General features: G+C 31.2%; 3 protein-coding genes and 1 non-coding gene across 5 annotated transcripts; 2 read left to right on the top strand and 2 right to left on the bottom strand.

Annotated features, from left to right (window-relative positions):
* Window positions 1–30,666: 30,666 nt before the first annotated feature.
* On the bottom strand, window positions 30,667–30,771 carry LOC112536678. Its single transcript, XR_003080640.1, has one exon. It is a non-coding gene; the product is annotated as a small nucleolar RNA R71 (small nucleolar RNA).
* A 58-nt stretch (window positions 30,772–30,829) lies between these two features.
* On the top strand, window positions 30,830–32,633 carry LOC125369331. Its single transcript, XM_048371342.1, has 4 exons — window positions 30,830–30,900; window positions 31,118–31,206; window positions 31,636–32,411; window positions 32,529–32,633. Exons 1-4 carry the CDS (start codon window positions 30,830–30,832, stop codon window positions 32,631–32,633), a joined length of 1,041 nt encoding a protein of 346 aa, XP_048227299.1.
* Window positions 32,634–40,004: 7,371 nt separating this feature from the next.
* Window positions 40,005–44,104, top strand: LOC8281897 (pollen receptor-like kinase 2). Its single transcript, XM_002531331.3, has 4 exons — window positions 40,005–41,043; window positions 41,159–41,389; window positions 41,992–42,615; window positions 43,163–44,104. The coding sequence occupies exons 1-4, from the start codon at window positions 40,563–40,565 to the stop codon at window positions 43,825–43,827; spliced, it is 2,001 nt and encodes a 666-aa protein (XP_002531377.1). The 5' UTR covers window positions 40,005–40,562; the 3' UTR covers window positions 43,828–44,104.
* Window positions 44,105–45,299: 1,195 nt separating this feature from the next.
* Window positions 45,300–63,090, bottom strand: LOC8281907 (probable oxidosqualene cyclase). Of its 2 annotated transcripts, XM_048370551.1 has the most exons (18): window positions 62,628–63,090; window positions 61,922–62,107; window positions 60,167–60,256; window positions 59,885–60,079; window positions 56,023–56,107; window positions 55,555–55,721; window positions 54,744–54,932; window positions 54,468–54,581; window positions 53,648–53,770; window positions 52,891–53,013; window positions 52,598–52,696; window positions 51,771–51,827; window positions 51,632–51,678; window positions 50,648–50,791; window positions 49,394–49,571; window positions 47,418–47,498; window positions 47,227–47,310; window positions 45,300–45,555 (listed from the first exon to the last, which is right to left on the bottom strand). In XM_048370551.1, the coding sequence occupies exons 1-18, from the start codon at window positions 62,832–62,834 to the stop codon at window positions 45,433–45,435; spliced, it is 2,292 nt and encodes a 763-aa protein (XP_048226508.1). In that variant the 5' UTR covers window positions 62,835–63,090; the 3' UTR covers window positions 45,300–45,432. The 2 variants fall into 2 exon arrangements, with proteins under 2 accessions (XP_048226508.1, XP_048226509.1); XM_048370552.1 differs by lacking the exon at window positions 60,167–60,256 and having other exon boundaries at window positions 62,628–63,089.
* Window positions 63,091–72,089: the final 8,999 nt, after the last annotated feature.

Here is a 72,089-nt window from a genome sequence, read left to right as displayed (position 1 = left end):
AGAATACAAGTTGCAGTCGCAAACTATGAAATGCCTCTAACGCTATTTGACATGGCAGCATGGCATTGGTGGTTTCTAACGGACACTTTATGCTTTGAAGTTCGCAGACGCAATTATGGACTTTGCGACTTATTTCTTTACTACCTTAAAACTTCTCATTTTTGCAGTCGCGCCTAGCTTTGTGCAATTGCGATTCTTGACATTTCTAGGCCAAAAGTCTCTGCCTTAAAAATGCTCATTTTCATGATTGCGCCTGTTTGGTGCGATCGAAGGTACATTTTCTTGAATCAAACTACAACATCAAAACTTAAAAAAGGACATTAAATTAAAACCTAAATTTGTTTGTTAAGATCAAAATTAAGGACAAGGCCATGTGACAAATCACTTAGGCTAATAACTGCCATGTTTATTTATTATAAGTTTTCTTTTTCATCAATTTGATTTTTCTTGTCTTAAAAATGGGTTTGTTTATATATTATTTGGATTTTATACATATTATAATCATTATTTATGTGTTTTCATGCAATATCTCGGATAAATGGCCGTTGGAGGCATAAAACTGTTAAATCGGCCTAGGAGAAAACCCTAGAGCTGATCACCTCTATGAACAGTCGATCGACTATACATAGAGCCGATCGGCTCTATGATATAGTTACTAGACTACTCGTATGATGAGTCACCCATTTTTGCTAATTTTGAGGATTTTCACCATTTTTAGCTATTTTAGCCTAGTTTTAGTTATTCTCAAGTTAATTAGTTGTAGGAGGATTGTAATAATTTAGTTTTTATCATTTTCCTTTATTTTGCTTTATGTTTCATATTATTTGATGATCAAATCCCTGCATATATGATTAAAAATTAAAAGATGGACATCTAGACCTAGAGCCTGTAATTTGACTTTGGCATGTAATGTATAGTTTATTAGATTATTAGATGGTAAACTAGGCCTAACTCATATAATCCATTTGGACTTAGGTAGGCTTTGCCATATCTAATCAATGAATTAACCCACTCAGAATAAGAAAATTGAGTCAGGCCTTAGCATGTAAAATGTAGCCCAGTTAGGATAAATACTTGATAGTTGAAGAATATTTTGTAATTGGGTTAGACTAGGTTCGCCTATTTGTACATAATTGAATAATTAATTTACTTATTTGTACATAATTGAATAATTAATTTAGGCTAACCACATAAATGGGGAATTGGGCTAGACTTAGGTGGACCTCAAATGTTATAGTGTTTGGTATATAGAAATTGTTTTACTACATGTATAGGGAATGGGCTATTAACTAATAAAATTGAAGGTAAGGATACACAAATAAGGAAGTTGCCTTCCGGATCCATCTTTGGATGTGGCGAAGATTCCTTTTAGAATCTAATATGCAACTCAGTTAGTAAAGGTATCCTAGAGAATTACTCGGGTGGAGACTTCCTTTCTCCGCTCTAGTCTCTGTGATTAGTTAGCGTGTTCTCAATTAGGTTGAAAAGCCTTGTAGTGTCGTAGTCGCTAAAGATACTTAGGTGTGTGCCCTAAATCGCCACCTATTGTGGCGACTCCACTGGGGATAAGAGAAACTGATTCTGGTGTATTCTTACTTTCAATTATATCACTTAATAGTCTATTCTTACATCATTACACCATTTTCACACATTGTGCACTTTAGTCCCTATATCCCTAATGCCGTCAGTTAGTAGTTCTTTGGCTCCATTTGAACCTTGGAATTATGACACTGACTAACTATCACTCACAAGTACAAGTAAATTTCCTTCGTCACGTGGACCTTTGAGTGGGAAAACAGGCAAAGGAAGGACATTTAACTTGTGGGAGCTTTTTTTCCTTAATCGAGACTCAACCCATGGTAATGACAGTAGAAATCTCCCCTAGGTACCACATTATCTATTTAAATTACTTCGAGAGCTATTAGCATTCACGTCGGTACTTACTATCCCTTGCTAGTAGTAAGCCCAAACCAAAAAAATCCTAGAAAAGAGACTCACCTCGAACCATGTGTAGGAGTAATAAAGTAGGGAGGATGGTTGTAATATACCTCGTATATTATTTGTCTTTGATGTGTTTTCTAACCTATGCATTTCACATACCTCATGCATACCATACATATGCATTATTTAACCCTTTGAAGTCATATAGATTCATCACCTTTGGTTTAGAAGAGATAAGAGGTTGCAAGCTAGGATGGATGTCAAGAGGACCCATTTCACCAGCAATCAAGACAAGAACCCAAGAAGTAGCACTTCAGAAGTTGAAACAAAGATGACCCACACACAAGGCACTGATGCTATCAAGACTTCAATCATGGCTGATAAGCTTTGGCTAAGATTCTTGGGAAACAAACTATCCAAAAGACTACTACTGCCCTTGCAAGTACAACTCATGATGTGGAAGCACGTGGTAAGCACCTCTAGAATTTAGATGACTAGATGCTATAAGAAGCTAAGAAAGAGTATGCTCTTACTATAGAAGCTATTATGGAATGCAAGATTATGCATGGTCTGACTGAAAGGCTCGACAAGATGCAAGATATGCTGAAATATCAATGTTTAGATTCAACCTATGACATCGATGAACTAATGGTGATTGGAGAATACAAGTTGCCTCTCAAATTTCACATGCCTGAAATGCAGAAGTTCAATGGAATTGGAGATCTAAATGTGCATTTATGGCAATATGCTATTATCATGAGTACTACTCATTTAGCTAGGACCCAAATTATCAAGCTATTTGTACTTCCATTAGACGGACTAGCTGTGTACTAGTACCATAGCTTAGAAAGGCCCATCAAGTCTGATTGCAAAAAGCTTTGTGATGCTTTTATGCAGCAATATGACTACATTACTCTCCTAGAAGTCTCTATAAGGGATTTGGAATTAATAAAACAAAAGTCCAACGAGTCCTTTTTGGATTTCCTGACTAGATGGAGAAACAAAGCAGGGTTTATGTAGAACAAGCCTTATGAAAAATATCAAGTTCGAATGATAATTCGAAATATTTTCCCGCCTTAGGTTGAAAGACTGTAAATGATGAATCCCAAGACCTTTGTGGGCTTGTATGATGATGGCTTACAAGTAGAGGAGATTGAAAATGCTAGAGCTAGAGGGTAAATGGAAAACTATCAAGCTAGAGAGATCGAAGACCTACCATCTGAAGATGATGAAGCTTTCTAAGATTCAGATGTTCATTTAGAATAATGATATGGTTTTTTTAGCTATGATCAAAGATATAAATTTGATTTTTGCTTATTTTAATTGATGTTTATCTTAATGGTATTTTGCATAACAATGATTATTACATAAGCAAATTTGACATTAATTATATTTGAATTGGTTTATTTAATTTCAACAAAAATGATAATCCTAGATAGATTTCTACTAAACATAATATAACTCTTGATGAGAGAAAAAAATTAGAGAATAAGAAAAAAAAGAAAAAAAAAAGAAAGTATTTGATACGCATGATTGAATTCAAAGTAATAGAATCATTTAACATACTGGAGGAAAAATAAGAAGGCCGAGTTCATCTCATCACATAACAACCTTGAAGCAAAGATCCCCTCAAATAAAAGAGATTAAGAATTAGTGCTCTAATCCTGAAACATGCAAGACTTGTTGCATTTGACTCCAAAAATGAAATTTAGATCGAGTTGGAAAATTCCATGTCAAAGAAAGAAAAGATCATGCTCGAAAGGAGTTTAAATATCGAGGGCAATAAGTTCACAAGTCAATATGGACGATTTAAGATACTATCTTTAAGAAAAAAAAAACATATAAATAGAAGAAAATAGAAAGACAGATCATACTGACTAGAGGACTTGTATAGGCTAGAAAATAAAATAAGAAACAGAATCTAATAAGATCTAATAGAAGCAAGATCATTTTCTTTAGTTCTCTTGCAGAAGAAACCGAAAATTTGTAGCATTCAAGTTTCCATTAGCTGACATCACAAAAGTCATGGCTTTTTAATTCAAGAAATCTTATCTTAAATAAAGTTCTAAAAATCATCAGAATCATCTATGAGCTTGACAAAGGGGACCACGGATACTTCATTTCACACTTCTCACGCAACCGAATCTAATAAAAGAGAAAAAGAATAAAAGTTTGCTAAGTTGACTTGAAAAGGCGACTTAGGAAAGAATTAAGGCAAAACAAATAAAAAGAAAAGTAAAAGAATAGCTGCTAAGTTATAAACCTGAAAGGACGGCTATGGGTGGCAGTTTCTGGTGCGCACCTGAGTGTCTTTAGCGACTACAGCACTGTAAGGCTTTTCAACCTAATTAGGAACACATTAACCAGCCAATGAGACTAGAGCGGATATGGGAGTCGCCATTTGGGTAATTACCGGGACACTTGTATTAATGAGTAGCGTTTCTCATATTCCATCAAGAAGCCTTACACCACTGAGTCTAGAGATGGATCTAGAAGTCAACTTCCTTATTTATGAATATTAATTTTTAATTTTATTATTTAACAAATTACTCCCTATAAATGCAAGCAATTTATACATAGGCATGCAAAAACAACACACATAATACACCTAACTCTAGCCATTTTATTCAAGCCTAGCCCATGTTTAAGTTTGTTACTTTAGCTTACTAGTCAATTATGTACAAGGCCCACTTAGTCTAGCCTAATTACCAATTATGCTCTTGAATTCTAACCTTTTAAACCTAATGGGACTACTTGTTATGAGAAGGCCCATCCATTGTGATCTTTACCCTAACTAGGTATAAACCCTAACTAAACATGTCAAAGCCTGCTAATCTACTTAGATTTTAGAGTTTCAGGCCCAGTTAAGGTTGATTAGCCTACTAGACTATTAGATTCATATTGGATCAATATTTTTAGCCCTAACTCTATATGACCCATTTTAATTAATCAATCAGTTAATCATATATTTGATTAATATACAGTAAACAAAAAAAACATAAACAAAACAAAGTAGAAAGAAAAATTCTAATTATTACAACCCACCTACAACTATGATTGCGAAAAGGAAAAGACCTAAAATTTTACAGAGGCTGAGAGTACATCAAAATATGCTAAAAAATACAAAAGTGGGATTCTGGCATGAATAGCCGATCGGCTCTATATGAAGAGCCAATCGCCTCCATGCAGAGCTGATTGGCTCTACCTCGAGCAGATCAACTCTAGGGTCCTTAGGCAGATTTTCATCAATTTTCCTTTAATCCTCAACACAAATTTCGCATCCCTACAGTCGATTTTCACATGCACAGACATTAAAGATCGATTAAAATGAGATAAAATATCTTAAAAATGATAAATAAAAGTAACAAAAGCCATTTAGACAATTAAAACTCTAAATTACTAAAAAAAACCCTAAATATTACAAACTAACATAAGGCAATTAAAACAAAGGAATCATGCTTTAATAGGTCCAATTATTTAATTAGAATCACAAATAGATCTAGATATTGATCCTATAACATGTTTCTAATTAAATCTAAAACCCTAATTGGAAAACATTAAATCTCAAAAAAATCCTAAGTTCTTATTATCATATTCAAAACCCTATTAGTATGCATATTAATAAAAAACCTAATCTAATCATATTTATCATAGATCAAAATCCTAATCATACTTTTAAGTGTTTTCTCTATATCGATTTAACTCACAGTCGAATTTTAGTTCTTGACAAAGAAACCCTAAACACCTTTTTCTATTTATAGAAGTAGAGTATCAAGGTAAACCCTAAAGAAAGTAATAGATTTTAAAAATATATCGATAAATATCTAATTTATATTTAAATTTAAATAATTATGGATAAAAAGGATGATTATCATTAAGAAAATTTTCTAGAATCTGTATCTAGACGTGAAATCATCACAAAAAATGACGTCGGAGTGCAAAAATCTCAATCGGCACTATGTAGAGCCGATTGGCTCTATATACACTCCATTGGCTCTACGTACAGCCCATTGGCTCTACACAGGAAAATTTTATGCAAAACTTATAATTAGGTCCCTAAATTTATAAAAATATCATTTTGACCCTCAAACTTAATTTTTTCTCACAATTAGGTCCATATTGATTTCAAAAAAGTGATTCTAGCTGGATTAACTTAGACCCTAGCCTCGAATTCACCTATCCTTCACCTCTAGATATCTAAAAAGGCAGTAACGTTCATCATTGGATTTCCGTTTTTCCCTCAATATCTAAATCCAGAAAAGGGGTCCTGAATGCTGCTCGCTATTTGTCGAAATTTATGAGCATGAAGATGTGTTAAATAAATTAAGACAAAGCATAGACATTAAGAAGATAGAAAAAGGATATGCGAGCTATAGAAGTCACACCTCATAAGCTTGAATTTTGATTGTTGATTCCATATGGGGCCACACCCGCTTGGGTTGAGGACTTTACTTGCTTAGGACTTCGCTCCACTAGGGAATTATCGATTTCACCCCATTAGGAGTTTGAGGACTTTGCCTGCTTGAATTTAAGGACTTTGCCTGCTTGGGTTTGAGACTTCGCTTGCATTCTAGTAAACTATGCCCGTTGGAATTGGGAGCTACGCTCGTTGAATTGGTGATTGCAGAGACTTTCCTCTGGCTAATTCCTATTCTAGAAAATAAACTGCCACTTCAGGCCAAATTGGTATTTTTCCACTTCCGGGTACTTCGATTGAAATTTCTTACCTCGAGACACAATTTGACTTGTTTGGTGCTTTCTAGAAGCTAAACTAGTGTTTGAGAACTACATCTGTTAATTTGGGAACCATGCACAATAATTTAGGGTCCATGCCCGTTGATTTGCAAACCATGTCCACTGATTTGGGAACCACGCTGGATAATTTAGGGAACCACGCCCGCTGATTTGGATAACCACGCCCGATGATTTACAAACCACGCCTATTGATTTGGGAACCATGCCCTTTTGAATTAAGGACCACGCCTGAGGATAAACATTTGTAAAGACTTCCCCCTGGCTTATTTATTACTTTCCGCTTTGGGATGCAATTATGTGGTAATTTTTGCTAAAAGATGTATGATCTGATATGTACTTTACTCTTTTAGATAACTTTCACTTCGAGATGTGAATTGATGATCTTCCACTTCGAAAGGTAAACTTAATAACCTCTACTTCGAGAAGTACACTTGTCCTTTAAAATTTGAACTGGTTCTCTACTTCTAGGAATAGGCTTATGATCTTCCACTTCGGGATATATGATGATATTCTACTTCGGGAAGTAAACTGGTTTTCCACTTCAAGGAATGAGCTAATCATCTTCTGCTTCACGATGTAAACTTGTGAACTTCCGCTTTGAAAAGTAAACTAAGTGTAGATCAACACTTGTTGCACCGAGATTCTTATTCATCAAACTTTGATTCATTTTCCTATTACAAGTTAGTGGCACATATATGTATAAAGATTACATTAAGTAAAAAGTAATGAGGGTGCATGATATGCATGTTATGTATGAAATATAATGTATTTCTAAAAATCATCATTCAGTTTGGACAGAAGCATACTAGTGCTTATCAACATCAACACTTTAAGAGTTCTATTGCCTACTTTTTAATGATCATGGAAAGAGATCAAGACAATGATGATATTAGAGACCTAAAAGTCACGATGACCACAGGATGCATGGTTCTAAAGATAACTCAAGCATAAAAGGACTGAATAGTTTTTCCTAGAGCCTGTACTGATACTTATGTAATGACAGTTGGCTTCGCAACAATCTCATGCAAATAGCAACCAAATCTATTTTCTTTTCTTACTTTTACACTCTAATTTTTTCCTAAGGTGCCCTTTCAGTTTTTCAACTTAGCAGGCTAATATCTTAACTTTTTCCTAAGCTTCCCTTTCGATTTTCAACGTAGCAGAATCTATTTTTGCCTAAGTCGCCCTCTCAGGTTTTTAACTTAGCATTTTCTTTTCTTTATACTTTTCTCTATTTTCTTATTTTCTCTTTTTGCAAATTTGGTTACTCGAGTACTTGTAGTCTCTTTTGTCAAGCTTGTAGATGATTCCACTGATTTTCAAGACTTCCACTGAGGTAAGATTTCTCGAAAGAAATTTGAAAGACTCTAGCTCGACCGATTCATTGTGCATGGTGTCAAGATTGATGGAGACTTGAGTGCTGCCAATTCTTTGGTTTTTCCTGCAGGAGAGTTAAAGAAATTAATCTAGCTTTTATTCAAATCTCATGGATTTCGCTTCTTATTTTGTTTTATCCTTCTAGTAATGCATAAGTAATGAAAATTGATGTGCAAGTTTAATAAAAATTCTAATCAAATTTTGTTCATTTAATCTAGCACAAATGGGTAAATTTTCTATTTTATATAATACTACTCTTGTTATCAACTAGTCCTTTCGAATTTTCTAGTCAACTATTTTTTTCTCACTTTTTCTTAAATTTTTCCTGACTAGCCTATACAGGTCCTCTAGTCAGCAGCATCCATTTTTTCTATTTCTTTCCTTCTTTTTTTAAAGATAGTTTCTGAAACAATACAGATTGACTTGTAAACTTATTACCCCCGAGGTTTGAACTCCTTTCAGCACCTTTGAGCATAATAATTTTCTTGTCTCCTTTTGTTTTTTGGTATGGAAGTTTCTAACTCGATTTAGATTTCGTTTTGGAGTCAAATGCAATAGGTCTTGCATTTTTCAAGTTTAGAGCACCAATATTTAATCACTTTTATTTTTGGAGGTCCTTGTTATTTTCAAGGTTGTAATGTAATGAGGGATGAATTTGGCCTTCTTGCTTGCCCCCCAGTATGTTGAATAATTATATTACCTTGAATTCAATCATACGTATCAAATACTATCTTTTCTTTTTCTTTCCTTTTTGCATTCTCTCACTTTTCCTCTCTCTAGGAGTTATATTATGTGTAGTAGATATATAACTAGAATTATCATTTGTGCCCAGATTAAATAAATCAATTTGAATATAATTAATGTCAAATATACTCATGTAATAATTATTTTCATGCAAAATACCACTAGGATAAACATTATAAAATAAGCAAAATCGGAGTTATATTACTGATCCTAAAAGCATAATCATGTTTTTGTGTTAAAACAAATCAAGTGCTAAATCTTGTGAAGCTTCATCATTTTCAGATAGTTGGTCTTCAATTTCTATGGTCTTCTACTTGTAAGCCATTATTGTACAAGCCTGCCAAGGTCTTGGAATTCATCATTTGAAGCTTTTCCACCCAAGATGGGATAACATTTTGAACTACCATTCAAACTTGATCTTTCTCAAAAGGCTTGTTCTTCATTAAAACTGCTTTGCTCCTCCATCTAAATCCCTTATAGAGACTTCTAGGTGAGCATTATAATCATATTGCTTCATAAAAGCATCACAAAGCCTTTTCAAATCAGACTAGATGAGCCCTTCCAACCCATGGTTCCAGTTTATATTTAGCCATTCTAATGAGAGTACAAACAGCTTGATGATTTGGGTCTTAGCCAAATGAGTAGTATTCATGACAGTAGAATATTGCTTCAAGCGCACCTTTGGATCTCCAGTTCCATTGAACTTCTTCATTTCAAGCCTACGAATTTTAGGAGGTAACTTGTCCTCTCCAATTAACATCAGTTCATCGAAATCAAAGGTTGAATCTAAACCTTGATCTTTCAGCTTATCTTGCATCTTGTCAATCCTTTTAGTTAAACTCTGCAAAATCTCAAATTCCATAACGGCTTTTACAGTAAGAGCCGACTCTTTCTTAGCTTGTTCTAGCACGTAATCATCTAGATTCTAGAGGTGCTCACTATGTGCTTTTGTATCATGAGTAGCAGAAGTAGTAGTTGCAAGGGCAGTAGCAGCCTTTTGAATAGTTTGTTTCTCAAAAATCTCAGCTAAAGCTTGCTAAAGTTCCTTACGGATCATAATTCTTAAGTCAGCCATTATTGCAGTCTTGATAGCATCAATGTCTTATTCATGGACTATCTTTGTTTCAACTTATGAAGTGCTACTTCTCGGGCTCTTGTCTTGATTACTAGTGAAGTGGGCCCTCTTGATATCCATTCTTGTCTTATCCATACTAAGGATGATAATCTAAAATGGCTTCAAAACAAAGAGTTAGTATGATGCATGAGATGTATGGTATACATGATGCACGTGTAATGCACAAGGATAAAGAAAAGGCTTAGCAAATAAGTTACTATACAAAACATCCTCCTGACCTTATTACTCCAACACACAGTTCATGGTGAGTCTTTCTTTCCTAGGATTTTTAGGTCTGGGCTTTCTAACAACAAGGGATAGTAGGCCCGACGTGCATGCCATAATATGTTAAAGCATAATTAAACAAACAAGGCAATGTTTCTCATTACAAGTATGAAGCCTGCATATTTTGGGCCGAGGGCCTATTCCACATGTTCTTGGGCCAAGGCTTTCCAATACTTAGGCTTAAGTACTTATAAAGAGAGACATCTCAAATAGTAAGCAACAAGGTTCCTAAGGGAGATTACTACAGTTATTACCATGAGCTAAGTCTTGGATAAGGATAAAAAAGGCCACCACAAGAAAAAAGTGTTTTTCCGTGGCTCGTTTCCCCACTCAAGAGTCCATGCAACGAAGGAAATATACTCATTACTTGTGAGTGAAGGTAGCCAGTGTCGCAATTCCTGGATTCGATTAGAACCAAAGAAAAGCTAGTTGATGCCATCGGGGCTATAAGGATCAAAGTGTACACAATGTGTGAAAGTGTAGTGATGCAAGAGTAATCTGTTAAATAATAAAATTAAAGACAAACATATATTGATAAAGAAGCTTTATGCCACAAAGTCCAAAGATGGATCCGGAAGCCAACTTCCTTATTTGTGTATATTAGTCTTTAATTTTATTGTTTAACAAATTACTCCCTATAAATGCAAGCAATTCATACACAGGCATGTCAAAACAACACACATAATACATCTAACTCTAGCCATTTTATTCAAGCCTAGCCCATGTTTAAGTTTGTTAATCTAGCTTACTACTCAGTTATGTACAAGGCCCACTTAGTGTAGCCCAATTACCAATTATGCTCTTGAATTCCAGCCTTTTAAACCTAATGGACTACGTGTTATGAGAAGGCACATTCATTGTGATCTTAACCCTAACTAAGTTCAAACCCTAACTAAACATGCCAAAACCCCCTAATCTGCTTGGATTTTAGAGTTTCAATCCTAGTTAAGGTTGATTAGCTTATTAGACTACCATATTCATGTTAGATCAGTTTTTTTAGCCCTAAGTCTATATGGCCCATTTTTAATTAATCAATGACTTAATCATATATTTGATTAATATACATTAAACAAAAAAAATATAAATAAAATAAAGCAGAAAGAAAAATCCCAATTGTTACAACCCACCTACAACTATGATTGCAAAAAGGAAAAGATCTAAAACTATACAGAGGCTGAAAGTACATCAAAATGCGCCAAAAAATACAAAAGTGGGAGTCTAGCACGAACAATCGATCGGCTCTAGGGTCCTTAGGCAGATTTACATTGATTTTCCTTCAATCCTCAGCATAATTTTGCATCCCCATAACCGATTTTCACATGCACAGACATTAAAAATCAATTAAAATGAGAGAAAATAGATTAAAAACATTAAAATAAAAGTAACAGAAGCCATTTAAATAATCAAAACCCTAAATTAGTTAAAAACCCTAAATATCACAAACTAACAGAAGGCAATTAAAATAAAGGAATCATGCTTCAACAAGTTCAATTACTTAATCACAATGATAAATAGATCAAGATATTGATCCCATAACATGTTTCTAATTAAATCTAAAACCCTAATTGGCAAACATCAGATCTCAAAAAACCCTAAGTTTTTATTATTAGATTCAAAATCCTATTAACATGCATATTAATAAAAAAAAACCTAAAGTAATCATATTTATCACCCTAATCATATTTCTAAGAATAAATAAAAAAAATAAGAGAAGGAATAAAAGAACCAATCTTTATGATGAATGTAGATGTATGGTGGAAGGAACCCTTAGGTTATCACCGTGGATATTGGATCTGCGAGTCTCGGGCGATGAGGATGTAGTTGAATCAAAAACTAGGTAGGAATCTAGAGCTCGATCTAGCTTTGATAAATCTTCTGTCGATTGAAAAAAATAGTTTCCAAATATGATCTTTCTTAACTGACTTGTTTCCTAAAATCGTTCTAAGAACAAATAATAAAAAAAGCAAGAGAAGGAATAAAAGGACCAATTTTTATGATGAATGTGGATGTATGGTGGAAGGAACCCTCAGGTTGTCACCGTGGATATTGGATCTGCGAGTCTCGGGCGATGAGGATGCAGTTGAATCGAAGACTAGTTAGGAATCTAGAGCTGGATCTAGCTTTGATAAATCTTCTGTCGATTGAAAAAAATAGTTTCCAAATACGATCTTTCTTAACTGACTTGTTTCCTAAAATCGTTCTTTCTTCAGTGGCTTGGATTCTCAAATGATGACTACGATCCACAATACTTTTCTTTTTGTTTTCTTTTGATTTTCTCTCTATTCTTTCTTTCTCAGTATTTTCTCTATATCAATTTAACTCACAGTCCAATTTTAGTTCTTAATTCTCCCCTAAAACCCTAAACACCTATTCTATTAATAGAGGTAAAGTTTCAAGGTAAACCCTAAAGAAAGCGATAGATTTTAGGAATATATCAATAAATATCCAATTTATTTTTAAAATTTAAATAAATATTCATTAAAAGGATCATTATCTCAAGAAAACCTTCTAGAATCTGTATCTAGACGTGAAATCATCACAAAAAACGACATCGGAGTTCAAAAATCTCAATCGGCACTATGTAGAGCCTAGAGCCGATTGTCTCTATGTACAGCTCATCGGCTCTATGTATAGCCGATCCGCTCTATGTACAGCCGATCCGCTCTACGCAGGAAAAGTTTTTAAAAAAGTTATAATTAGGTCCCTGAATTTGTAAAAAAATATCATTTTGAACCTTAAACTTAATTTTTTCTGACAATTAGGTCCAAATTGATTTCACAAAGGTAATTCCAGCTGGATTAACCTCAATCCTAGCCTCAAATTCACATGTCCTTCACCTTCCGAGACCCGAGAAGGCAATGACTTTCATCATAGGGTTTTCCATTTTTCCTTCGATATCTAAAATCCGGAAAAGGGGTGCTGACAATGGCTTAAAGAAAATAAAGACATAAGAAAAGAAGAGATTCAGTTGTTGTCTACATGAGATTGTAGGAAAGTCAACTGTGATTGGACAAATATCAACATAATACAAGGCAAAACTGTTCAGTCCTAGCATGCTTGAGTTAAATCTAGATCTATGCTTCTTATTATCACCATGACTTGTAGGTCTCTCATGTCCATCGTTGTTCCTATCCCTTCTTTTCAACCATTACGCTCCATGCCTTGTGACCGAAGAGTAGACAATTGACCTATCAAAATACCAATCTTTTGCTTATAAGCACCAGAATGCCTGTCATACATAATATGCATATCACATACTTTCACTACTTAGAAATGCTTTATTTTTATGCTTTTCCTTAGAAACATGATTAAGGTTACTTTTATTATTTTATTTTTATGATTAACATGATTATATTAGGGTTTCTTATGAATCGGCTCTATGATGTGAGGAATACACTAAAAGTCAGAAAAGTCAGCCTGGATGCTCTAGAGCCAATCGGCTCAATGCAGAGCTAATTGGCTCTATGTCTATAGTCGATCGGCTCTACACCTTTTTGCCCCATTTTTTTGTGTTTTGCGAGTTTTGATGTATTTTCATCGGTTTTATGTACTGTATTAGATTTTAAGGCTTTTTCTTTACAATTTTAGTTGTAGGCTGGACTGTTATAGCTAGATTTATATTTCTACTCTTTACTTTTATTTATTTCATGGTTTAATGCATAATAAATAATTGTAACACGACTACCTAATTAAAAAAATTGACATATAGACTTTAGGTCACAAGTGGACCTAACATGAAAATTGCAGTCCAATAGGCTAATCAACATTAATTAAACTCTAAAATTAAAGTAGACTTAAGGGCCTTGTCATGTTCTAGTTAGGATTGGACTATATTAGAATTAGGTTCACTTCGGTTCTAGTATAAACCTCCTGCTCTTTCCTTACTAAAACTGACTTCTACCGAGGAAGCTGATGATGCTCAAAAGGACCATCCTCCTTTCAATACTAAATTTTACCTTGCCAAAGTGTATGGCGATTTTGCTCCCTCAAATATGAGAGGTGAGCAGATAGTAGGAGAGTCGCTTATTACTTATTTATTTTGCGTGCTCCTTGGTTTTATTCTAATGCCTTTTTTACTTGCTTTGTTGTGATTGACTACAGCAAGATTCGACAGGCAAAGAAGAAGACTATTGCTACTAAGAACCTTCTTTTGCGAGACAAGCAGCTCTTCCTTCTCCCAAGTTGGACCCTATTATCGAGGATAAACCTCCACTCCATGTGATTTTTGTTAGGGAGAAGGAGAATCCTCAAGTTATTGATGATTCTAAAGCTGATCTCCCTCCTCCAACCAAGAAACAAAAGGGTAAGGTTGCGGTAGTGGACAAAACCGAAGAGACCATTGGCGATGTCCTGATCCTAGGCCTTTTCTAAAGGACAAATATAGTCATGCCCAGACCGCACAGACTCTACCTTCGGCCGAGTAGATTGCTAAGCTCATAAATTTTCCAATAAATTTGGTTGAATGGAGGGCTATTCATCCTCATGATCAACACTAGATGTTTGCTTTACTTTCTGTAAGTTTATTTCAGTTTTTTCATTTACTTTTAGAACTTTAATTATGCTTTTCTAATTCTCTTTATTCCCCCTTCTTGGTCTTTTTATGCTCTTCTTTTAGGCTGTAACGATCGGTCTTGTTTGCCAATCTTATGAGCGAGATCTCTCTGATCAGACTTCCTCGGACAACGTCAAAGCTTGCAACGGTGAGGATTTGTTAGATAAATTAAAGGAGGAATACTCTAAGAAATAGAAGAATGGGAAGCAAACTTGAAGTTTGCTAATGATCAAGCTGAGCTAGCCGACTCTCAATTGAGTCTTTTGTTCTTTGAGAAGGACGTCTTAACTGAGTAGCTATCTTTTCTTCGGTCTTAAAACTCCGAGTTGTCGACTCAGTTAGAGCTAAGGAAGAAAGAGGTAGACGCTCTCCAAGATGAGCAAGCAGTTGTGTCTAAGGAACTTTCCTATACTCTCAAGTACTATGATGAAGCTGCTAAAGAGCTTATTAAGAAGAAGTTTGGAGATGTAGACTTGGAGTTTCTTGCTGAGCTAAACATTAAGGAGATCGGTCAGCTAGCTCACGAGAAGATGCTCGCTGAGGAGTGAGGAGGAGGAAGAAGGAGAAGAAACTGTTGATCTGACTGCTCAAGATGATTGAGCTAAGGGGACTTCTGGTGCTACTTGTCTAGAGATGGGTTAGACCTTCAAGTAGAATGGGTTCTTAAAGAGGCCCAGGATGTGGTAGACTTATAATGATTTATGCATTATTGAACCATATATATGAAATATCATTTTGTTTCTACACTTATTCTCATTTTTAATATTTATAAATTGTGAACTTCCTTCTCTCTTCCTCAGCTCATTCTAGAGCTTTCTTTCGTTTGTTGTTTGTCTTTCTCATTATTTTCTTCTAGAGGGTAATTTCTTAAACTTTTGAAGTGAGCTACTGAGGTTGGAATAGCTCAATTTAGAACTTCGCTTAGATTTATCACTTTCCTCAAAGAGGCATAGGAAAATTTTACTCAGTTTGGAGCTTTTCTCAAAATAGCTCACTTTAGAGCCTTTGCTCGACTTCAATATTACTAAAAAATCTTTTCCAATTAAATTTCAAGAATAAAAATCTCATCATAACTAACCAACAATTAAGCAAGAAAAGTGGAAATAATTATCCAATTCAAGTATAGCATTTCAATTGAGCTCAAAAGTATATGTATGAGACCTTAAAGCATATTCAACAAAAATAATTGATTCATATACTTATGATCTTATTCTACACAATTGCCTAGGTCCTCAATGCCATCATCTACTCATGCTCTTTAATTTTTGCCAAGAGATTTTTCACTTTCATACACCATTATTTCATCTTGTCACTTTCATACACCAAGAGATTTAGTCTTTAATTTATTGTTTAATAAATTACTCCCTATAAAGACAACAGTTCATACAAATGCATACCAAATAATACATATAATTTAAACCCAGCCCACATTAGAGTTGTTAATCTAACTTACTAATTAGTTTTATATATATAGCCACTTAGTCTGGCCCAATTACAAGTTATGCTTTTGATTTTCAACCTTTAGGCCTAATAGACTATATATTGATAATTGCATATAATAAATATGAGAATGAGTATTACATATATAAAAGAACTTAAAATGAATTTCTTTTTTCTTAAATGCTGGAAAATAAAACTTAGTATGTATACCATATTATCTCAACTAGGTGGATACAATTGTAGCGTCCTCATCAATTTATTTCACCTCTAAAATATATAAATCAAACTAAAACAAAGTGTATCAAGTAAGGGTGTGTTTGACACTGTCTTTCCAACCTCAATTTTTATTTTATATTATTTTTTAAATTTTAAAAGTTATTTTTGTAAAAAGTAGATAAATTGATGCTTTTCAATAATTTATAAAAAAATTAAGAAAAATTAGACCTTTTAAAAGCATTTTTGAGAAAAGCAGTTTACAAAAATTAGAAAAAATTAAATATTAAATTAAAATATTTTAAATTTTCTTTTCAACACCTAACAATTAACTCCAAACACATCCAAAATGAACATTCTTATAAACGAAAGAAAAAGGAAATTAACAAAATTTAAAATTCTTTCGACCACTAAAATTTCATAAAGCAATGAATCATAAAAATCAGGCAATGGAGGCCACCATTGAGTATCAGTATGAAAATTAGAATATCTTCATAAAAAAATAAAACGAAACATTTTATATGTCGTGGCGGGACGTTCAAGCAAGGATTAAGGTTTGCGCACAGCTATGCTTAAGCCGTGTTGAAGTGTATGTTTTGTCTAGAAGGGAGCACGACTTAAAGCATGGGTGTGCTAGCTCTGTGTTACAATCTACCATTTTTGTCAAGAAGTTGACACGACTTGAAGTACGACCATGTCATGGATGCGTCGGGATATGCCATGTAGTCCACTAAGGAGCATAGATTGAGGTATGGTCATGACACGACCATGTCATGAGTAGTTTTTTTTATGTTAATTCCTTATTTTGGTTGTTTTAGGATATTAATTTATTTCCTATTATACCTAGGGTATAAATATCTTTTCTGGGATTTGTTTTTAATGAATTTTCATCACTTATCAAATAATCAAATATAACTAAAGCTTTCGCTTTATTTGTTCTCTGGATTCAGACGTGCTTATTTTGTGGTCAATTGTGTGTTGATTAATCGTGCTACACGCTACGTCAGGTGGTATCAGAGCGGGTTTTTCCCAATTGATGGCTAATACTTGTGCCAGTGGTGGCAACCAATCCCAAGATGGTGATAAGGGATTGCAAGCTATTTGGAGAGAAATTGAAGAGCAACAACAATCATCTAAACAATCAATCCAAAACATGACACAACAATTGGAAGCACTTCAAACCCAATTGCAAGTGATGATGAGGGTTGTTGGGCAAAGGAATGGAAATAATGATGAACAACAAGGCGAAAGAGTTGGCCCCATTAGACCCATTGTTAATCCCATACCTAATGTACAAAATTAAAGAAGGCCAGTTGCGAGATTTGATAACATTTCAAATGAGGAGGCCGAATTTGGTGAAATTGCACTTTCACGTGATAGACAAGGAGGTGGAAGACAGTAGCAACCGAATAATTGAATTGATGATTATAATACCCACAATTTTCTTTTTAATAATAATAATATTATTAGTAATAACTAATAACAAGTTATTATTTAATTTAATTTAGTTTTATTTTGAGTAATTGAATTGGGATGATTTAAAATAGAATTTCAATGCTAGATAAAAAAAATAAAGGGATTTATTTTCTATATCTAATTAGTTTGATTTTCAAAAAAAATTATTAATTAAGTGAATTTCTTAGGGGATAAATTATGTATTCATATATATAGGTCACACTCAAATTTTTCTCAATATGAGCATATGAATTAAATATTACATTTGAAAGCTAATTAAGTGTTAGGATTAATTTGGTAAAAATTATGAGATAGGGGCTAATGAGAATTTTCATGGTTGGTATTTTTGTAATTAAATATTGTTGGTAAGGGCACTTTAGTAATTTCACCATAAAAAGCAAGGGTAATTAAGTAACTCTCTATTTTTAATAATTGTAATTTGGCCCAAATTAAGTAGTTATGGACTTAATTGAAATGCTACAGAAAAGTTAGAAGGTTAAACAGGAATTTTACAAGGAAAATTGTTAGTAATTAAAAAGAATGAGGGACTAAATGGTTAATAAGAAAAAATCGAAGGACCTATTGATGATAAAGAAAAGAAAGAAAGGAAGATTGAGGAAAAAGAGGAGGGAGAGAAGGAGCTTTGTCGGCCATCAATGGCAGATGGCGAAGGAGGCCCCGTCCGAGCATGGTGGCGACGCCTAGGATGCAACTGTCGTCGGTGAGCTCGTTGGTGCCGGTGGCGGCAGCGGGAGGCGACGGCAGCCATGGGAGTGAGAAAGGCAGCCCCAACCTTCTCACCGACGTTCCTGGCGTTTCCAGCATCCAATGGTGGCGGTTTTAGTCTTAAAATGACAGGTGACTTAAGAGCTTTCTTTTGGGGGCAGCAACGTCGACAATAGTGACAGAAGGAAAGAGTTCCAAATACTATCAATCTTATAAGAATAAGATAAGAACTTCTTTGAATTAATTAGATTTTTGGATTTTTTTCATCACTATATTGAACAGAATCTTTTTTTTTTACTCTGTACTAACAATTCTACTATTATTAGTGACTGAAATTTCATTATGATCCAATTCTGACCGGTGAAGGCAGTTCAGATTTCTCACTTTTCCGGCCGATGTCGTTGAGCTTCCGACGATTGGAGGACATATTTAGGCTTCTCTCAACTCAAGCTTTCAATAGCACTAGTTTTGCGGCTAATAATTATGATCTGTGATGTGCTGCGGAGTTGAGAAAAATAATGTGATTTTGGTGGCCCGACTCCCGTTAATTAATTTTTGAAAATTAGAAGTGTTTCTGGCAGGTCTTGGACCCATTATTCGGGGGGTAAACGTCCGTATTCTAGGGAAAGTTCTGCCGAGTTTTCAGTAGAATTTCTGAATCAAAATTTTTAGACAGTCAGTTCTAGGTGTGTAGGCCTAGGGTTATTTATTAAACGTTTTACTCTTATTGATTCAATTGTTCCTGTGAATAGATAATCCATCATTTCAACTCGCTCCACCCGAGGCTTAGCAGCGGAGCAAGGAGGTCGTTAGAACTGTGAGTTAAAGTCATATATCTGCTATACATGTGTCTTGTAAAGATCTTAAATAGTAATTCTGATTAATTGATTTATAGATTTGAATTATTCATTTATTTACTATTCATATATCAATTTCTACATCATTGATATTATGTTTGCATGTTAACTCGGGATGAAGCGGCAGTAGAACTTGCCACCTGATAGGTTGCATTAAGACCGCGTGCGGACCAGTATGAATATGAGACAGGTAGTAGAAGAATAATTTAGTACTTGCCCTGGTCGAGTTCAACTCTCTAGGCTGTGTAGAGTGTGTTTGTCGGTGTAAAGGTCCCTGGTCGAGCGTTACTCTCTAGGCGCCGGCTTTATTAGAAATAAAGTGATCATACTGGACTTAAGGACACTAGTCGAGCTCCACTCTCTGGGCACCAGTCTTGTCAGAATGAGAGAGCCGAAAGGCTAAGGCTGTTAGTATAGGGGTTAGGATTCTGCTGAGGTACTTGTCACGTAGCATGTAAAATTTATTTTATAGAAGCATGGCATGACACGTGTTTTTTGCATGACTTAATATTTTATTTTAATTAAATAAATATTTTATTGAAATGGTTGTATTCATTTTTGGATACATGATTTTAACTCACTCTCGAGACTGATAGTCTCAAATTTAACTGTTTTTCAAGTGTTTGTTAGTTTTCCGCAGTTCTTTCCCTCTAGCAGCCCGACTCCTTCATCTTCGGGTTTAATGCAACTGATTTTATTAGTATGTTTGATTTTTAAAATTCTAGATTCTTCGTAGTAGTAATCTCAAAACTTATCATTTTGTAATGGCATGTTAATTCTGGTATTATCTATTTATGCTGGCAGACCGAATTAAATATGTAGTATCTGATGGTTAAAAATTTGTTATGGAATATTGCTGATGGATAGAATCTGGATTATACCTTGATTGAATTAGTGAATTTTCAGGCTTACAATGGGATTTGGCGGCCTAAAGCCTATCCTTTCCGCCGATCACAGGCCCACGGATCGGGTCGTGATAAAGTTGGTATTAGAGCTTAGGTGTAGATTTCCTTCGACCTATGTTAGCATTCTTAGTACTGCGGAGCTAGGATAAAGTCTGTCTTTGTTTGTTTTCGTTGACTCTAGTCTCGACATTTATTGTTGGAGAGTCTATCTTTTCTCTTTCTTATGAGCTTATCTTTGATATTGTATTGAGAATAACACAGTAGCGATAGCATGATCAGATACTTGTGATGAGATCTCTACTTAGTGGTGGTGCGCCTTCTTTTGCGAGATGTTAGGAAGCGCGGTAGACTCATTGTCATTTCTCCAAGTGATTAGTGCAACCGACCTTAGATGCCAAGCAGAGGTTAAGGTTAAGTTTTATGGTTATAAGAAGCATAAGAATAGTGGTTAGTGTATCTTTCGGACGCTCGGAACCTAGAGCAGCTTAAGCGAACACTACTTATTATTCTAAGTAGAACAAAAGTGTTTTAAAGTACAATATTGCGCCCAGTCCCACAAAAAACTCATCATGGCATTTCATTATTAGGCATGCACATTTTCATAACTCATTTTCAGGGCATTGCATCATACATCAATGCATTGCAACCTATTGGTGATAAGGGATATCATCACCCTGGTGCGCGATATTGTAGAATTTTATAAAAAAAGAAAATGGCCAGAGATTTAATGATTTTGTAAAGGTGTTTTTCAAGATAATTAATTTTTTTATTAATAATGATTATAAATAAATAAATAAGTAAATCTTTCAAAGTAAGTTGTGTTAGCTTGGGGCTCTCTGGATGACAAGCTTAGTTGCTATGAGAATGGATTTATGGCGCAGCATGCTCCATTTTGGACTGTAGAGGAACAAAGGATACTTTCTAGATTCCAGTTGAGGAGGAATTCTGTTTCGGGATGACATGACTTCAATACCCAAATGGTCTTGTATCAATTATCGCAACCAGATGGATGAAATGATGTGGATGTTAAGGATATTCAGTACGTGTAAGGGACACATCATTAGGAAAGAAGTTGGCGAAAAGAAGTTGACAGAACTAGAGTTAGTTTAGATCACCTCAGAAAAGATTTCTATTATCCACGAGCGTCTAAAGACAGCTTTCAGTAGGCAGAGGAGTTATGCGGACCCGAAGTAGGAGTGCGTGGAGATTAGTATTAGAAAGTATGTATTCCTAAGGCGTCTCATATGCAAAAAGTGATGTGGTTTGGTAAGAAAGGCAATTTAGCCCCTATTATGTGGGACTCTTTGAGATTATAGACAAGATTGGAGAGGTGGCATACAAGCTAGACCAACCGACAAATTTCTCGCACGTGCATCCGGTATTTCACATATAAATACCAAGGAAGTACATTTCGGACCCTTTGCACGTGTTGCAACCTCGGTATGTGGAAGTAAAGACTTGACTTACGAGGAACAACTAGTCATAATCGTGGATTCTCAAGTTCGCCAGCTTTGCTCTAGAGTTTTATTGATGGTCAAGGTCTTGTGGCTGAATTGTTCTATCGAGAAAAGTACCCGGGAAGCCGAGCTAGAGATGAGAGGTTCTTACTCTCATTAGTTTCAGTCTTAGTGTGAGTCTTTTTCTTTTAAAATTCGAGGATAAATTTTCTTAAGGGGAGAGGAGAATGTAATACCCCAAATTTTCTTTTTAATAATAATAATAATAATATTAGTAATAACTAATAACGAGTTTTTATTTAATTTAATTTAGTTTGTTTTGAGTAATTGAATTGGAATGATTTAAAATATAATTTCAATTCTAGATAAAAAAAATAAAGGGATTTATTTTCTATATCTAATTAGTTTGATTTTCAAACAAAAATTTATTACTTAAGTGAATTTCTTAGGGGATAAATTATGTTTTCATATATATAGGTCACACTCAAATTTTTCTTAATATGAGCATATGAATTAAATATTATATTTGAAATTTAATTAAGTGTTGGGATTAATTTGGTAATTAATTATGAGATAGGGGCTAAAAGTATACTTTCTTTAATATGGGGTTTAAATGAGAATTTTCATAGTTGGTATTTTTGTAATTAAATATTTCGGTAAGGGCATTTTAGTAATTTTACCATTAAAAAAAAGGGTAATTAAGTAACTCTATATTTTTAATACTTGTAATTTGGCCAAATTAAGTAGTTAGGGGCTTAATTGAAATACTACAGAAAAGTTAGAGGGTTAAACAAGATTTTTGCAGGGGAAAATTTTTAGTAATTAAAAAGAATGAGGGACTAAATGGTTAATAAGCAAAAATCGAGGGACTTATTAATGATAAAGAAAAGAAAGAAAAGAAGATTGAGGAAGAAGAGGAAGGAGAGAAGGAGCTTTGTCGGCCATCAATGGCAGACGGCGAAGGAGGCTTGGTCCGAGCGTGGTGGTGATGGCTAGGGATGCAGCTATCGTCAACGAGCTCGTTGGTATCGATGGTAGCAGCAGGAGGCGACAGCAGGCGTGGGAGCAAGAAAGGCAGCTGCAACCTTCTTGCCACTATTCCTGGCGTTTCCAGCATCCAATGGCGGGGGTTTTGGTCTTAAAATGACCGATGACTTGAGGGCTTTCATTTGGGGGCAGCAACATCGGCAATAGTGGCCGGAGGAGAGAGTTTCGGCAAAGTGAAGGCAGTTCAGATTTCTTGCTTTTCCGGTCGGTGCTGTTGAGTTTTTGACGATCGGAGGACATATTCAAACTCCTCTCAGCTCAAGCTTTTCAATGGCACTAGTTTTGCAGCGATCGGACTCCGTTTGAAAATAGATGGTCGAAACTGTTTGTAATTTTCTCCGGACGATTGAGGCCGGATCGAAGAATCAAATGCTAGAATCATCGTATGCATGTTATTCGAGTCCGTAGGCGCGCTCGGATCGTCGATCGAACTCCAACGGCTGAAGGCGAGTCGGTTGATTGATCAAGTGTCTTAGTAATTCTCTAGCCTATTTATTTTAGAGACTGTTGATAAAAAAATTATTTGATTAATTATTGTGTTGAACACTAGAAAAATTATGTGAGGATTGATTGTCGAAATAATAGTATGTCGGACCGTCTGCCAATAATTGTAATCTGTGATGTGCTGCGGAATCGGAAAAAATAATGTAATTTTGGTGGCTCGACTCCCGTTAATTAAGTGTTGAAAATTAAAAGTGTTTATGGCAGGTCCTGGACTCGTTATACGGGGGGTAAACTTCCGTATTTTAGGGAAATTTCTGTCGAGTTTTCGGTAGAATTTCTGAATTGAAATTCTTAGACAGTCAATTCTAGGGGTCTAAGTCTAGGGTTATTTATTAAATATTTTACTTTTATTGATTGAATTATTTTCGTGAATAGATAATCCATCATTTTAACTCGCTCCACCCGAGGCTTAGGGGTAGAGCAAGGAGGTCGTCAAAACTGTGAGTTAAAGTCATATATCTGTTATACATGTGTCTTGCAAAGATCTGAAATAGTGATTCTGATTAATTGATTTACAGATTTGAATTATTCAATTATTTACTATTCATATATCAATTTCTACATCATTGATATTATGTTTGCATGTTGACTCAGGATGATGCGGCAGTAGAACTTGCCACCTGATGGGTTGCATCAGGACCGCATGTGCACTGGTATGAATATGAGATAGGTAGTAAAAGAATAATTTAGTACTTGCCCTAGTCGAGTTCAACTCTCTAGGCTATGTAGAGTGTGTTTATCGGTGTAAAGGTCTCTAGTCGAGCGTTGCTCTCTAGGCCCCGGCTTTATTGTAAATCAAGTGATCATACTGGACTTAAGGACCCTGGTCGAGCTCCACTCTTTGGGCGCCAGTCTTATTAGAGTGAGAGAGTCAAAAGGCTAAGGCTGTTAGTGTAGAGGTTAGGGTTCTGCTGAGGTACTCATCCCGTAGCATGTAAAATTTATTTTGAAGCATGGCATGACACGTATTTCTTACATGACTTAATATTTTATTTTAATTAAACAAATATTTTATTGAAGTGTATGATTTTAACTTACTCTCGAGACTGACAGTCTCAAATTTAACTGTTTTTCAAGTGTTTTTTAGTTTTCTGTAATTCTCTCCCTCTAGTAGCCCGACCCCTTCATCTTCGGGTTTAATGCAACTGATTTTATTGGTATGTCTGATTTTTAAAATTCTAGATTCTCCGTAGTAGTAATTTCAAAGCTTACTATTTTGTAATGGCATGTTAATTCTGGTATTGCCTATTTATGCTGGTAGACCGAATTAAATATGTAGTATCTGATGGTTAAAAATTTGTTATGGAATGTTGTTGATGGATAGAATCCGGATTATACCTTGATTGAGTTAGTGAATTGTCAGGCTTACTATAGGATTTGGTGGCCTTAAGCCTACCCTTTTCCTAGTGTCGTTCACGGGCCCACGGATCAGGTCGTGACAATGATGAATACAAGCTAAAGGTAGATATCCCTAACTTCAATAGTGATCTTGATATTAAGGGATTTTTAAAATAGTTGACCGAACTGGATAGGTTCTTTGAATATACTAAGTTGCCTGAAGGTAAGAAGGTTAAATTTGTTACTTATAGGTTAAAAAGAGGGAGCATAAGTATGGTGAGATAGATTGAGGGAGACTAGGATGAGAGAAGGGTGTGGTTCGATTCAAACTTGGCATCGAATGAAACAATTATTACAAGGTAGATTTTTACCTTCGGACTATGAGCAATATATTTTTTGTGCTTATCAGATACACAGGTAGGGGCATGAATGAATATACTACTGAATTTATGAGATTGGTAGAGAGGAATCAGCTGTCAGAAAGTGAGAACCAACAAGCAGCAAGATATTTGAGTGGGTTAAAGCAAAATATTATGAGGTGCAAAAGGTTTTTAGTATGCAAGAGGCTAGGAATTTAGCCATGAAAGTTGAGTTACTCATTCAAGAGCAAACTCATAGTACTAATTACAGAAGATATGGAGGCATAGACAACAGGACTCTAAGTGACAAGAGAGAAGCACCTTTTATTGTATCTAATACTATGGAGAACACCAATGTTGGCGTCGAAAAAGGGAAAGGAGAAGCAATAAAAGGAGGTAAGGGCAATAATTTTATGCCTGCCAAAAACAATAATCCTTATACAAAACCTTTCAGTGCTAAGTGCCATAAATGTGGAGAGGCTGGTCATCATTCTAATGACTATCCCAAAACGGAAGGCAGTGCATGTAGTGGAGAAGGGTGATGGTTTTGTAGGGGATGAGGTGGGTGAGCCTGATGGAGGATGACGATTATGAGGATGATGAGCAGGAAGAGTACATTTGTGTAATGAGAAAACTCATGTTATCTCCAAAGTGTGATGATGATAAGCTCTTTCACATTAGGTGTATTGTGCAAGGGAGTTTGTGTGATCTTATTATTGATAATAGGAGTTAGAAAAATATAATAAGTAAAGATTTTATTGGGAGGCTATAGTGAGCGATGGAAGCTCATCCTAACCCATACACTATTGGGTGGATTAAAAAAGTTGGTGGTATTCGAGTGAGTGAATGTTGTAAGGTGTCATTCTCCATTGACAAGTATAATTTTATGGATATGGATGCTTGCCATATTTTGTTTGGATGTCAGCAGTATGATGTGAATGTTAAATACTCATATAAGAGTAACGTGTATCAGTTAGAAAATGATAGAGTGAGATATACATTGGTGCCTTTTACTAGGAAAAATGAACCCAAGGCTTTAAAAGCGGAGGGAAGGAACTTACTAACCATTATAGATGATCCGTATTCATTTATGGATGAGTGTAAGGAAACCCAAGAAGTGCACTTGATGATGGTAAAGGAAGAGGCAAAAAGTTGAGAATTAATTGGGGATCAAATTCCGGTAGAGGTGCAAACTTTGTTAGAGGAGTTTGATGGTGATATTCCTGCGATTTGCCTGCAGATTACCACCAATGCGGGACATACAGCACCAAATAAATTTGATTCCAGATGCTTATTTTCCTAACCTACCTCATTATAGGATGAGCAGTAAGGATAATGAAATTTTAAGGGAGATAGTGGGTCTTAAGACATTGAAGGAATTATATGCGAATGGTCTTCAAGCAGATATGGGCTAGTTGTATAAATAAGCAACCATGTGATGATTTTTATGTTGGTGATTTAACAAAGTAAGTGCAAAAGGTACAAGTCAATGTCAATAACAAGTTAGAGAAGTCTAATGCAAAGTACAAGATGGAGGCAAATAAGCATAGGCGGTTCAAGTGTTTGATGTTGGAGATAAAGTGATGGTATTTATTAGCAAGCGTAGAATGTAAGGTGGCCATAGCAAGCTTCAAAAGAAAGTATGGACCGTACAACATTGTTAGGAAGATCAACAACAATGTTTATGTAGTTGACTTGCCAAGTTGGATGGGAATTTCAAAGACCTTCAATGTTGTTGATGTAACCTTTTCCATCTAGATATAAGTCTTGGATATCCAGAAAATAACTCGAGCACGAGTTCTTTGCAAGTGGAGGTGACTAACATGGGACATTCAAGCAAAGGTTAAGGTCTACTTAAACCGTATTAAAGTGTATCTTTTGCCCAAAGGAGCACCACTTGAAGCATGGGTGTGGTGGTGTCTGTATTATAATCTGCCATTTTGTCAAGAAGCTGACACGGCTTGAAGCACGACAATATCATGGTTGCATCGAGATCTGCCATATAGTCTAGTAAAAAGCACGAGTTGAGGCATGAGCATGACATGGCCGTATTACGAGCAGTGGTTTCTTTAAATCACGTAAATCCTTATTTTGATTATTTTATGATATTAATTGATTTTCAATTATACACATATTATACCTAAGGTATAAATATCTCTTAGAAGTTGTTTTTAATGACTTTTTATTACTTTTTATCAAATAATCAAACATAACTAAAATTTTTGCTTTATTTGTTCTCTAAATTGAGACGTGATTATTTTGCTGATCAATCATGCTACAAGTTGCACCATATCTATATATACATATAAAAGAAGAGAGATGTTATTTGCCTTTTAGCTTCTATGATACAAGCATCAACTTTCTTGATTGTACGGATAGACACATCATATTTTCGTATTCATAATCATCTTATAATCTAATATAGTGATCAATATTAATGAAAATCTATTTAATGTCATAATACTGAATTATATTTTTATTTTTCATTAAATTTTCATTAATGGAATTTTGATCATAAAAACAATCAATATCATATATATAAGCACTCAAACATAGCAGACCAAGCTTTTGTGAAGCTGTAATTAATATATAAAATTTTCATTTATATCATGTCATATGCTCATCATCTCCACTCTTATTTACAAAATTATATTTTTAGTGTAATACATAAGATAACTCAAACTTAGACGATAAAAGAAAGTGAGAAACCTTAAATTTGAAATTTTTTACGTAATCTCAATTTAGGTTTAGTGTTTATAAGGGACATGCACTAAAACTATCTAATTTTAAAAAATTTATAATTTTCTTATTATTGTCTAAATATAAAAAACATGGATTATTTATGAATAACTAGTTTTTACTTTTGGTGCGTTTCACGTGAATATTAATAATTAAACTCATAATTATTAATTTATTATATATATTTTTATGTACCTCTTATATGCATTAATTCGAAAATCAAAAAAGGTTTAACTTAACTCATTACTTTTAAAATAGTTTCAGTTAATAATAAATATTAAATAATAATAAAAAATACATCTACTTAAAATGTTGATTTTAGTTGATATGATCATTAATTGTGTTAATAATCTTAAAAATAAAATAGAAAAATATGGTAACAACACAAAGAAAAGATTATACTTTTTTTACAAGGTATTTTCATTAACTAAATGGATTAAATTAGTGCTTCTCTACTTTTAAATTACCTACTCACAATATTTTTAGTAGTTTTTTATTATTTTAATAAAATATTTAATTCAAATAGAAATGTCATAGTTATACAATCCCAAAAGTCGAAATCATAGGACACCAAGCACTACATAAGAAATTGATTTAAGAAGATAGTTGGATCTCACTGACTACTAATACATCATTAGGTACTACACTCAAAAGTTGTAAAAGAAAACACAACAACAAAATATAAAATCATAAGAAGAAAAAACTAATTACTAACCTCTTTTCTTCATGTTTATTATTAAGCTTCAAGTAAATCAAATACTACTAAAATAACAAATATAATCTTATGTTTACTATTAGGTAGTTTTGTATAAGAATTGCTATGCAGTAATTCTATTACTATTTATTACTTTTTCTATTAAATTATATTAGCGTAGTAAAATATTAAATCAATTAATCTTAATAACACTAATTATAAGACTGATCGGTCTAAATTATGTATAGATATTTAAAGGTATTTTAAAGCTTTAATGATATATTTCTATTTATAAAATGGTGAAAATATGTGTTTTTGCCTCACTTAAGCTTAATTGTCTATTTTCAAGAATATTAGCAAAAAGAGGAAAATATGGAGCTAAAAGAAGCTTAATGGGACATATTCGTGCCAAGGCCCAAGATTAAGATGCATGGACTGCTAATTATAAGGCCTAAGGGATATTTTAGTCATTTTGTATAATTATTAGGATTTATATTAAGAGTTATTTATGGAATAGTATTTGGTGGAGATTAAGATACTTTAAGTCTTATCTCTTAGATAGACTTATATTAGTATATTTATCTCTAGAGAGATTTATTTAGAGGAGGACTCTCCTCTATATAAATCTCTGCAAGAAAGAAGAAGGGGAGTTTTCTCCTACCTGCTCTCTACACCTGCCACCATTATTTTCTCCATAATTCTCTACAGTTTTTCATAAACACTTTAGTTTTAGTTTTCATTGTTCTTTGAGGATCTAAGGAGCTTTTCAAGAAGTGGAGACTGAGGGCCAATCTTCTTCCTACTTGAAGAAATTCTGGATCTTGAGGGAGCTTTTTACTTTCTTATTTTTTGTCTTTCTATTTAATACCATGATCATTGGGTTAAATATGTTAGGCTAGTTTTCATAAGTGTTTAGTTTAGTCTTTTTACTTTATATGAACCTTGTTATTTATTTATTTAATGAATTATTTCTTTACCTTCATATCTTTATTAATTTCAGTTATTATTGTTAGTTAACCATCATATTAATTTAGCAATAGTAATTGTTATGAAAATCTTTAGGTTTAAAAGTATTAGAAACATCATCTTTACTTTAATCTATGTTGGTATAAGAAACATAAATTGCATCATTAGCTTGAGTGATTTAGGGAAAAGGCACATCACCATCTCATTCATTAGATCAGGCTTAAAGTAAAACAAGGAGATTACTAAGTAAATGGCTAGATTAAATACTATTTTTAGCATATAGTTTTAGATCATAAGCATTTGCATTTGCATTGCATATTTATTTATTGTTTACTTTATGACCGTTATCCTCTCAAACATACGATTTAGAGTGTTTAGATTTACTTTTATTGTTTTGTGTTGATAAGTAGTCTTTATAATAAGTGGCCTCATAGTTTCTTGAGAGATCGACCTCGTGGTAAACTTACCCTTACTATAGGAACGATTCGTGCACTTGCGAGTACTAAAAAAGACACATCAAGTTTTGGTGTCGTTGACGGGGAACTGTGTCCAAATTTATTATATTGATTGATTATCAAATGTGTCTTGTGTTTGTTAGTTTGTTTTGTGTATTGTGATTTATTTTATTTATGTGTCTTTGTTTTGTTTGTTTGTTTTGTGTTTTATTTTTTGTTTTGTTTATGTATTTTTGTTTTGTTTGTAAATTTTATTTTTAAAATTTTATTTTTAATCTGAAATTTTCTTTTGTTTTGTATGTTTAGCAGGAAACAACTAGAAGAAGAATCAACAGAAGAAATTGATATCATGGCAAACCCACCAAAAGAAGTAGAAGCTGAAAGGCGAATGGCTATGAAAGATTATGCAATGCATACAATTGGTAACACTACTTCATGCATAGTTCTAGATGATACATCTAGGAATTATGAACTTAAGAGCATTCATTTTAATATGCTTCCTTCATTTTATGGTATGCCTAGTGAGGATGCATTAACATTCATTAGAGAATTTTATGCCATAGTTCATACTTTCCCATTATCTAGATGTAGTGAGGATCAACTAAGATTGAGGTGTTTCCCTTATTCATTGAAAGAAAGAGCAAAGGCTTGGTTAATGACCTTGCCTCCTAATTCTTTGAGAAATAGGAATGAAATTTATCAAAAGTTTATGAGTAGATTTTACTCACAGCAAAAGACCAAACAATTAAGAGGTGAGATTTCTAATTTTTATCAAGAAAATGCTGAATCTTTTCATGAAGCATGGGATCGCTTTAAATCACTTTTATTGCATGCCCACACCATGGATTCCCACTCCCAATAACTAACCAATCATTTTATGATGGGTTGACACACCAATATCAATGTATGGTTGATAATGCAGCTGGGGGTGCTATGTTAGAAAGGACACCTGATGAGATTTATAACATCTTTAAGATGTTAGGAGCCAATTCTCAATAAAAGAGTGTGAGGACAAAGAGAATAGCAGTAAATGAAGTGGTAACTAATAGTGAGATGGCCATGCAATTGGCTAAATTGACTAAACAAGTTAATATGCTTACTTTAACAAAAAAACTCACCAAATAATGAGGTATGTGGTATTTGTGATATTTATGGTCATAGTGCTAATGTTTGTTCATCTTTTGATAATTACAGAGAAAATATGTATGACCAAACAAATTTGATGGATTCTTACCAACCTATGCATCCTATGAATGACCTTTATTCCAACACATATAATACAGGTTGGAGAAACCATCCAAATTTTTCTTGAAAATACAATGACCAAAACCCACCACAAATATTAAGAAATCAAAACCAACCTCATTACCAAGACCAATATTCTCAATTCCAAAGGGACTCCAATCCTTTCTTTCAAAATCAAGAACAAACTCTTCGATCTAATGAACAAAGGAAGCCAAGTTTGGAAAAAACACTTCAATCATTTATGATGGCTTCTCATGATAGGATGGAGAGGAATGAGAAAAAGACAGATTCCATTGAGGCTTCACTAAAATGTTTAGAAGCTCAAATGGAATAAATTGTTGAAGAGCTCAATAAAGAGAAACTATCAAGTCAACCTGAACAAGTCAATTCCATTACTACTATTAGAAGAGGTGAGGTTATCGATAATATTGCTATGAAAACTGAAAGGAATTTTTCTTCTTATGCAGGTACACCTAAAAATGATGGATTAGTGCAAATCAATAAGGAAAGCATACAAAAGGAAGAAAAAGTAGAGCCTAATCTTAGGCTTGAGAAGAAAGAAAAGGAAGCATTTTCTGGACCTGAATTTCATAAGGCAGCTCAGCCTTATAGACCCCCTATTCCTTTTCTAAACCAACCAAAAGAGAGCAAAAAGGACAAAAAAAATTTTGAAAATATTGAGATGCTCTCTAAAGTTAATACTAACTTACCTTTGTTGGATGTTATCAGGAATAAACCAGCTTATGCAAAATTCTTTGAAGAGCTGAACACCAACAAAAGACGATATGCGAACAATGAAAAAGTACAAGTAGCAAGTATAATGCTTCAACATCAATTGCCCCTTAAGATGAAGGATCATGGTAGCTTCACCATTGATATTACAATAGGTGATAAAAAACATATAAAAGCCATGTTAGATTTGGGAGCAAGCATCAACTTGATGCCTTATTCGATGTATGAACGACTTGGCTTGGGAGAGTTAAAGCCTACCACTATGTCTCTACAATTTGCAGACAGATCGATAAAATACCCTAGAGATATAGTGGAAGACTTGCTAGTGCAAGTAGGTAAATTAAAAATTTCAGTTGATTTTGTAGTACTTGACATGGAAAATGCACCAACAAGGGATAAAGAGCAAACCATACTCCTTGGTAGACCTTTCATGGCAACTACTAGAACTGTGATTGATATGCATGATGGAAAACTTACCATGACAGTTTTAGGAGAAATTGTGGAATTTAAAGTGTTTGATTTTCTAACTTTATCTCCTAAATCTACTATTGATAAGTATTCATATAATTATTTAGATTCTCTTATTTATGAACAATTATATGATGATATTCCATTCTTAATTGACAAGAGTTTTCGTGACACTTTAGATGTTCGCATTAAAAGTATAAAGCCATACTTAAAAGGAATGGCTTATGACGAAGAGGTGGAGTGCGCGGATGAACGCTCACCATGAGCATAATCAGGAATGTCTAGCTATAGATAATAAACTTAGCAATTGTATTTTTATTTTTATGCATTTAAGTTATATTTTTTATTTCTATTTTTATTTATTATTTTTATTATTTATTTATTTTTTTATTATTATTATTTTTATTTATTTTATGTTTATCTTGTAGGCTTATATTTGATCCCCAAAAAGGCAATATGTCTCCATGAGAAGCAATTAAAACTCCAACAAAAAAATTTGAGCAAGCCACGTTCGCGTGAATTTTCACACAGTCTGCAGCAGAGATGACACGGCCCGTAGCAACCAAATGGCAGAGACAACACGGGCCCGCAGCGGCGAGGAAGCTAGCCCCAGTGCGTCTTTGCCGCGAGGCGAGAGGGCCGCGGCAGGCAAGCCACAACCTCGTGGGGCAGTCACACATGCCCGCAGCGCAGTGCAGCGGCATGCAGGCTCGCGAAAGATAGAGACGCAGCGCGAACGAATGGGCCCGCAGTGTAGGCAGACGCAGCAGTATCTTAACAACACAACCCGCGCGGCGGCCGTAAAAAAAAAATCTTTTTCTTGAGCAAAAATTAAAATAATTAAATCCAAGAAATTGGGATTAGTTATGAATTATTTTTAGTTAAAATACTCTCTTTTAAAATTAAATATATATCTATCTCCTCCACGTAAATAGTCATATCATTGATCTAGGAATTTATTTTAAATTTTATTCTAGAATTTATATTTATTTATTAGGATCTAACTTTTAATTATCTTAGGATTTTATCTTTCTAGTATAGTTTATTATTTTTAATTCTTCATTATTTTTAAATTTTTATTTCTTTATTTCTTTTATAATTATCAATGATGTGTGTTCAAGTGTGCTTCTAAGGTTTGGATGGTAGAGATTGGAATTCAAGTTCATGGCTTACTATGCATTGCAAAATTTCAGGGGAGTATTCTATCTTTTTCCTCTCTTTTTGTTCTTCATTTTTCTATATGCAATGACATTGAGGGCAATGTCAAATTTAAGTGTGGGGGAGGGAAATAGAATATTTCTTTAATTAAACTTTATATGTCATATGCCATGAGAATTAGCAACTTTGATTAATCTTTGCAAAATTTTAAATTTTTCCACTCAGCTTTTTCTTATTGTTCTATATAAGAGTCGATAAAAGAATGCTATTATATTAAGATTCTTGAACTCTTGAGTTAGTTTTAACATGTGTAAATATGAACTCATGAGTTATTTGCACTTAAATGATCAAGTGTTCATCTTTTGTATATGGATATGATGAATAGTTTAGCAACATTTGACATGGGTATGATTAGAAGTGTATGATTTAGATTATGATTTCCTTGTTATTAAATTGGCTTGCCTAAGTTTGTGAGATATGATATGGGCAAGTTTAAAGCTCTAAGTTTAATAACTCTACTCTGCTAATTTTAGTTGCTTAGTAACCGGGGATCTTCATGACCAATGTCGATTTTCGCGTAAAAAGGCAATTGAGATTATGAGTATGCAAAGCATCTTGAAGTATGTTTTGTTGAGTAACCAGGTGCATTCATTACCCATGTTTGTATTTGCGTAAAAAGGCATAACATCTTAAAAAAGAAAGAAATATCCCAAGTATCAAAAATTAAAATCCAAGGGGTATAAAGAAAAAAAAAAGTATAAGAGCTTCAAAAGCAAGTAATAAATGCCTATTGATCTCTTGTTTTTGAATGAAGGTTTTGCCTTTTTAAAAAGGGTTATAATAATTTGGATTATGCATCATAGTTATATCCTTTGAAGATGAGTTAGACTATTTGTTGTGAAACAGGTGTGAAGGATTGGATGTTTGAGTCTTTTGATTAACAATGATTGAGTTTATATTTTTAAAAAAAATTATTATAACTCAAATGTTCTTGGGTTGACATGATCTTTGCATTAGTGAGATTCTCTTGAATAATATCTTTAAGATGAGTAGGGATTTTTTCATGATTTTTGCAAAAGTTAATTCTCAGTTGCTATTTACTCGAAGACAAGTAAAAGTTTAAGTGTGGGGGTATTTGATCGGTCCAAATTATGTATAGATATTTAAAGGTATTTTAAAGCTTTAATGATATATTTCTATATATAAAATGGTGAAAATATGTGTTTTTGCCTCACTTAAGCTTAATTGTCTATTTTCAAGAATATTAGCAAAAAGAGGAAAATATGGAGCTAAAAGAAGCTTAATGGGACATATTCATGCCAAGGCCCAAGATTAAGATGCATGGACTGCTAATTATAAGGCCTAAGGGATATTTTAGTCATTTTGTATAATTATTAGGATTTATATTAAGAGTTATTTGTGGAATAGTATTTGGTGGAGATTAAGATACTTTAAGTCTTATCTCTTATATAGACTTATATTAGTATACTTATCTCTAGAGAGATTTATTTAGAGGAGAACTCTCCTCTATATAAATCTCTGCAAGAAAGAATGAGGGGAGTTTTCTCCTACCTGCTCTCTACACCTGCTACCATTATTCTCTCCATAATTCTCTACAGTTTTTCATAAACACTTTAGTTTTAGTTTTCATTGTTCTTTGAGGATCTAAGGAGCTTTTCAAGAAGTGGAGACTGAGGACCAATCTTCTTCCTACTTGAAGAAATTCTGGATCTTGAGGGAGCTTTTTACTTTCTTATTTTTTGTCTTTCTATTTAATACCATGATCATTGGGTTAAATATGTTAGGCTAGTTTTCATAAGTGTTTAGTTTAGTCTTTTTACTTTGTATGAACCTTGTTATTTATTTATTTAATGAATTATTTATTTACCTTTATATCTTTATTAATTTCAGTTATTATTGTTAGTTAACCATCATATTAATTTAGCAATAGTAATTGTTATAAAAAATCTTTAAGTTTAAAAGTATTAGAAACATCATATTTACTTTAATCTATGTTGGTATAAGAAACCTAAATTGCATCATTAGCTTGAGTGATTTAGGGAAAAGGCACATCACCATCTCATTCATTAGATCAGGCTTAAAGTAAAACAAGGAGATTACTAAGTAAATGGCTAGATTAAATACTATTTTTAGCATATAGTTTTAGATCATAAGCATTTGCATTTGCATTGCATATTTATTTATTGTTTAGTTACTTTACTTTATGACCATTATCCTCTCAAACATACGATTTAGAGTGTTTACATTTACTTTTATTGTTTTGTGTTGATAGTCTTTATAATAAGTGGTCTCATAGTTCCTTGAGAGATCGACCTCGTGGTGAACTTACCCTTACTATAGGAACGGTTCGTGCGCTTGCGAGTACTAAAAAAGACATATCAAAGACGTTTTCAGTAAATTTATCAATCCCCTTGCACTTCAAACTTGATAGTATAATTATTTTGCAATTGTATATTTAATGTGATTCATAAACATGAAGTAAGTTAATTCATGAATTTTGAAATAATTCGACTTGAAGTTCTCATAATTAAATTAAAACTAATAAAACTCCTTAATAGGGATTTTTTATTAATCTCCATAATTATTACTGAAATTTCATTTCACCAAGCTTGTCATCATATATTTGTTTGATAAATATAATTCATTAAATTTAAATGCTCATAATGCTCATCTTGTAAATATATTGTATATTTTTCTGTTCTTTTTAGATGAAAAACACGGCAAAAGCCCAAGACTACACATAGAACATACGAGGTAAAGCAACACCTCTCAGGTCCTCATCCATGATAATCCTCACGATTTCCGGAGTTTCTTGTAAGACATGCATCCTGCTAGCCACATTCCTGCCAATACTCGCTAGAGCATCCACGCATTGATTACCTTCTCTGTAAACATCCTTTACTTGAACAGTCCATTTTATCTACAAGAATGTTTTAACAGCACACACCATGTTCAAAGAGTAATTCCTGTGATAAATGTCTGAACTGAGCTGCTGCACTACCAATTGGTTATCTACTTCCAAAACAACTTTCCTTATCCCAGCCTCCCAACCAAGCTTCAACCCGTACCACCCTCCCCACATCCCAGGCAACAAGGAATTGCAAGAACCAATTCTAGCTACAAAGCCCCTAATCCAGTTACCATTGTGATCTTTATTAAGCCACCCTCCGCCACCACGCAATTCTGACCAAAAACTGATCCGTCCATATTGATTGTACACCACCTCTGCCTAGGCCGATTTCAGCTTATTAATCTTTCCACATAGTTCAACTTCCCTCCTCTAACCTAAAATCTCTTGGTTCCTCCAGCTCCACAATAACCAACATGCCACACCAAAAATGGCAGCCCGTCGAAGAGTCTTAACGTTTGTAAGGTGAGATTATAAGATAGCCATTCCTTCAAATCCATGGAGAAGAAGGAGTTCCAGCGAGTCATGGGGCACAAGTTTTGACCACAACTTAAGTGCCATCCCACAGTCCCTCAACACATAAATCGTTGAATCATTCCTATCATGACATAACGGACAATTCTCAATATCCACTAGATGCTGCCGAAATCTCTCTCCATTAGTGAGCAACCGGTCATGCATGGCAAGCCAAAGAAAAACTTCACCGTTTTAGGCCCTATCCATTTCCACACAGCTTTCTATATGGTGTCCACACCACTCCAATCGTACCTTCTCAAACTATCGTAAGCGATTTAACTGTAAAGAGCCCTAACGGACTTAAGCCCCAAAATAACATACTATCATCATTGGAATCCGTAGGAGGCATGAGAGCTCAAGGTATTAGAGGAATGCTTAGCTTGTTGCCATCATAAACATATTTATGTCTTAGCACACTGGCCCATAATGCCTGGCTACCGAAAACACACTCCAAGCCACTTTCATTAAGAAAGCCGCATTAGCACTCATAGCTTCTTTGATACTAGGCCCATCTCTATCCCTTGGATTGTAGACCTTGTCCTGGGGAACCAAATGGACGTTACGAGTAGTAGCCTCACTACCCCAAATGAAACCTTTATGCAACTCATCAATACGATCACAATTACCAACCGGAACGACAGTCGTCTGCATTGCATAAAAGGGGATGGCACTAAGGATAAACTGAGATAAAATCACTCGCCCTGCCATTGACATTTTCCTTGTCTGCCAATCTTTCATCCGTTTGGTTATATTATTCACCGCATACTAATATGTTTTCTTGAGGACCCTCCCAAAACCAAGGGCACTCCGAAACATTTCCCCATGTTATCAATAGTTGTCACACCCATCATGACACTCAATTTGCTAGCTCTTTCCATGCTTACATTTCTGGAAAAATGCACCTTAGATTTTGCTTTGCTAATTTGCTGACCCCAGCTGTCACAAAATTTCTTGAAGACCAGTTCAATAAGCTCAGCCTACTCAATTGTAGCTTTAGCGAATAACACCAAGTTATCCGCGAAGAAAAGTTGGGAAAGCTTAGGGCAACTTCAAGATTAATCGCATGGGAAAGACGCTTCATACATAGCATAAAGAGATACGGACTCAACGAGTCGCCCTGTCTAACCCCACGACTCGGGATGAAAGAGGAGGTGAGACCCCCATTCCAAGTTATCTGCATAGACGATGATGAAAGACATTTCATAATCACATCTATAATCATTCCAGGGATTCTAATGTCCATCAATGTGTCAATATGCATTATAAGACCACTCCAACATGTCTTTTACTTTTACTTTTATAAATGTTTTATATTCAATCGTGTCTTTTGTCATTATATTTATATAAATATTTTATATTCATTTCATTGTTACAAAGTATTTTTTTCTAAGTGTAGGAATGATAATTACAATATGTAGCATTTTAATGCCCACTTCCTAATATCTTCACCCATTTATCTATTTTCACCATGAAGGATTTTGACGATATGAGTACAAGAACGATGATATTGAGGGAGTGGTTGATGGCTATGCTGAATGCAAGACATCTTAACTTGTTAAAATCAGAAATAAAATATTAAAGATTACAAACTTTAATCATTCTATTATTCTGCTGGGTTTATTGTTTTCTATTTACAATGTTAGTGACTTATTTCTATATAAATTTTATCTATATACTACTACTATTAAATTTGAAAATATATTAACTTACCTAAAAGTGCATAGATGACATGGTAAGGGTTTCTTCTAACTTAACTAAAGTTTTGAGTTCGAACCTTGGGTATGCAACGAACTCTTAAGGGAGTATTTTCTCTCCCATAAGGATTCTACCCGGTAACTCTAGATTAACTCTAGATATATATACATCAGAAAAAAATATATATATATATATATATATATATTAACTTTTATTAACCTTAATAAAAAGAACCACTATTAAATTATAATAACTTAGTAAAAGACTAAATCAACTAATCTTAACAACACTAATTATCAAGTCTTTCAATAAATCTATCTATCCCTCTCGTATTTATGTCTAGTACTTTTTTATCACGTATTTTGCGCGTAAATATTAATAACTGAACTCGTTATCGTTATATATGTAATAAGAAAATAAAAAAGTTTGCAAATTTAGAACAATAAATACTTTTATTGATTAAGAAAATAATATATAATTAATATAATTACTTAGATCAAGAGTTATAATAGAGTTAAAATTAAGTTTTCATATAAAATCTAGTTTTGTTTTGAATTGTGTATGATATATTATTGAAAATCAAAGTTTATTAACTTTAAATTATATCAATTTAGTTACTTGTTAGATATATGAAAATGTAATTCTAATTCTTTTAGAACTCGAATTAGTTCTAGTTAATATTAAACTTCTAATCACAATTAATTACAAAAAAAAACTTAATTTCTCTTGCAATTTATATGGTCTACATTTTTTCATTAATTTTTTTTAGCATTCCTGTTAGTTTTTAATTAATATGAAACTCCTAAGCATAATTAATTACAAGAAATGAAATTTTGAATAATCTTGAATTGATTATTCACCGTAAAAATAAAATCTCAAGTGAAGTCACTAAAATTACAGATAAGTAAAGAGTAACACGGGCTAGACTTGGGAAAATTGTGGACAAAATATGGCATTTATTCTTTATTAGAATTACAATTTAGTTGGTTATAATTTACTTTTCTTAGAAATATATTAAATAGTCGTATGACTTGTATGAATAACTAATAATCTTCTATTATCTCAATGTATGGTATACGGAGACAAATGAAAAGTAAAGCATATTTATTAAATTTTTAACACTTTTAAGACTTCTATTTTATAATTAATATTGAAAGTTTTAATAGACTTGAACTTGTAATGTTAGACATGTATTTAATAGATTAATATTCTTAAAAAATAAGTTTAATTAATAAATGACCTAACTCAATTAACTAAATTATAAATAAAATAATTTTAATAAATTTATTAGTCCTCTCCGCTTGGCATATTTATATATATGTTATGATTCAGTAGTTGAATATATGTTATGATTCAGTGGTTGGGTATACTTCAATCCACAGTCAGCACTAACTTGAGTAGTAGCTAGCTAGTTGCATATGAGCAAATTGAAAGAGAAAAAAAAAAAGGAAAAAAAAGACTGCAAGGCACGCAATGCATTAGATGTGGATTTGAATTGTCTATTTGGGTTGAAGTTAATAAAGAAGAAAACAAAAATAGGTAGTAAAAGGATTGCTAAAAGGGTTTTGTTATTTCCTGTCAAATTTAAAGGCAGGCCGAAGAAGTCTCATGCTTACCACTCATACAAACAAATACAACAAAGGCAAAATTAGACTTTGTCAACCTCATTACACCACAACTCCATTTTGCCCCTTTGATTTGTTTGTGTTAAACTATTCTTAGGCATGCACCCTTTTCTCTCTTTCTTCTTTCTTTCTCTTTCACTACTCACTTCCTTTCTCTATGCCATCACAAAATTCCACCACCATTCTCTCAAGCTTCTTCTTCTTCTTCTTCTCCTCCATCCGCAGCAACACCCGTTTCCAATCATTATAGTCCCTCCCATTGTTGCTCCTAATGCTTGATAAGGGCAGGCACGCAGCCGTGCGCGCGCCACCCTGTATCAACATCACCAGCATGGCTTGTAAAGATAAACCCTTGTTCCTATTCCTATCTTTCGTGGTATCGGCGCATGTTGTTGTGTCTTCAGCATTGACAGACTCTGAAAACCTACTTAAGTTCAAGGATTCCCTATCCAATGCCTCGGCACTAGCCAATTGGAGCGAGAATATAAAACCATGCAATGGGGACACATCGAATTGGAACGGTGTTATTTGCGTTAAGAATTATGTTTGGGGTTTACAGCTTGAGAGAATGGGATTAACAGGAAAAATAGATTTTCAAATTCTAGAAAGTTTTCCAGAATTAAGAACTATCAGCTTCATGAATAATAGCTTTGATGGTCCCTTGCCTGAAATTAAGAAACTTGGAGCATTGAGATCAATATACTTATCAAACAATCATTTTTCCGGAGAGATTCCTGACAATGCTTTCGAAGGTACGTGTATTTATTCTTCTGATGAAAAACTTATTTGGGCCTGAATACCTTGAAAAACCTACTGTGCCATTAATGACAATTTACCATGTAAGTCCAATATTTTTTTTCCTGGAAGGTTTGTTGAAGCTGAAGAAAGTATTCCTAGCACATAATGGGTTTGAGGGTGCTATTCCTTCATCATTGGCTAACCTGCCAAAGCTTTTGGATTTGAGGCTTGAGGGTAACAAATTTTCAGGGAAGTTACCCAATTTTAAAGAGAAATTTGCGTCATTGAATGTGTCAAACAATGAATTAGGAGGGCCAATTCCTGAATCCCTTAGCAAGTTTGATTTGACCTCTTTTTCTGGTGAGTTATTACTTATTCATTACCCTTGAAATTTAATAATTTCCTTCTAAAATATTTGTTAACCTTCACTGTAATGCCATCACTATTTTCATTATCAAAATTTTCCAGCAAATTATGAATATATAGGCTATTTTTTAAAGAAAGAAAGAGAAAAAATTTATTTTTACTTGTCTAAATTAATTTCGGACATTTGTTCTGCCCCCAATTGATGAAAGGCCTAATCACAAAAGAAGTTCAAACTTTTGCAATTTTAAAAATCCTTCTAAAATTATCAATTTATTTATGATTGGAACAGTTTAATGCAACTTTTGCCAAATCAAAATCTCAGTTAAAATTAAATTACGTGAAATGACAGGTATCATCTTAAAAGAATAATGAGCTCCACTGCCATATCATGTAAAATTAACGCATATGATTTAGTCTCCTTAAATTGGGTTAGTGCCTACGTACTTTACCAAAAAAGAAAATGATTAGCCCTTGATGAAATTTGTAATTTTTTGGTATCTGAAAAAGAAAATTATGTAGACTGTACAAAAAAAAAAAAAAATGAACTCATGTCCTAAAATTAATCTCAGAATGTCATGGTTTGTATGATTGAACAGGCAACAAAGGTCTCTGTGGATGGCCACTGAGCCAATGTGACGGCTCCAATTCCTCTTCCATCTCTAAGAAGCCACCATTAGCAAGTATAGTTGTGGTGGCTATAGTGGTTGCGGTAGCAATTGCAGCGATTGTTGGTGCTGCATTCATTCTTTTTACTCGTCGGAAACGAACATCCAAGACAATAGAGACTCCACCACCACCACCACCGTCAAACCTTCAGAAGAAAACAGGTATCAATGATGTAGAGCAAGGCCTACAAGCAGGCTCATCAGAGCAGTCATCACATGACAAGAAAACTGAGATAACAAAGTTATCCTTTGTGAGAGATGACAGGGAGAGATTTGATTTGCATGATTTGTTAAAGGCTTCAGCTGAGATTCTGGGAAGTGGGTGCTTTGGTTCTTCTTATAAGGCTGCTCTTTCAACTGGTCCCACCATGGTGGTTAAGAGGTTTAAGCAAATGAACAATGTTGGCAAAGAAGAGTTTCAAGAGCACATGAGGAGATTAGGGAGATTAAGGCATCCTAATTTGTTACCACTTGTTGCTTATTATTACAGAAAAGAAGAGAAGCTCTTGGTCACTGACTATGTTGAGAAAGGCAGCTTAGCTGTTCATCTTCATGGTATGTTTCTTCATCTCTTTTTTTTAAAGGTATAATTAAGAATAGAGAAAAGATGCATTTTTTTTCCTAACATTTAGGCTGAGGAGTGGATTTTTGGGTGCAAAAAGCTCTTAAACTATCAAAAATATGATATGTTGCCTTTCTATATGATTTCAAATTAAACTATATAAACTTTCATTTATTAACTTATTACCGAACACTGAAATATTTACAAGTAGCTAGTGAAATGCCAAAAGAAGAAACAGTTTAAATTTCTATATAATATATGTTACCTTACAACTTTATTCTTTTATATAGTAAATTGGTCGCTAAGAGTTATAATGTTAAAACTTTAGTCCCTAATAGAAATTAATACTTCATCATACTAAAAATTAATAGATGATTCACATAAGAACGGTTTTGTAGAATAATATACGAATGTTACAAGACATATTTGTGAAAAAGGGATAAAAATGCAGGATAGGGCAAACCAGGATTTGTATCTATCGTTTCTTTAAGAAATATGTACTAATTTTGATATCTTAAAGATGTTTACTTTCTTTTTCAGGTCATCAAGCTCTAGGGCAACCAAACATGGATTGGTCAATAAGATTAAAGGTTGCTAAAGGGATAGGCAAAGGTCTTGTATACCTCCACAAGGAGCTTCCAAGCATAATAGCAGCTCATGGTCACCTTAAATCCTCTAACGTTCTTATAGACGAATGCAACGAGCCCCTCCTCACAGACTATGGACTAGTTCCTGTAATCAACCAAGAAAATGCCCAAGAACTCATGGTGGCCTACAGGTCACCTGAATACCTGCAACTAAGCCGGATAACTAAGAAGACAGATGTATGGAATCTTGGGATATTGATTCTTGAGCTTCTGACAGGAAAATTCCCTACAAACTTTCTGCCACAAGGTAAAGGAAACGAAGAGGAAGATTTGGCAAGTTGGGTGAATTCTATTCCTGAGGAAGAATGGATGAGTAAGGTGTTTGACAAGGAGATTAAGGCATCAAAGAGCAATGAGAGTGAAATGAAGAAGCTACTGAAAATTGGGTTGAGTTGCTGTGAAGGGGATGTGGAGAAGAGGTTGGATTTAAGAGAAGCTGTTGAGAGAATTAATCAGGTAAAAGAGAAAGATAGTGATGACGATCTTTTCTCTTCTTGTGCTAGTGAAGTTGATACAAAATCTTCAAGAGGAATTTCTGATGATTTTGTTTTTTCTTGAATATAAATTGATGATTTGGTTGGTATTTGAGGAAAGGAAAAAAAAAAAAAAAGAACAAATGTTACACCATTGATCTCTACATGCTTGGAGGATTACAAATATATTCTTGCAAATTAATTGAAGGACTTGAAGGTGGTTATGGGAATGCTAATGCACACTAATTAAGAAAATTCTTTTAATTTCTTGTTTCTCCAATGTAAATTAATTTTTACGGTGGAAGATCGAGTGATAATGATGAGTTTTTTAATGCAACTATTTGTTTTATTTATGCCACTAACCATTAATGGTTAATTAGGACATAGGATTGCATGGTTTGGGTGTCTCTCTTTCTCTCCCCCAATTGCCACATTTAATAGAAAAGCTAGAGGCATCTTAAAATTCTGTCTGGACATATATATATATATATATTGGCAAGAGAATAACTTTTTAAAAAAAGAAATTATCATATATTACAATTTGCCTCTAATTAAACCACTAAATTCATGTCATACTTGTTATATTTTGTTTATTACTTATTTGATAAATACCTAAACCAATAATAATCACGCTTACTAGTTATTTGATAAAATATTTAAATCGACAAATTTTGCTTACTAACAGAAAAAATTATTCAAATAATCTTCCTAATAAAACCTAAAAATCTATATATGGTGGGTTGTTTGGTCAAAATAATTAATTAAGTACATTATTTAAAATTTATGTTTTTTATAAGGATCTTTTTAAAATTAAATAAAAACTTTTAATTAATTTTTGTATGTGTGAATATAAAAAAATATTATTAGTAAATAATTTTTAATTTCTAAAGTTTTATCTAATTTTTTATATCTTTTTTAAAATGGAGAATATAGTAAAAAGAAAAGAAGACGATAATGCAAGAAAAATTTAAAAAAAAAAAAGAACGATGAGTTTTTTTTATAAAAAGAAAAGAAAAGTCTATTGAAATCTTGAAGAAAATTGAAAGAGAAATCTTGAAAATTTTTATTCATAATAATGTATAAAAAAGACATTAAAAACATTATAAAAGTCCATGCCTATAAAAATTAATGACTTTTTAAATACTAACTTATTTTTAAAGACTTTATAAAAGTTGTAATTGAATACCTCTTAATTATTATAGACTTTTTTAAAGTCTTTAAAAGTATATATTAAATATCCCAATCCGACTTTTAAACTCCATTAAAGACTTTAAAAATCTTAATTGAATATATCATCTTATTATGTTCTCCATAATTAATCTAAGCTTCAAAGAGTCAGAGATCAATCTTTTGCGATCTCTACCTTTGTTTTAGTCTTCCTCAAACAGTCAACCTCCGACCTTTTCAGGATTTCTCTCAAGGTCCAATTTGGTCAAAAGGGCTATTCCATCAATGCGAAAAATATTCATTTCAAACCAAAAATAATATTGCATGTTAATCCTGAAAGCAACAACTTCCCAAATTACCAATTTGGGTAAGATCATAAATGAATAGATATAATAAAATTATAACCATTTGTTATTTTTGTCTAATTTCATTATATTATTAAATGTTCATTATCAATTCTTTTTACATGAGCATTTGCACTCTCCATTTCTCACATGTATTTTTTCTTTTCATTTTGTGCAACTTAATGGCCTTTAGAAGGCAATATGACATGTTTGAGATACTCTCCAAGGGCCCAAATAGGAAAAATATTCCTATAATTGGAGTAATTGATCATACAATTCTTGTTAAAGACTCCCATGATTTCCTACAAAAAATATAATGGTAAAAGAGTCAAATAAAATTATATATATATATATATAACATGCACGTCGTCCTTCACTAAAAAAAAAAAAAAAGAAAACCAACATATCATCTCTTAGTTTAGTACTATTTAAATTCCCCATATCACATCTAGTTCAATAAATATAACATGTCACAACGATTTTAGGTTTTCTTAAGTTATAACCCTCTAATTTAAAAATTGCATGCTTTCCCACTAGGATCAGTTATTGTCCATACATCATACAGTGAAGCAAGAATATGATCAAGCCAAAATCTTTACTAATTAGCTACATCTCATTTAGGTTTATGGCACAAACATATATATTCTATAAAGTGATAGTTTATTTTGGAGAAGCAATCCTGTGTGTAAAAATTTAATAAAATGTTCGGATAAGAAATAACTCTTAGTATTACATGTGTAAAAATTATATTTAATCACATGAAATGCTCTTGGTTGTATGGTTTGAGAATTAAAAGAATTTCAAAGTTAAATATTTTGAGTTCAAAAAATCTTAGAATAAATAATTTCCTAAAAAGGTCTTCAAACGAATAACTTTCATGATTTTATGTAATCTGAATCAGTAATGAGTGATTACAATAAGCATGTTTGAGCTTCTGATCTCTTATGTGTTGATTGTTGCTGTAATAGTAGTAAGAGGGACATACCCAACAAGCAATTACTATTAGAAATCTTTAAGTCACTTTTCATTCAAGTCTTTTCCTTTATAAGTGCATTTTCTTCTATTGCCTTCTCTGATCACTCCATGTACTTATTTTTATTTATTTACTTATTTCAATCTTGCTTTTATTAATTCGAAAGTATTTGAAGCTTTTGCTTATACCATATGTAATTCCAACCGTTATTAAAATATTTGTTCGTATCAATTTTTTTTATTGGTGAGATGACTAAATTATATTAAACTTGAAATTGAATCATCAAATGAATTAATTAAAATTTTAGTGAATAAATTAAAACTAATTACACCATTTAGTTCTCATCAATATATTTATTCTTAAAATATACTAAATTATAACTATTTTCTAATTTTTTATTAGAAACATCATAACTTTTTTTTAATTACTTTATGCAACCTCTAATGGTTCTGCTTATTGTATCTTACATTTCATAATTATTTTCACTTTGTTTGTTTCTAATGGCTCTATTTAAGATTTAAATTTGTGATCTTAATTATAATTTTAAAAATAACTCCAGTATGAATGAACTAAACAAATAGTCAAATTATATAGTACTAGATAGATTATCTGTGCAATGCTACAGGATAAATCAAATACATTTTATAAACCAAAATTTATAATTAAATCTAGAGATTAAAATTAGTAATAATGTATAATAAAGTCCAACATTAGTATCACTATTATTGTAAGAAATAATAAAATTACAATACTAGGAAAATTAATTTGTCGGATGTATTTTAAAATAAAAATAATATAATTTAATAATAAATAAAATTGATCGTGTAATTAACGTTATATATTCAATTTATTGAAATTGATTTGGAAAGACTATTCATAATATTATGTCTGATATTACTGTTATAGATGTTAAAGGAAAGAAAAGCATTTTTGGCAAGTGCAGTCTCAAACAGGAATCATAAGAACAACTAACATTTTCCATATGTAAACTAAAGTTTACCTGTTGTGGGAAATCTCCGGTTTCCAGCATCGAATTAATCAATACCTTTGCTGCACGATGCAAAGGATATGGATCTCTTTCGGCCTGGTTTTATTACAAATTGAAATTTTATATTAAATTGTAGAATTTCTTAGATTATGCTTAATTAATTGGTTATTCAAATAAATATACATATATATAATAGCAAGTACCTGCCCAGCTTCAATAAGAGCTAACATTGCCCATCCGGTGCTTACATTATGTGATTTATTGCATTCCAAATTAGTATACACCTGTTTAAAAATACAAAAGAAAAACAATTTGTCTCAATAAATAGAAGAAGAACACCTTAGCAAGAAGGTGGTTCCGCCCACAATATATTAAATTGCTTAGAAATAGATGTAAATTTCTTTTTTTTCTAAATAAATAAATAAATAATGATAAATCCTTCGATCAACTAGTAGAAGAAACCTGCATGGATTACGGTGGACAAAAGCACCTTTTAAAATCGGTTTTAATATTTTTTTTTTATTTTTTAGTATTCAAAGTTATTTTTGGGAGAAAATAGATAAGTTGGATGTTTGTTTTTTCCAAAACTGGTTTGATAATAACAGTTGAAACAAATATTTTCAAAAATTAATTTTAAAACAGAAAAAAATAATAATTCTAGACTTATTTCTTTAGGAAAAATATAAATCTGGTGTCTTACTATTTTGATGTTTGTGTTGGATTATTAATCCAACATTGACCTTAGATGTGAATAATTACATATTTTAGGTTGTCATATAAAATTAAACTCAATTAAAAGTGTTTTAATAAGGACTAAAACGTCAATTTTCTCTTTGAACTTTATACTAAACATATTATTATTTTATTTCAATGTAATTTATTCATATAATTAATACAATAATTAGATATTACTTTAATTTGAAGTTTAAATTAAATAGTATTAACTTCGACTAATTATTATGTCTCTTTAAATTCTTATTGGAATTAAATATATCACAGTTTATTTTATTTTTTTATATAAATCATAAATTTTATATCATATGTAACTATTTTTTATTTTAAATATATAAACTTTTTTATCAATAACTATCATTTATGATAATTTATGATAGGATAATATTCAAAAAACTATCTTATAGTTAGGTGCTTTTTCATTTAAGGGACAAAAATATTTTTTGTATGAAATGAGTACTATGTGTTTTATTTTTTTAGCATTTTATATTTTTTTTATTTTTACATATTTTTACCTGTATTTAATTTGAGTCATCTCTAAACTATGATTTTATAAGTAATGTGACATCTAATAATACATTATCGAATTCATAAATAAACAAAAAATTATTTAAGAAATTATTTTCTAAATTTGATTAAAATAAAAGTATATATTTTTTAACAATTTATTATGATCACAAAATATCTACTTATATGCTAAATTACTTAAAAATACTTATTTTATCAAAAGTAAAAAACGACTCTTGACCCCATAAAATGGGCATAAAATGGGAAAGGGTGGTTATAAGTCATATAGAATCAATGGATTCATGGCACAATCCCCCCGAAAAACGAGAAAAGAGAGTGAAAGTTAATAATCACACACCAAGCATAGCAATTATATCAAATTATCAATCGAATTTTTTATTTTATTCAACCCTATAGAAATATGGTACCAGCCGTACTTAATAATAGAAGGATTTGGCAGAAATATGTAAAATTGTCCCTCCTAAAAAGATTATTCCATAATAAATGGGCAATAGTTATTTTATATTGTTATTAATATTTATAATTTACAAAATAAGAAAAAAATTAAATGTACCTAAAAATACTAAAAAAATAAAATATGTGGTACTCCTCTAATATAAAAAATACTTATGTCCCTCAAGTGTAAAAGTATTAGACCACGGGATGTCTGCTTGCATTTATAGACTGGGAGCGTTTCGTTCCTGTCTTTTTTATCTCGTGCTTTGACCAGTGTTGTTTTTTTTGAACTTTACCCTTTTATAATATTTATAAAAATTACATAAATAACTTAAAAATGAAAGATAACATTTCAAATAAATTTTGGAAATATCAAATTAAATTAAAGCATAATCGAGTTTGTTAATATTCTTTAATTTAAATTTGATTAATATATCCATAAATTGAAAAGAAAAATGAAGATGTAGATTTTAATGCATGTTACCTTGTTTTGACTTGAAAGGTAGCTTTCTCCCCAACCACCAGAGGCAAGTTGCTTAGATAGTAAGAAATTACAAGCTTTTCTGATGCTAGGACTATTGTAGTACTTCTTTCCACCAGCTACTAATCCTTTTATTCCAAACCAAGTTCCATATATGTAGCAAATTCCCCATGATCCATACCTATTTTGATTTCATGAAATTGCTTATCATGTTGGAAAATCCACATGAAAAATTTGTTCAAATGCGATAATTTGGTAAATTTAGTCTGACAGTCAACTTAAATAAGGTAAGGATACAACCGAATTAAACCGATCTAAGCTTTTGAATATTTATGCTTGGCTCTCTTAGAACTCATACTTGATAAATTTTTGTATTTATGAGTTTGAGCTTATCTTAAACTCCATCTTAGTTCATATTGATTTATAGTTAGCTCGGTTGCCCACTCGAACTCGAACTTATATTGAAACTCAAATTCAAACTCAAGCTCGAAGTCAACTTGAATTTAAACTCAAACTTATCAAATAGGCGGTTATAAATTTTTTAATAAGAAATTACAGCATTTAAACCTAAAAGACAATAACAGAAAAAAAAATCTTAAAGTAAACATCAATAAATGCATAAAATAAACACCAAGAAACAATAACAACAATCGTAAATATGAATACAAAAAACTTCATAATTTGCAATATTTTAATTATTAATATGTGTAGTATATTAAAATTGATATGTCTATATCAAAAATAAATTACCAATTTTCTTATTACATATTCACTTTACATTAAACTAAACAATAATTATTATACATCTATATGTTTTTAGCAAATATTTATTTGATTATGTTTGCTTATTAAATTATGTATATTTATAAAAAGAAAAATATTTCTTAAATAAAGACAAAAATAAAAAAAAAATATTCTAAAAGAGATTTTCAAAATAAATATTAAATATGAATTTACTGTTGAGCTTCTAACGGACTGATTCTCGAGCTCATAAATGAGTCTTCTCATAAGCTAGTTTTCAAACTTTTAAATGAGTTAGTTTACAAGCTCGCTTGTGAATTCATGAACAAACTAGCTCATGAACTTAAATGAGTCGAGCATTAGTAAGCTCAGACTCAGTTCATTTAGCTTCATAATTGAACTTAAATGAATTTTTATAGAGTCGAGCTCAACTCATTTTTAATCTTAGAATAAGGTTTCAAATTCAAATATTTTTTTTCTTATTTATAATCAAGAAAAGAAAACTTGTGTACGTACCATGAGCCATCAGGCTGTTGTGTACTCTCAATGAAGCCTACTGCCTTGGTAAGACATGCTTCTATTTCTTTTCTTCTATGCCCTGGATACAATGTCATGAATGATTTCAAGCCTTGAATTGCAGCTGATGTGCATTCCACATACCTGTACGTAGAGATGTTAGTCAATAAATAAGTTGTGAGCTTCTCTTTCTCAAACAATATCTAGCAATTAAAATATAGTAGAAATTTATTGTTTTTATAGTAAGAGATATGTAAAAAGTTAATTACTTCCTCTTATTTGGGTCACGGCCTTGGAGCTCAAATTAAATATAATCTCATGCACAACTATTCTCTTGCTGATCTATATATATATTAATTTTTAAAATTTAAATATTTTTTGTTATGTATATTTAATTTTTGACATATAAAATTTTTATTTTGATATATATACTTATTTTTATAAATAATAAAAAAAATTTCTAATCAAACAAATGGTATAAATCTATCCTAAAAAATAATATATATTAATTATATTTTAATATTATATTAATTATTAATAAATTATTTAATTTAATAATAATTTTAATTCTAAAAATAACATCTTAAATTATATTTTTAATATTATATTAAATAATAATTAATTATAGAATTATATAATTAATTTTTAATTTTAAAAATAGTAAATATCATTTATATTGAATAATATTAATTTATATAATATTAAAATTAATAAATAAGTATTTATATTATTATAATAATAAAATTTTAAAAACTAAGAGACACATTTAAAAATAGTTAATTTATTATTATTTTTAAAATATTAAAAATTAAAAATTTTATTTAATTATATCCATCAACTCGATTTTATGATTCAAATAATAGTAACGATGATGCAATATATAGGTAAATAACTAGTTAGAGTAAACCTCAAATTGTACAGCTAGAATCATCCACTTTTAAATCTTATTGAAGTTGGATTATATAAAATGTTTGCTGATCTTACTGATAGTCTATCATGATATCTCCAAATAGTTCAGCTGGGTTAATCATCTGCAATGTAAATAAATTATGGTGAGCCTTTCATTTTATTATTTCTGGACCAAATGGAAGAAGGAAAACAAATAAATAAATAAACGATTTACCTCTAACCAAGCATAAGATCTGGTGAGCTCATACGAAGCAAAACCTCCATTTTTGTTCTGTAATATATAATTAATTAATCATATATATTTTGATATATGAATTTTATAATATCCCAAATAAAATATTCTGTCCTTAATTTAAATTCTAAATTTCTTTTTTCAACTCCAAATCTTCTTATGGCAGTTAAAAATGATGATGAATTTATAACTCTATAACACTGTGAAATGCATATTAAAAATAAGTAAGTTTATTGCAATAATTTGATAATCATGGCGTTTAGAAAATATTTTAATTAATCAAATATTATTGCAATAAGTTTATTGTTAAAAAATTCAGATATAAAATACTTTAAATTTAATTGATTATATAAACTACTTTGGTCAAATATGTTTTTCCAAGAAGGCGCGGTTGTGTTTTTAAAAAACACATTTAGAAATTCATTGATTTAAAATACTTATTATTTTAATAAATTGTTTTCTTTCAAATTTGTTAAAAAAATATCTATTTATGTGCTTTTTGAAAAAGTAATTCTTAAAACTCGAAAAATTATTCAAAATTAAAATTAAAATTAGAAAAACGTTTTTTCAAACTCAACGCCAAACTTATTTGTTTGAAAAGTAGTTTTCAAAATTTCAAAATTTCTTTTTGTTTTTTTTTTTTTGAAATGTAATTCCGAAACCGTCAGCGTTCTTTGTCAACGATTCTTTCAAGAATAAAAGAATAAATAAAATAAAATAATGATATATGAAATTGATAAAGAGAAATTTAGTGAGTAAAAATGAAATTAATATTAAAGAAAAATTAAAAATCAAACTAAAATTAATACTTGTAATGATAATATCACATCAACAGCATCAAATAATCGATCAGCTGGTATCGCTTCTCCTACAACATCTGGTGGCATTTGAGATAATAAAATTGCAGCCTGCAAATAAACAGAAATTTGTCTGTTTTCCTTTTTAACATAAAAATAAATAAAGAAAATGAAATTGATAAACCAATTCAAAAGTCGATAAATAAATCTGTTTCCTTTTTTCCAAAAATAAAAAATTAAATCTATTTCTGGTGAAACAAATAGAGGCCAAACTAATAGAATAATTAAGCAGAAACCATTATTACCTTGAGAGCTTCAGCTGTACAATCTGAAACCGGCCAACCATTATCCGGTGTTGAAAAAGGCCATGCCCCCTTAGTAATGTGTCGGTACCATTTACTTAAATTATCAGAGCAATTTCTCCTAACCTTAATATTAAGAAAATTAAACATATGCTTAATCAATATTTGGCTTCAATATGTGATGATGTTGTGAATTTTCAACTTCGAACAATGGTTCTAACTCACCAATCATTTGTTACTAATATAAGAATATTTAAAGAGTAGGCGTCAAAGTTTAAAATAGTGTTTGAAAATCATATCGATCAGTTTAATTGGTTAAACAAGAATTCAATAATTAGTTTGGTCCGATTAAATTTTAAACACTAAAGTTTAATTAAAATATAATTAACTAGTTTTGACTCGCCGTTTTTATAAAATTTATTGGGTGAATTAGTCAATTAGGCTGATTTTACTATAATATTAAAAATAAATTTCTAAAAAGTTCAAATGTTTTGTCAAACCAGTCGAACCAGCAGTTCAACTTGTCTGATTAGTTGAACTAATAATCTGATTTTTAAGATCTTGGATGGTTAAACCAATAGTTGAATTTTTAACCAATTTCGGACTTGTTTAATTTTTAAAACACTAATTTAAATCTCAAACTGAAAAACGCAATGGCTTCTCTAAATTGTGTCATAGCCAATTTGGCATTAATAAGTAAAAAAAAAAGGTTCAAAATTCTCTATGTAATTATTCTAAGAAAAATTGTATTGCATCTTACTTGTGTATTTTTAATAAAATTGTAGGCTTTCTTGAGCATAGAACTGTGTTCTTCAAAAAGGTTGGTAGCAAGGATTGCTTGAACAGCAAAAGCAACATCCCACAATTGAGAACCATTATAACCCTGTCAGACATAACTTTTATAAGTAATAAAGCATTATTTCAGAAATTTTAATAAAATTATCAAAATATTATCTAATATTCTTTTCTATTCTTACATTTTTTAAAAGTAATATATTTCGTTAGTCACTTAAACTACTGCTTATATATCCATCATTAGAGTATAAAACAATTTAAAAGAACAATTTAAAAATTAACATAATCCATCTGAGGTTTGACCTTTGACTTTTCTTTTAAACTATAAATTTTTTTATTTAATATCTAGAATTGATTTAAATTATAAACTTTTTTTATTTAATATCTAAAATTAGTTTAACTAATTTAGAGTATGTTAGACAAGAACTCTTATGAGTGATAAAATATTATTTCAAGAGTTTTAATACAGATCGAACATAGACTAGAGACCTTAGTTAAGATAGAATATACTATTATCATCATATTTACACGTTCTTAAATATACAATAAATTAGTTAAATTATTGATGAAAATGACATGTCATTTCTTTAACCACCTTTATCAAGAGTATAACTATTTTATGCTCGGTATAGAAATGAGAAAAGTAAGAAAAAGAATATTATTTTTAAGAAATTAGGAACCAAAAAATGCATAATAGATTAGAATATATTTATAATTATCCTTAAGAATAATTGTAGATATGATTCACACAAGGTAAGAAGAAATATGTAATGCAAAGTGAATACCTGCATTTTCATACCATCTTCAGCCATCCACAAATAATCTTTGATTCTTGGGAGATGACACTTATATGCCTCTGAATTTGGATCCTCAACCCAACAACAAAGCATGTTTAGAACCTATGTTCCATAGAGAGCAAATTGTGATTTCTGAGATTGTCCTTTTCATTTATCTCTATATTTTTGTATTTTTAAAAAATGGGTAAACTTCTTCTCTTACTTTCTTGTCTAAATTTTTCTTATTTTTTTAATAAAAAAAAAGGTGAAATAGTTGAGGGATACCTTATTAACAGGGCCAAGGCATATATAATGAGTGCTTTCATCCTCAAAATGAATATGTTGCATAATAGTATTTAAAGCCAATGGTCTTAGCCTTGAGAAAGGCCACTTGGTGAGAAGTGGCTCCCCAACCTTATGAAGAAAGCCCCATAAAATGTCTTGGATCAGAGGATGTGGATAGTACAAGTCTTCCTGCAACAAACCATTTTCTGCCTTTTAGCATTTTCAAAGTTCAAGAAGCCTCCCAAGAGCAACTGGTGGGTTTAAAACTCAAGCCTGAATTACAAATACATTTGGAACCTTTGGACAACCAATCAGCAACAACATTTGCTCTTCTGTTAACAAATTTAAACACACATCTGGCAGCACTTTACATTATTTTCATACAATCTAAAGATAAGATTAATTCACAATAAAAAAAGTAAAATTTAATTTATCTCAGGATCGTGAGAATATCTAATTAGAGGGATAAAGGCATGTTATGTTTCATAAGTTTCTTAAGACAAATTTATCTATTTTTTATTTTATTTTATTGGGTTGCATTTTTTTTTGTTTTATTGTGATTCACTTAATTTTACTTAATAAAATTTTTTTAACGACATATTTTTATATTTTTGTATTAATAAATTCTTATTTATTTAAAAAAAAATTAAATATCTCTTATGCTCTCACTCCATTAGTTACTGGTCTGGCAATAGGGTCCTCTAATCTTCATTTACTATATAATACATGTTCAAATTTTATTTATATAAAATATATGACATTTTAGTAAAAATGAAAACAGTACCAATATAAAAGAATTATTATAACATACCTTGGCACAAAGAGATCTAGCTTGGTTCCAATCAATGAGGTAATAGGGAAGAAGATAGAGCTCTCTCCTAATTGATAAAATAAGTCTATTGATTGGACCCACAAATCTTTTCCCATATAAATAAGACATTGCAAGATACACCATCCTAGAGTGACACCATAACCGCCCTGCACCAAAATTATTATTATTATTATTTTATTATTTTTGTTGTCGTTATTATTATTTAACAAATGATATTTTCTTATAAAATAATTCAATTATTTTTTTTACAAAATTAAAAGGGTGTAAAAGTTAATTATAACGTGTTACATCCTATCACTGAATAAGTGACCAATATTTTAATTATTATACATTTTATGATAAAAGAGATAATAAATAATTTAAACTTTATAGTTATTTATATCTAATATTTATTTATGTTATAAAATATTACTGAGAAGAAAATAGAAAAATTAAATAGAAGAGAACCTGGATGCAAGGGAACAAAGTAGGGAAGAAGCCAGATCTCTGGGGGCAACGGATTATTCCCACTCCAGTCATATACTCCAAGAACCTACCAAACATATTTATTATCAATATCAGTTTTATTTAATCAATTATGATAAATTCTTCATTGTTCTATATTTATATGTTTTAAGTTTAATTATTATATGAAAGTGACAATTATTATTATTAGATGACAATGCCAGTCTTTTATTTATCATCAGCCGGTGCCTTAATTTGATGATTACTATGTATTATACAAAACAGGCATTACAATTACATCTTTTATATACATACACAAACAGAATAATATAATATGTGTCAAAATAATAATAACATAATAATTGATGAGCACAAATATAAATTTTGATAATTTATTTATAATTAAAATAATAAATGAAAGTCGAATGACTTATCTACTATATATATTTATTATATCCATAATTAGTTAAATATTTTATTTTTAATCAATCAATCAGCATTAAGTATTTTATTATATATATGTCTCTCGGTCGACATGGTAATATATAAATAATATAATGTAGCATACAAATAACACACTTAAAGTAACAAAAAAAATCATTTATTCAAAACTATATATATATATATATATATATATTAATTCCCGAGACTTAAATTTTTTTTTAACATGTGTGTTTAATTTTTGACACATAATTATTTTGATGTGTATATTTATTTTTGACACATGTGATTCAAGCTTATGTGTAATTTTTATAGTTTTTTCTATTAATTTATTAATCAATAAGTTACGTTCCTAATATTAATTTCTGAAACCTAAATTTTTTTAAAATATGTGTTTATTTTTTGACATATCGGATTTTTATTTTGACATATATACTTATTTTTAATATATGGAATTCAAATTTATATGTAATTTTATAGTTTTTTCTATTAATTTGTTAATTAATAATTTATATTCCTAATTAAATACTAACTCTAATTTTAAAAAAGAACATATTAAATTTTATTTTAATATTTTATTAACTAATTAATAGTTTTCTAATCAGATGATGATACTAATTCTATCTTAGAAAATAAAATATTAATTATATTTTAATTATATTAACTAATAAATAAATTTTCTAATTAGATAACAACACTATTTCTAGAAAATGATATTTTAACTTATATTTTTAATATTATATATTTAATTATAAATTAATTTCTTATTATACAATATATAGAGATCAAAATGTCTTTTGCTAATTATTAATCTAATCTTTTTAATGATTATTATATTAATTAAAATAAATTTAAATTAGTTAATAATAATTATATTAATTAAAATTTTGAGTTATGCAACACTTAATTAGTTAAGAAACATATTAATTAATTTACACAGAGTAAATAATAAAAATGAAATACAAAATTAGAGAATTAGATGAACCAATATTAATATAATTTGAATACTTTAGTTCTTGATTGAATAATTTTTATGTTTAGATCAAAATAAATAATCTAAAATAAAATTTAAAATTAAAATATAACTATCAAATGTATATTTTTCTTTTTCGATAATCAAGTTTTCAAAATATAAATTATAAGAAATTGATTCATTAACTTTTATATTTACCCTTGAAAATTTGAGTGAAGCTAATTGACAAAAATAATGTCCGGAACTATATCATTTTAAATAGCTATTTCATAATCTCTAAGAAAAGTCATTAGACTTTTAATTGATCTATTTAACTAATTTTTTTTAATTCTTTTAAAATGATTATAACAATCAATAAACAATTGAAACTTAGAACTGATAAATTTATTAATTAAGCAAGCATAAATGAAAAGAATTGTATACAAAGTAATTCAATTAAAAATAATAATAAAAAATCTATATATTTTAATTGACTTAATACAACAAATATGATAAAAATATTACTTCATCCAATACCTTATTTGACTTAATATAAAACATACAATACAAATATTATTTCATTATGAATATGAACAAATGGCCATGTTATGCACGAGGTAAAAGAAAAATTTATTTTAATATTTTAAATTGCAATTAAATATTTAAAATTTTAATTATATATATAGAGAGAGAGATATATATATATATAAAAGCAAGATTTTCAACTTATAGAATTTTTTTTAAAATTTAGATTAAATTTATAATTCTAATAAATGGATGAGGAAAATAATTTAAAGTAATTAAATAGTTGAGTGAAAAATTATACTTTTCATACTAATTAATATATATCTTTCTATATAGTTAATGCACCTCTTTAATATCTATAAAATTAGTATTTTTAGTAGCCTTTTTTCTTATATAAATTCTTAAGCTCACTATAGTTTTAAAAAATAACTTATAAAATATAGAAAAATTCTTATGAAGAGAGAAAACAAGTTGATTATAGGCGGTTTATTTTAATAATATTAAAATTATAAATTTACTATGACTAAAATTTAATAATATCATATTCTATATATAATTTATGAAAATAAATTTATACATATTATAGACGACTTAATAATATAAAAGTCATATCCTACATACAATGATAAAAATTTATTATAGCACAATTTCAAAACATCAAATCAAAACAATATGCTACATATATAGATATTTAATTTTTCTAACTATTAATCTATTACAATTAATATATAATTATTAACTAAAATAATTTTATTTAGTTAAATATTATTTTAATACTTTGATGAATAAATATTTTGAAATTTATACACATATCGAATAATAAAGTATAAAAAAAAAGAAGCGCATGTAAAATAATCGGATTCGATTAAATATAAGAATAATAAAAATTATAATATTTCCTTTAACTTGATTAAAAGATATAATAAAAATACTATTACACTATGAATAAAAGTATAAATTTAGGATATATATATATATATATATATATATATATATATATATATATATATATATATAAGCATAATAAAAATTATAATATTTCCTTTAACTTGATTAAAAAATATAATAAAAATACTATTACACTATGAATAAAAGTAAAAATTTAGGATATATATATATATATAAGCATTGACAAAAATATAAAGAAAAAATTTATTCATTCTAAAAGGAAAAAGATTTAAAAAGAAGATTCACGAAAAATCAATAATATAAATTCTATTTTATAATTATTGGAGTATTTAATAATAAATGAGTTGAAATATACTATTAAATGTTGGCCAATGAAGAATTATATGATGGCTAATAAAGAGTTATCTAATTTATTTATTTAAATATTTTTAATAATAGATTAAATTAATCAAGGTGTAAGAAAATTTATAGGAAAATTGATAAGAAGAGAGAGAAATCATAGAGCATTTATATATATATAGATTGACACCAACTCAAAATAAAGTGTATATAATTTGATCATAGAGGTTAATCATAATTGCTTCTTTATTTTGAGGCTGGATTTTTTGTCCCTTAATTTTTAGGTGAGTCCAATCTAATTCAGAAATTCTAAATGATTATTATTTATGGTTTTAAATATATGTTATAAATTGACATGTATTTTTAATTTTAGAAAAAATAAAATAAAATAATTCTTGAAATGAATTTATATTATTTTTGAAGTACTTCATTACTCAGTCTGATAGTAAATTATTTAGAAATTAATCTTATTATTAAAAAAGATCTAATATTATAACATGAATATAAAAATATTATTAAAAGGGTATTCAAGTGAAAAAAAAAAAAACATAAATTTTAAAATAAAATAAAATCACATATCTCTAAAATTTAATTAAAAAAGCATAATCAGAAAATTTTGTGTACTATCCTAAATAAAGTTAAGAGTTTAAGTTATTTTTAAGAGTAATTTAAAGAATAAGTAAAATAAGGAAGTCTTACAGAAAGCCACATCTTCCCCCAGGAAGGAATGTAAGTGACCCCACCATGATCAAGGATCCATTTTCTGGCTTTCTCCATGGCACCATTCCCACCGTCCATTTTCTCCCCCAGCAATCTCAGCGTTACATATGATAAAGCAGTGCAGAACATTGTGCTGGACCCTTCTATATGTAATCCCCACCCTCCATCTTCATTCTGTGTTATTTTTTCAATTGGAATTAAAAGTTAAAAAGCATTGAGCAACTGAATTTGTTCTTTAAGAAGAAAGAAAAACAAGAGTACCTGGTGGTTAAGCATATAACGACGGATTTCTTGTTGGTGGTGGTCAGGCAATATGACATTTAGGACACCGCTCACATATAAACTAATCACCTAAAGGGAAAAAGGATATTATGTCATAGATTATTTTTTTTTTTTTTAATATTCGTTTAAGCGCCACTTATATATTTACATAATTTAAAGATTATTACGGCTTTTTTATCCATATTGTTATTAGTAGCTACCTCTTTTGCTCTTTCTATTTCATTTTTTGCTTCACTACTGCTCATTTTTAGATCGGTGATATTTTTATTATTATTAATTTATTTTGATAAATAAATATTAGTATTTTTTGAAGAATTTTATAATCCTCAATTATGAAGGTTCTAAGTTTTCCCTCTATGGGAGTGATAAAGGAAAAAGGATATTAAATTCAGTATTCAGACAATCAGATTTGTCAAAAAACATTTATAAAGTCAATATGTGACTTAGTACCACCAGGTGGAGCGTTCTTCCTACAGAATTGTAATTTACTGCTCCATCAACACGATTGATGATTATTATGAGTAGATTTCTTTATTTATATTTCTTGATATTTAATATTTACTTTTTTATATCAAAATGTATTTATTAATCCTCGTTAATGGAATATGCATATTTCTTCTTAAAAAATATATAAAAATTTTAAAAATTAAATTCTTTTGTAAATTTCTTTTATAAATATGTTCTTAAGAAAATATTAACTCATCCGTTTCTCTTCAAAAGCATTTTATTAAATTTTAAAAAGGTTGAAATTTGTTTTAACAAAATGTACTTTTTACTATTCATGATTCTAGATGGAGGTTTTAATCTTGTTTACTTAATTTAAATATTTAAAAATGAATTATAGTACAGAAGCATGCCAAATCTAGGAGAGGACTTAATTCATGATTGTAAAACAAATAAAATTTATTTATCAAATTTGTTTTTTTTATCCATATACTTGCCCTAAAGACAAATACTCACCTAAATTTCATCTCATAAAAACAAATATTTTTACTTTTATTATTTGGATTAGGTCTCAAGTATTGATTGAATTTATTTTTAAAAAGTATCAATTCATTTATTTCTTTTAAAAAAAGCAATTTATTAAATTTTAAAAATTTATAATTCTTTTTAAAAATATACTTTTTACTATTCATGATTCTAAATGGATATTTTAATTTTTTTTACTTAATGCTAAGATATTTAAAAGACTTAATTGTCAAAAAATCCTATACTTTGTACTTGTTATCAAAATCTAGTATGTATTATTCAAATTTTCAGTTTTAGCATCAAATTTTAATATTAATTTCGATTTTAACATCTGGTAAAATTATCAATACAATTTGTGGACATGGCGTGAACTCCGACAGTAATAATAGAAATGAGAAATTGAATTAGCACATTTACTATTAAAATATTATTGTTTAACCATATAAAATTAATAAAATTTCAAAGTTAAAAAAAGAATAAAATTAATTTATGTTCTTAAATAATAATATTTTAGTAATGAAATAAACCAACAACTCTAATGTTGACTCGGTTCTTTTTTATTGTTGCGGGAGTTTACGTTAAATTAGCAGATTTACAGATAATTTTATTAAATGCTAAAATTAAAATCAATGTTAAAATAATGTTAAAATATAGTATTAAAATTAAAAATTTAAAAATTATATGCTAGATTTGAAAACAAATACAAAATTTACAACTCTTTTAAAATTAAATCTATTTAAAATAAAACTGAGTACAGAGGCATACCAAACCTGGGAGAAGAAACAAAGGGCCGCCATAGTCACTGGGCCAGAACCCATCATCAGTCTGTAGAGTTGAGTAAAATTTGAGGGCCCTTTTCAATGTTGAATCCACCACTTCCTCTGTTATCTCTTCTTCACTTTTCACTTTCATCATTTCTCTTTTCATCTCACAACCTTTCTCCTTTTTAAACTTTTTTTTTTTAATAGAAAAATGTCAAACACAAAAAATAGGCAAATGAATCTAATCCACATGATGATGGTATGTTAATACAATTGAACCAAACATTGTTTGATATGTTAACCATTTTACAAAAAATTCATATTTTAATGTCCAAACTTTAGCTTTAGATTTAGGATCAATTTGACATTGCTGCAGAGTACCTAGTTTTGGGGAATTTAAATTTAATTTCTTTCTAATTCTTATTCTATAATCTATCTTTGGAAAATCATGATTTGCTTTTTTTCTTTTTATTTATATATATCAAGAAAAGCAACTACGAAAAAACAAATTTATAAATTAAAAGCTGTAGCTTAATTGTCTTTTAAATTATAATATCATTAAAAATTTTCTATTTATAAAAAGAAAATAATTTTTTATATATATAAAATATATTAAAGTTTTCCTTTATTATAGATGTGCAAAGGTATATTATAATTGGATTTCAATAAATTCAAAAATAAATAAATAAATGAAAAGAATTTTGTCTAACCTGAAGTCTCATTAGGAGATCAGAACTTTGTTTAACTTGAAACCTGTTACTGGTGAATTCATGTCTAAGCTTTTCAACAACAGCTCTTTCTTCAAGATTTCCAAGATTTGTATCAAACTCCCAATATTGTCTCCCAACACTATTATTGCAACTTCCAATTCTCTCTTCACCATTCCCTTCTTCTGATGATACCTTCAGCTTCCACATTATTATTATTATTTCTTAATTCAGAACCTCAAAAACACTTCTTTTGCAGAAACTAAACACAAAAGGAAAAAGATGAGTGCAAGAAATAATTGCATTAATTCAGCTCTTAAATAGACATTTAATTATAATAACAATAATAATAAAAACAACAAAATGAAAGTGTCCCTCCAATTATTAAATGAATCTCCCCATGTTGACACATTTTGCAGGGAATATTACATGTATGTTAATGTCATTCCAAGATGTCTAAAGATTAAGGTGGTCCAACAAATTTGTAAGATTAACAAAAAAAATGTTGATAATTATTAATTTAGTCATATATGAATGGTACATTAATGATAGAACCATAAACATAATAAAAAGGGACAAAAAGAAAAGAAGAAGAAAAGGGATGGAAAATTACATATTTGTTCTCATCTTTGTATGTTGCAATTATTACAGCAATTAAGCTTGATTATTCTAATTACTTGTGCCAAACAAAGAATATATTTATGTTTTTTCCTATGGATTTTTCATTAGCAGGACCAGTACTACCATATTACAATTATCATATGCTTTTAATTTTCTAAGACTCTTTTCTTAATTGTTTTATTCTGGTCACAGTATAGGTTAATTCTTAATCTCTTACATTTTTTATCTAGTATTATTATTAAAAAGTTAATAATCAAGAGGTTAAAAGCTAATATCATGCATCTTTTTACCTAACTAATTTATATATAATTCTAAAATATAAAATTGTTTTGACATGTGTACTTATTTTTTACACATAGAATATAAGTTTATTATGTAATTTTATCATTTTTTATTAATTAATAAATTTTATTCCTAATTAAACAATAACTCTGATCCTAGAAAATAGTATTTTAATTATATTTTTAATATTATACTAACTAAAAAACTAATATTCTAATTAAACAATAACTATAATTCTAAAAGATAATATTTTAAATTATATTATTAATATAATATTAATTGGTAAGTTAGTTTTTAATCATATAGCAATTTTTAATTTCAAAAAAATAATAATATTAATTATATATATATATTATCAATTTAGATAATATTAAAAATCAATTAATAATTATTTTTAAAATTATTTTATATTTTTGCACTAATAAAATCATAAAATTTTAAAATTTTTGATCCGACCCCCGATCATTCGGAGAGATTTGCGGACGATCTCGGCCGTCGATTTGCAAACGAAGCCCGATCGCCACGAAACCGGTGCCATTACGAAGCTTGAGCTGAGGAGAGTCGGGATACGTCCTCCGATCGTCCACCCTCCGCCGTAGCTCGCTGGAAAAGCCGGATAATGCGGTTGCCTCCACTTCGCCGGAACTCTCTCCTCCGGCCACCAAAACCGACACCGCCACCGCAAAAAATAAGCTCTCTTCGAGGGAAGCCGATCGCCACCAAGATCGGTAGGAAGCCGGAAGCCGGCCGCTCCTAGCGATTCCATTGCCAGACGCCATTCTCCTCGCCTCGCCCGCTTTGTGGCCGGCCGCACTTCCAAAGCCACCACCGACGACCCACACTGCCGCCTTCCTCTTCTTCTTCTTCGGCCATCACCCTCTCTCTCTCCCGATCTTCTTTCTCTCTCCCCGATCCCATTCCTTTCAATATTGACATTAGGCCCCCAAACTTTTCCATATTACAATTTGGTCCCTCAACTTTCTTAATTACTTACAATTCCATCCAGAAAAATTTCAATTTGACCCCTAAAATTTTCTTTAGCCTTTCAATTAAGCCCCTAACTATTTAATTTGGGCCAAATCAGAATTATTAAAAGTACATAATTATAAAAATACCCCTGACCGACATACTTATTTATAAAAATACCAAACTCACAAATTTCCATTAAAACCCCATAAAAATAAAATTATACTTTCAATCCTTATTCTAAAATAAATTTCCAATTTAGTCCTAACACAAAATTAATTTAAATAATAAATTTCCAACTTAAAATTTAATACCACTAATCAATTAAAATACCAATTTTTCTAAAATTCTTTTATAAAAACATCCTTTACAATTTCTTCCAAAATTTTCTAATATATATAATTTTATTTATACATATATATATATATATATATATATATATATATATATATATATATATATATATATATACATTTGGGAAAAATTTGAATAACTAAAAATATAATTTATTCCTCAAATAATTTACTTGAATAATTTCTTAAATTTCAAACTAATTGGGTATAGAAAAATAATTCATTTAATTGATAATATTAAAATTTTCATTAAATCATTTCAAATTAAACCAAATAAAAATAAAATAAAATTAATTTAAATAAAAACTCATTTATTAATCATTATTAATATTATCTTTATTAAAGAAAAATTCCGAGTATTACATTATCAAAGGCTATTTTGCCATTGCCGCCCCATTGACAAACCTACTCAAGAAAAATAAGGCATGGAGTTGGGGTGAGGAATGCCAAACTGCTTCGAAGCCTTGAAAGAAGCCGTGTTAAAAGAGTCCGTCATGATGCTGCCCGATTATGGGGAGCCATTTGAGGTGCACACGGATGCCTTAGACTATGCCATTGGAAGCATTCTCATGCAAGATAGGCACCCCATTGCCTATAAAAGTTGCAAGCTCAATGAAACGGAGAGGCGGTATATTGTCCAAGAGAAGGAAATGACTATCGTCGTCCATTGCTTGCACATATAGAGACATTACTTGCTTGGTAGCAAGTTCACAATTCTGACGGATAATGTGGCTACGAGCTATTTCCAGACTCAAAAGAAGTTGAGTCCTAAGCAAGCTCGCTGGCAACACTTCTTAGCCGAATTCGATTATAAGCTTGAATACAAGCTAGGCAAAGCCAACATTGTCGCTAACGTGCTAAGTGTGCAGCTCGACTGCTTTTACTACATCATCTATTTTATTACAAGCTATAAAGTATGCCATTTTAGAGAATCTATCTACTACTACCATGATACGACCCTTCCCCTTTGCGTTCTTGGCAAGCCTACAATAAAGTCCATGCTTACGCTATCCCATGGTGTGTCCGGAACTGGCAATGGTGTGTAAAGACCCTTTTCAAAGTGTCCCTTGGCCTTTTGGCAAGTAGCACATCTCTCCACTACATTGGTTACATCTTTGATCATCCTAGGCCAATAGAAGTGTTCACCTAAGATATCAAGTGTCTTTTGTATCCCAAAGTGACCAGCCAAACCCAAGGCTTGGCAAGGCGATACAAATGCCCTTTCCCAATTGTGAAGCGTGTTGGTCCTACTGCCTACCAGCTCCAACTTCCCTTATAATTGAAGATCCACAACATCTTCCATGTGAGTATGCTTAAAACATACCACGAAGACAAGGAAGACCTTAGTCGTGGCAAATTTAAAAGATCTCCAACGACTGTTGTCAGCGAAATCGACAAGGAAATCGAATGCATCCTTGCGGATAAAGTGATAAGAAGAAGAGGAGTTCCTAACTACACTGAATACTTGATGAAGTGGAAAAATCTGCCCGACACCGAGGTTACATGAGAACGTGAAGATTTGCTATGGCAATTCCCCGAACACATCCAAAACTATAAGGCTCAAGGTGCAACGAGGACGTCGCGAGATTGAGTGGGGGAGAGTGTTACAGCCCGCCTCACTTTGGGCGAGTAAGGTCTGTCCATGGTAGTGCACATGGGAAAAAATGTGCTTAGCAAGTGCCAAGAGTGGGCTGCTACTTGCCTAGCCCAAGTGGTGGTGCCTAGAGAAACAAGGGAAGACTCTAGAAGGTACTGGAATGCTGCGGAAATGGGCAAGGCTGTGTGCTACCAAGCCTAGCTAAGGGGCTCTTTAGAAGCTTCCCATGTAGGAGCAAGGATGGCTACCTTTCGGAAACTTCCCATGCCATGCTGCCTATGTAGTTCAGCCCGACTCTAGAAACTTCGCATGCTCTTGTAAATATAGTAGCTTGTTAGGGAAGCCATGTACATAAGATATTTTTAAAAATGTCTAGATGAAATAATTTTAGCCACATGTTAAGGAGGTGGAAAGCCTATATAAAGGCCACCCCATATACTTGTAAAGGTTGTTGAAAAATTCAATAAAGCTCTATACTTTCCCAAGCTCAAGTGCTCCTAACTCTACTCTACACTATTCCTAACCCTTGCTGCCTACTTTGCTCATCTGAAATCCATTCTAACTCACATCTACGCTTACTTAGTTCGACTTTGACATACAAGTTAACTAAGTGTTGCACGACTTGGCTAACCTCTAAGCCTAAGTTCGTGAAAATAAGCTCCCTCCCGCTGATAGAAAATAACCTTGAATTTTAGGAAGAGAGTCGTTTAGCAACATGATCTTGTAAATAAACAAACTTGCACTGCTTGTTTCAGCCAACAAAGGAAGGGATACCCAAATAGCATTCACGACAAGATACTTCCTTGATGTCAAAAATAGCCTTAATCTAAGGAAAGATAAGACTATTAGTGTTCGGAGAGAAAAAAGTACTGATTTTTGAAAGTTGGTTAATTGCCTAGAAGCTTGCTCATATAATGTCAACAAAGGCTTAAGATGATGACATTCACTAACTGTTGCTTTAGCAAAGATTAAACTGTCATCAACAAACAACAAATAGGAAATAGGAGGAGCACCAATAGCAACAAAACAACCATGTAGGAAACCTCGATTCCCAGAGTTTTCATTAAAAGAGGTAAGACCCTCAGCACAAAGGAGAAAGAGATAAGGAGACAAAGAGTCCCTTTGCCTCAAACCCCTAATAACCCACACAGAACTACCAATCACACCATTAATAATGAAAGAATAGGATACATAAGATATGTACCTTGTAACTAGTTTAATCTAGATATCACCGAAACCAAACTTCTCCATTATTTTTCGTAAAAAAAGCCACTCCACCTGTCATACCTTTATTCATATCAAGCTTCAAAGCCATGAAGCCTAACTCCCCTTTCTTCCTATTTTTCAACCAACGAATACTCTCAAATCCTAGGATTAAGTTTCTGAAAATGGGTCTATTAAGTAGGGCTGAGCATGGATCGGTCCAATTCGGTTATCTATAAATCACCAGTACCATACCAAACCTCGGTTATTTTAAAATTGAAGTTACCAGTACCGTACCAAACATAAAAGGATCCAATACCGTATTGTACCAATTTTACGGTTAAATACAGTTCGGTTCGGTGCTATTTTTGGTTCTAAAGAATTTAGAAAACATAACTTTAATCTCATCTTTAATCAAATACATTTAGAGAAAATATGATTACCAACCTAAAAAAAGTAGCATGAAAATCTGAATTAGAATTGCAATCAAATTCTTGAACAACCTATTTTGTAATTCAGTCACTTGCAAATATAATAATTCATTCAATATTCAAATACAAACCATTAAAATATATGTTACTGCTAGCATAAAAATGTTATGCAGATGGTAATCATTAAAATAAATAAATTTATAAACTTTATGTAGCACTAAAATACATGTCCAAAATTAGCAAAGGAATGTTATTACCTCCCCTCAAAATTAGCACTCCACATTTAATCTTGGCATAAGAGACTCACCAATCTCAAGATCTTGAATAATTTTTACAATAAAAGTAAAAAATTACGTCAATAAAACTTAACAGCATCAACAATAAACAAACATATATAAGAAGTAAAGAAATGTTACCTGACTCTATGCTTTCAATATCCTCTATTGATTCTTCTAGTTGGATAGATTTATTTGAACTTCTAAGCCAATCTTGATAACAAATGAGGACCTCTGCTGTTGTAGAAAGTAAAGAACTTCTATATTGATCTAGAATTCGTCCTCCAATACTAAATACAGATTCAGAGGCTACTGTTGAAGCTTGGATAGCCAATACATCTCGTGCAACCTTAGACAAGATAGGATACCTTACTGATTTCACATTCCACCATGCTAAGATATCGAAATCAATGGTGAATTTTTCTGCAAACTCTTCGAAGTACCTATCTAACTCAGATATCTTAGACAAATTCTGCTGCACTTTTTTCTCTAAAAAGAACTCATCAATCTCTTTTTTATGTTTCCGTATCACTTGGCCCACTATCATATGCAGATTTCTCTGAGCTCCCTGCAACCTCACCCATATATAATTGATCCTCAATTATCTTGTATTCATCCACCATCAACTCTAAAGCTGTTTTTATCATTTTTTCTAAATTTTATTACCTCATCTTCACCATAATAAATGTTATACTTAGCTTTCAAGTACTTTAATTTGCACCTAGCTTTCAACTACTTTAAATCTAGTATTATAGTATGTATACTAGATTACTAGTATCAGTATACTATGTGACATATTAACATATATAACTTATACTTTTCATAGAGTATAAAGTATATTATAATATTATAGTTATTTTTGATATATATTATTTTTTTATTTCGATAATAATTGCTTGAATTATATAAATGATAAATATAAAATAATTTCTTTATAGAGTATAAAGTATTTTATAATATTATAAACTGTTTTTAATATGTATTATTTATATAATATAAATAATTATCAATAAATATATATAAAAAATTCGGTTCTACGGTTTGGTCCGGATCAGTACTAGACGGATCGGTTCTAGTACGGTTATGGTACGGTTTTTACTAAAGAACCAGTACCATACCGTAATAGTAAAAAAATTCGGATCGGTTCAATTCGGTTATAAAAACTTTCGGTTATTTCGGTTTTTGGTATTTTTCGGTACGGTTATTCGGTTCGGGCGGGAATCACCGAGATCCATGCTCAGCTCTACTATTAGGGACAAAAGTGCTTTATTGAATACCAATGATATCCTATAACACCACTTTTAATCTGTTGGCCATTTTTGATATTCCTTTTTATTTCTCATCAAACGAATGGGGATGATAGGTGGCGTGGTATACCTAATCGTTTGGTATCAACGACAACACCTTCCCAATGATCTTTGCTAACACACTACAAAGGCTAACAAGCCTAAGATAAGATACCAATTTTTGATTAGAAATCTTGGGCAACAGGGTAATCAAAGAAACATTCCAAGAAAAGATATCATCATGACTATTCAGAAATAATAGACAAGTAGCATAGAAATCATAACTAATTATGCCCTAAAAGTGTTAGAAGAAAAGAGTTGACAAACCATCAATACCTAGTGCCTTCGAAGGTGCCATTTCGAATAAAGCAACTCGAATCTCTTCCTTTGTAAAGCTTGTCTCAAGGTGAGAGTTGGCAACCGCATCCAACATTTGGGTAACAACTTCGAAAACAGCTGCTAATTTCTCACAACTAGGGTTGCAAGAAGAGAAAATTGACTCAAAATAAGAAATTACCTTACTTTGAATGCCCGAAAGAGTACTTATTCGGTCACCATTAGAATTGCAAATGTGCAAGATATTTTTTACTTTTTTCCTCTAGGATGCCCGAGAATGAAACCATTTGGTGTTCTTATGTCCAAATTTGAGACAAAAGCTAGTTACAAGCTTGATAAGCCTGCAAAAGAAGTAATATGTAACTATATTAAGAGTCTTAGATTTCCTGACTATTATGTGTATATTATGGCCTGATGTGTTGACATGCAGAAGCTGATGTTATTTAGGATGAAAAGCCATGACTATCACGTATTTATGTAGAGGTTAATTCTAATTGCTTTCCATAAACTCCTCTCTACAAATGTGTGGAAGGCCCTGAACGAACTTAGTTTGTTCTTCAAAGAACTGATAGCTAATACCATAAGTACTAACGATATGCTTTGATTAGAGAGACATTCCTATTGTTATATGTAAGTTGGACCAAATTTTCCTTTCAACCTTTTTTAATTCTATGGAACATTCATCAATCCATTTGGCTTATAAAGCGAGAATTGATGGGCCAGTGCAATATAGGTGAATGTATCCTTTTGAGAGGTACCTTCGGAGGCTAAAAGATAATGTTAAAAATAAAGCAAAGGTTGAAGGTTCAACATGCAATGTTTACTCAGTGTAAGAGGCATCCTTATTTTGTTCTTAGTATTTTGAGGACTATGTCACCACAAAATATAGAAATGTGCCTCGAAATGATGATGGGCATATAGAAATTATCGAAATTCAAGATGAGAAACTTTCTATATTCAATCATTCAGGCTAACCTTTTGGAAGGGGAAAAATAAATTACATGACAGACAAAGAGTATAAAGCTGCTTTGAATTACATATTACTTAACTGTTCTTAAATGCAACCATATATACAGTAAGTTGAACTGTTCATCGTAATTAAATAGTGATTTTTGTTTTTATTATTTCTTATTACTAATTTTAATTACAATTATGAAAGGGTGTATGTCGAACAATTGAAAATGATGCAACCAAACATGTCCAGTCAACAGGTGGGTGTTAAACTTAAAAATGAGTTTGCAGATTGGTTCAAGAATTATGTAAGTTTCTTTTACATAGTATTTCATAATAATACTGTCACGACCCCATCTGTGGGCCCGTGACCGGCACTATGGAATGGGTAAGCGTAAGGCCACCGAATCCCGTAGTAAGCCTGACACTTACTGACTTAAATAAATCTCATCTCATTTTACTGATGCCATAATTATCTTAACAATTAAATCTTACATAATTAATTCGGTCTGCCAGAAGAATTAGGCGAGACCTGAAACTACAGAAAATTACAACTGATACACCTACTATTTCTACTGCGGCGAATCTAAGATTTTACAAATTAACATACCAAATCAAATATACCACCCGATGATGAAGGAGTCGGGTTAATAGATAAGGGTCGCGGGAAGACTAACAGTTATGGATCTGAAAAACAGTAAAATTGAGACTGTCAGTCTCGAGAGTGAGTTAAAATCATATATCCAAAAACAGTTACAAACACTTCAATAATATATTTATTTAATTTGAAATAAACATAAGTCATGTAAAAACATATGTGTTATGCCATGCTTAAATAAAATAATTTTCACACACAACGGGATGGAGTACTTTAGTAGAACCCTAATCTCAATACTAACATCTCGATCAACCTCAATACTGAAATCTCGACTAGCCTCAACTCTAACATCCCGACTAATCTCATTCCAACGGGACTGGCGCCTAGAGAGCGAAGCTCGATCAGGGACCTTACCTCCAGTCTAGTCACTTGTCTTAGCCTTTCGGCTTTCTTAATCCAACAGGTCTGGCACCCAGAGAGCAAGCTCGATTAGGGACCTTACCTCCGGCAACACACTCTACTAAGCCCAGAGAGTGATGCTCGACCAGGGAAAATTCTAAACTTTC

The sequence above is a fragment of the Ricinus communis genome, chromosome 2 (assembly GCF_019578655.1).
Source record: "Ricinus communis isolate WT05 ecotype wild-type chromosome 2, ASM1957865v1, whole genome shotgun sequence".
Taxonomy (NCBI): Eukaryota; Viridiplantae; Streptophyta; class Magnoliopsida; order Malpighiales; family Euphorbiaceae; genus Ricinus; species Ricinus communis.
The sequence above is the reverse complement of the archived record's forward strand: the minus strand, read 5'-3'. Positions and strand labels throughout refer to the sequence as shown.

Excerpts from the sequence above, each read along its gene's own strand:
- LOC8281907 (XM_048370551.1), bottom strand. The coding sequence starts at position 62,834 with ATGTGGAAGCTGAAGGTATCATCAGAAGAAGGGAATGGTGAAGAGAGA. Across the intron at positions 52,697-52,890 it reads GTACAGCTGAAGCTCTCAAG|GCTGCAATTTTATTATCTCA; the intron begins GTAATAATGGTT and ends GTTTATTTGCAG. Across the intron at positions 51,828-52,597 it reads ATGTGATATTATCATTACAA|AACAAAAATGGAGGTTTTGC; the intron begins GTATTAATTTTA and ends TATATATTACAG.
- LOC125369331 (XM_048371342.1), top strand. The coding sequence starts at position 30,830 with ATGGTTGATAATGCAGCTGGGGGTGCTATGTTAGAAAGGACACCTGAT. Across the intron at positions 30,901-31,117 it reads ATTTATAACATCTTTAAGAT|AGAAAATATGTATGACCAAA; the intron begins GTTAGGAGCCAA and ends TGATAATTACAG. Across the intron at positions 31,207-31,635 it reads TTCCAACACATATAATACAG|GTACACCTAAAAATGATGGA; the intron begins GTTGGAGAAACC and ends CTTCTTATGCAG.
- LOC8281897 (XM_002531331.3), top strand. The coding sequence starts at position 40,563 with ATGCTTGATAAGGGCAGGCACGCAGCCGTGCGCGCGCCACCCTGTATC. Across the intron at positions 41,044-41,158 it reads TCCTGACAATGCTTTCGAAG|GTTTGTTGAAGCTGAAGAAA; the intron begins GTACGTGTATTT and ends TTTTCCTGGAAG. Across the intron at positions 42,616-43,162 it reads CTTAGCTGTTCATCTTCATG|GTCATCAAGCTCTAGGGCAA; the intron begins GTATGTTTCTTC and ends TTTCTTTTTCAG.